The 70,004-nt window shown below is 32.1% G+C and overlaps 6 protein-coding genes across 8 annotated transcripts; 1 reads left to right on the top strand and 5 right to left on the bottom strand.

The window, feature by feature from the left end:
* Positions 1–6,757: 6,757 nt before the first annotated feature.
* Positions 6,758–14,281, bottom strand: LOC123902381 (serine/threonine-protein kinase tricornered-like). 2 transcript variants are annotated; one of them, XM_045952088.1, is made up of 14 exons: positions 13,933–14,281; positions 12,712–13,096; positions 12,238–12,412; positions 11,845–11,928; positions 11,507–11,748; positions 11,157–11,376; positions 10,793–10,872; positions 10,588–10,672; positions 9,943–10,074; positions 9,741–9,854; positions 9,597–9,644; positions 8,474–8,558; positions 7,553–7,609; positions 6,758–7,176 (listed from the first exon to the last, which is right to left on the bottom strand). In XM_045952088.1, the coding sequence occupies exons 2-14, from the start codon at positions 12,924–12,926 to the stop codon at positions 7,103–7,105; spliced, it is 1,611 nt and encodes a 536-aa protein (XP_045808044.1). In that variant the 5' UTR covers positions 12,927–13,096; positions 13,933–14,281; the 3' UTR covers positions 6,758–7,102. The 2 variants fall into 2 exon arrangements, with proteins under 2 accessions (XP_045808044.1, XP_045808043.1); XM_045952087.1 differs by having other exon boundaries at positions 12,712–13,099; positions 13,933–14,208.
* A 3,361-nt stretch (positions 14,282–17,642) lies between these two features.
* On the bottom strand, positions 17,643–23,481 carry LOC123902376 (probable methyltransferase PMT3). The gene is made up of 8 exons (XM_045952080.1): positions 23,072–23,481; positions 21,933–22,395; positions 21,326–21,490; positions 20,765–20,947; positions 19,357–19,951; positions 19,008–19,120; positions 18,653–18,873; positions 17,643–18,337 (listed from the first exon to the last, which is right to left on the bottom strand). Exons 2-8 carry the CDS (start codon positions 22,206–22,208, stop codon positions 18,016–18,018), a joined length of 1,875 nt encoding a protein of 624 aa, XP_045808036.1. The 5' UTR covers positions 22,209–22,395; positions 23,072–23,481; the 3' UTR covers positions 17,643–18,015.
* A 10,003-nt stretch (positions 23,482–33,484) lies between these two features.
* Positions 33,485–38,180, top strand: LOC123902377 (exonuclease 1). The gene is made up of 12 exons (XM_045952082.1): positions 33,485–33,590; positions 33,706–33,742; positions 33,849–34,023; positions 34,109–34,187; positions 34,669–34,713; positions 34,809–34,958; positions 35,083–35,197; positions 35,353–35,453; positions 35,750–35,847; positions 35,944–36,036; positions 36,571–36,788; positions 37,422–38,180. Exons 1-12 carry the CDS (start codon positions 33,513–33,515, stop codon positions 37,988–37,990), a joined length of 1,758 nt encoding a protein of 585 aa, XP_045808038.1. The 5' UTR covers positions 33,485–33,512; the 3' UTR covers positions 37,991–38,180.
* A 236-nt stretch (positions 38,181–38,416) lies between these two features.
* LOC123902378 (beta-glucosidase 44-like) lies at positions 38,417–44,880 on the bottom strand. Its single transcript, XM_045952083.1, has 11 exons — positions 44,484–44,880; positions 42,814–42,872; positions 41,604–41,679; positions 41,448–41,519; positions 41,117–41,204; positions 40,726–40,978; positions 40,386–40,501; positions 39,809–40,026; positions 39,319–39,350; positions 39,124–39,226; positions 38,417–38,979 (listed from the first exon to the last, which is right to left on the bottom strand). Exons 1-11 carry the CDS (start codon positions 44,737–44,739, stop codon positions 38,705–38,707), a joined length of 1,548 nt encoding a protein of 515 aa, XP_045808039.1. The 5' UTR covers positions 44,740–44,880; the 3' UTR covers positions 38,417–38,704.
* A 7,894-nt stretch (positions 44,881–52,774) lies between these two features.
* On the bottom strand, positions 52,775–54,217 carry LOC123902380 (protein LIGHT-DEPENDENT SHORT HYPOCOTYLS 4-like). Of its 2 annotated transcripts, none has more exons than XM_045952086.1 (2): positions 53,381–54,217; positions 52,775–53,030 (listed from the first exon to the last, which is right to left on the bottom strand). In XM_045952086.1, exon 1 carries the CDS (start codon positions 53,972–53,974, stop codon positions 53,384–53,386), a length of 591 nt encoding a protein of 196 aa, XP_045808042.1. In that variant the 5' UTR covers positions 53,975–54,217; the 3' UTR covers positions 52,775–53,030; positions 53,381–53,383. The 2 variants fall into 2 exon arrangements, with proteins under 2 accessions (XP_045808042.1, XP_045808041.1); XM_045952085.1 differs by having other exon boundaries at positions 52,775–53,033; positions 53,385–54,216.
* Positions 54,218–62,431: 8,214 nt separating this feature from the next.
* LOC123902379 (putative E3 ubiquitin-protein ligase XBAT35) lies at positions 62,432–68,096 on the bottom strand. Its single transcript, XM_045952084.1, has 9 exons — positions 67,710–68,096; positions 67,451–67,565; positions 66,657–66,737; positions 66,453–66,541; positions 66,241–66,332; positions 65,989–66,070; positions 65,602–65,704; positions 64,559–64,644; positions 62,432–63,443 (listed from the first exon to the last, which is right to left on the bottom strand). The coding sequence occupies exons 1-9, from the start codon at positions 67,809–67,811 to the stop codon at positions 62,823–62,825; spliced, it is 1,371 nt and encodes a 456-aa protein (XP_045808040.1). The 5' UTR covers positions 67,812–68,096; the 3' UTR covers positions 62,432–62,822.
* Positions 68,097–70,004: the final 1,908 nt, after the last annotated feature.

The following is a 70,004-nucleotide window of genomic DNA, read 5'->3' as shown; positions in this document are numbered from 1 at the left end:
GAATCCCCTAAGGATCAATCATAAGAATTTAGTTACACATAGTAATAAAAGACATTACAATCAAAGAAATGAAAGAAAGCATGATTACAAGATGATCTTGATGTGTTTCCACCTTCAAATCCTTGTCTCCAAGCTCCTTGATCTTCAAAAGTTCTCAAAATTGATGTTTCCAATGCTATTTTTCGATCCCTCATCTCAGATCTGCCTTTTCCTTTTATAACCGGAGTCAATAAATGAGAATTTCGCCTCAGGCACGAGCATTTTCGCCCCAGGCACAGAATTTTCGCCTGAGGCGCCAACATTTTCGCCCCAGGCGAACAGGCAAACAGAGAGGTACTTTTTCTGGTGAAATTGTCGCCTGAGGCACAGGATTTTTCGCCTCAGGCACAAAATTGCCGCCTGAGGCACCAACATTTTCGCTCGGGGCGAAAAAAGCAGAATATTAGCTATTTTCTTCATTCTTCAGCTACTTTCATCCTTTGCAAATATCTTCAAACTAGTACATTATTCTTCAATGAAATGAGTTACAATTCTTCTAAAAAGACTTGAAATTGGTCTTATTTTCATGTAATGACGCATGTCATCACAACCCCAAACTTATTTCATTCCTTGTCCTCGAGGAATATCTCAATCTCTAAGAAAACAAAACACTACCTCAATCCATTTGGCTACACAAACTCAAACCCAATCAAGTTAGACGCAATTTGCATAATATTTCAACGATCAATTTCGTCATGATTCAAATACACACAGTTTCAAATTTAGGCAAAACAAAGAGCATCAAACAAAGATTGACCATACTTAATCTCTTCACACCCTCACCGACTCTCCTGTTTGAGGGTAATATTCACTCAATCAACACATCATAACTAGATTACTATAAATTTGCAAACATTCTCAAAAATCAATCACCATGTCATGAGCACACACATTAGAGGACTTTTATCGGTTGTAACGTGGCCTGGATAAAGGGTGGATGGTGGCATTTTGGTAAGTGAGTAGAAAAACTTGAAGTTAGATACCACTAGATTGAATAAACGTATAACACCCCACCGTATTTTTCAAGAATTGATTCTAGAGAAAAAAAATTCACATTTTCTTTTGGATTTGACTATCCAATTTCAAACACAATTTCTTTTTGTTTTCAAGAAGATCACCATGATTTTTGTATATATATTTTTTTTTACTTCTTTTCTCGGTGAACTTTTGAATTTTTTTCTTTCAATTTTTTTATTATTATTATTCTCTAGTATACCCACCCCAAACTTTATTTGTTGCTAATTGCAAAAGCAACCCTAAACTTAGTGACGTGCATTGTGCAACAATCACTGAAAAGGTATCTAATTCTTCAAGAAAATCATCCTTTTTTTTTTTATATATATTGTGATATTCAAAACTTGGGTAAGAACACAAAACACAATATTTTTCTTTAAGCTCAAAGGGGTTAAGCAAAGGATAAACAATGATAAGGGTGGCTAGAACAGGCTCAAGGTCTTTTTCAAAAAAAAGAACAGGCTCAAGGTATCAAACAATTTGACTCGTGTGTGCATCACAACAATAAATCAATTAAAGAGAACATGCGCAAATTCTAGAGACATAGCTAAGTGTGGAATTCTCATAATCAACAAAAGATCAGTGTATGGCTCAAGAACTCACGGTTAGGCCAGATTCAAAATGTGGTCACTATTTGTAAGAGTCCCTAAGCTTTGCCTAAGTAATCAACAATGATGCATAAGAATCAATTAAAAACATCACGCATTCATATCATGCAAATGGTCAACAAATTTGAATCTAAGGTGGTAGCCAAACAAATTGCAAATAGTGTCAGGTTTTCAAAAATACTAAAGCATTCAATTCGGACAAAACAACAAAACAAGCATGGTAACATAAGACTTATTTCAGACCAATCGATTATTCCAACAAGAAAGTAAAAATGAGAGAGAAGAAAGAACCGTAAATCTCATGGGTTGCCTCCCATGAAGCGCTTTTTTAACGTCCCGAGCTCGACGCCTCAACCACTGTTAGGGTGGCCTAAATGATAGCAATAACACATCATCTTTCTTCTTCCTCTTGTTTGTTAAGAATTCCATGAACTTAGCATAGAGAAACAAATATTCCCATCTTCCAATAACTAAGCTTTTGGAATGGACACTCTCCCACCTTTGAGAAGATTGATGCTTCTTTGACAATTGATTTATCTCTTTAAACTCCATTAGTTGAAACTCAAATGTCACATAGAGATCACCATGGTTCACTCTTCTCATGTCATTCTTCTTGGTTTTCAATTTTTCTTCTTCTCCAATAGCATGATGTTTCATCTCCATCTCAATCAACTTCTCACACTCATTTGCCTTTTCAACAAGATTACGACAATCAACTTCAAATCCATCAAATGAACCTTGATTTAACCTAAAAAATTCATCCAATATCTTTTCGAGTTGAGAGGTGAAATCAATCTTAATCCCTTGATGTTCTTCGTCCTTTAAACAAGACTCCTCATAATTGTCATTGTGATGATGCGACCCGCAAGAATCACTTCTCACCTTCAATATTCTTGAAATCTTTGCATCCAACCTCTCTTGTTCATAAGATAGTAAACATAGTTGATAATAAATGATATTTATTTCTTTGTTATCAACCAATCTGTTATCAATCCATTTCATTGCTACAAAACTAAGAGAAAATTTTCAGTAGTAAAGAAAATTAAAGAAGACATGAAGAGAAAATCTTAAATATACAAGAATAACATGAAAATGATAAAAAGAAACAAAAATTAAAACAGTAAAAATTACTAAGTATGGTTCAATTGCCTTGTTGAATCAATCAACAATCCCCGGCAACGGCGCCAAAAACTTGATGAATATTTTGCAAGTGTACAAATAGCCGTCAAGTAGTATAAAAATCGTTCTTTCCACAGGGATTGTTGTAATTCAAAAACTAATTGAATTCATATTTAAACATATAAATTTCAATGTAAAAATGGGGGGGGGGGGGGGGGGGGGGGGGGGGGGGGGGGGGGGGGGGGGGGGGGGGGGGGGGGGGGGGGGGGGGAATTTGTTGATTCAAATTTCGATCACAAGAATTGGAAATAACTTAAGATTAAAATCAATAGGAGAAAAGCGATTGATCCTTTTGGTTCATCTAATTACTACTTCTCTTGGTAATTTCATGTATAATAACGAATTTACTCAATTTAGTTTCACGATTAGATTAAATCAAAAATAATTATGCCCAATGTCTTGGTAACATAATCCTCTCCCTTGATCATCGATCCCTAATGTCCCCCCCCCCCCCCCCCCAAAAAAAAAAAAAATTCTGCACAAAATCAGCTTTCGAGTCTCAACTTCAAAACTTCTCACATAACTCAATTTTGATCATTAATTCACGAAACGGATACCTAAATGACCGTAATCGAGTTAGTTTTCCACAGAATCAAACCATACTAAATTCGGAGTTAGAGAGAGAAATAAATTACCGTTGTAATGAAGGTATGTCCAATTACTAATTCTGCAGAAATTTACTTCTAACCTTCAATTTCAACATCGTCTATCGAACACATCGTAACTTCAAATTCGATTAAATTGAAATTCCAACAAGGTTAATTTCTCTATCTTTCCAGACATGTAAATACTATTCAAAAATGAGCTACAGGGTGAGAGACATGACGAAAATACATGTAGTAGTTTCATACAATAATTGATTTGGACAGACCTTCACTAAAATGGTAATTAATCTCTCTCTATAACTCCAAATTTAGTGGAGTTTGATTCTGTGGAAAATTAACTCGATTGCGATCATTTAGGTACCAGTTTGGTGAATTATTGATACAAATTGAGTTCTGTGCGAAGCTTTGAACTTGAGGCTCAGAAACAGATTTTGTGCAAAATTTTGGTGTGTGTGTGTGTGTGGGGGGGGGGGGGGGGGGGGGGGGGGGGGGGCAAAATCCAAAAAATGATAAAATGGGGGGTATAACAGGCTATTCTAAATGAAAACGTTTTCTGAAATCCTGTTATCTGTGATCAGAACTGCAAATTTGCTATTCTAACCTGATTTTTCATTAATCTCAAACATCTTTTAGCAAATCAAACGCACTCAATAATAATAAAAAAATTAAAAAGGTTTAAATACATAAAAGGTAGCATACAATAAAAGGTGTATAACAGGCTTGTTGCAAAACATCATGCTTGTCAACAATTGTACATAACCAATAACTCACATCCATCAACACGATTATATTTTGGATTATGTTTGAAGATTGATTAATGTTAAAAACATGATAAAAAAATGATTAAGTGATGAAAAATCATGTTATGACCAGTAAATTTGTCATTCTGATAAACAGGTAACAGTATTTCGAAAAACGTTTTCCAAAATCACTTTGGAAAACATTTTCCATAGCAATTTCGAATTCTGCGTTCCGAAATATTTGAATTTTCGAAAAACGTTTTCCAAAATAGTTAAACTTTTTGGAAAATAGAATCCAAAACACTGAAATGTGAATGAAAAAAGATAGATATGAAAACTACATTTTGGTCTATTTTAAAAAATAGATTTCAATAAAATATAAATTTTGGAAAACGTTTTTCAAAAACTATTTATGAAGGCAAAATTGGAATTTTAGGGGGCTGGAAGAAACATGGGTGTACAAAGAGAAAAATTCTATATATAGTTCCAAAAAACCTAATTATTAATCGGGCCTTAAGCCCTCTTTGTAATAAATATAAAAAAAACCTAATTAATGTCCAAAACATGTAACGGCTATTTTATCTTTCTTTCTTATTACCAGATCCAGATTTGTTTTTTTTTTCCAAATCATAATATCCAAATAATTTATTCAAAATTTCATATATTTAACACTATTTTTCTCATATGTTTCTTTCTTAATTTAATTACTAATATCAAATAAAATTATACTTTAATTCGATTTTATGATTTTCTATTTACTCAACTAAATCTTTTGCACCTTACTAAAAAAACTAAATCTTCCGCAATTCATATCCCTATATTTACTTACATAATTTTTTAAACCAACCCCCCAACTAAATCCTCCGGACCTCCACCTTGATCATGTTAGCCAAAGCTAGTAACTATACTCAAGAGTCAAGATATGTCACCATGAAAGCCTTTTGTACAACTGATACTCAACATTTGTTTGGTTACGCGCATGTTTACCACCGCCACATGTTTGAAAATTTCTCATCCCACCTACCCACTTTCTCACCACACCCCTGGAAATTCGATTTTTGCCCTTGGCCAAAAAATTCGGAACGCGTTTTCTGAATTTTTTTTGCCTTCAAAAACAACTTCGGAATGTGTTTTCTGAATTTTTTCCAAATTTGAACTAAAAAAATTCGGAAAACGCGTTCCGAATTTTTTGACCAAGGGCAAAAATGGAATTTCCAGGGGTGTGGTGAGAAAGTGGGTAGTGGGATGAGAAATTTTCCACATGTTTAGAGGCTTTTTTTTTTTATGAAATTGTGAATTCTTGCCGTGACTTTGACCAAGCATGAAAATTCCATTGTGTAACAAAAGAGAGGCTCATTAGTTTTCCCTTTTCACTTACCTCCGGCCCAATATATAAAATCTTTTTAGAAAATTTTGTTGTCCCATTTTATAAGACATTTTCAAAGTTCAAGGTACATTAATTAATTTTTCACAAAACTACCCCTAATTAAATGAAGAAAAAGTAAAAAATCATTATTTTTATCTCTTAACAATTGAAGGGTAATTTTGGAAAGAGAAAGTATATTATTGACAAATTTTTTAATACAAAAACTACTTTTCTTAATTCTTGTGCATATTGGACACTTTTCTTCAAATTGGATCCATAGTTACAAAATCATACTACTTTCGGCATGACCGGTCAAATACTAAATGAGGTCTAAAATAAATTTTAAAGTAAAGCTAAAAATAATTGTTTGAATTTTTGAAGAATTGTGAAGTTATTGTCTCATTTTTATGATTTGTTTTCTCAGATGCCTTTATATTTTTCTCCGAGACCTTTTCTTATCAGAAACCAATGAATTCATAAGGGGCTTTTTTTCTTAGTAATTTGTTCCCCACTTTTTCGGGGGCCTAAAAGCCCTTGCTTGGTTGCCTTACCCTTGAGCCGGAACCTGCCTTCCGCGAGAAGCTTCTTGACCAACTTCATTGCAAAAGTTCCAAGCTTCAAAGTCTACTCTTAGATTATTACTTTGCATTCCTGGGTCTCCTATAGCTGAGACATTGCTTGTAGAGACAGGAGATGCATTGAAAGAAGTACATTTGTTAAGACAAACAACTCCTGCAACTTTTTTTCCATTGCCTCTTTCTTTTTTTTTGAAAACTTGGTATTCGGCCTTAGGACCGACTAATCCAAGAGGACCAATCCCACCGCCCACTTGCGGGGGCCCCATTTAAAGCCAGAGTTTTTTTTGCTCTGTATGGACTTGACCTACCGAAATTGGCACCAATGGGAATCGAACCTGAGACCTTGAGAGGAGCACACTCCAAGGGCCCAAGCCAACACCACTCGACCAACCCCAAGTGGGTTCCCATTGCCTCTTTCTTGTTAGAGGCAAAGGAGCATAGTAGATGGAGGGTATAAGATTAGGAGTACCTTCCACACTAAGCATATTATTATTCAATTATTTTCTAATTTCATACTTTAAGCAATACGTATATTAAAGAAAGAGTGAGAATAAAGATTAGATTTGTAGAAAATGGAGTTCTTTGAGTAGGGTAAGAAATAAAAAGCTATCTACCAAATTAAAATCTGTAAAAGAAAGTGATGGATAGCACATTCTTGTCAGCACTCAAGCAGTGACTTAATTAGTACAAGATAATATAAGTTGGACACTTGTCAGATTGCAGCTTAAAAAAATGAACAAAAGAATACACCACCCACCAAAAATTTACAGAAACTTATACCTATAATTTTTTTCTGCACAGACAAATACCCAACTCAACCCAAAACCACAAAGTTTCAGAGGTTCCCTCTGCCATAAACAAACAAAAGAATGTATGGAAAAGTAAAACAATCAGTATTCAACTTCGCATTTACTCGCCCATCTATAAAACCTGTAAAGTAATATCGGTTTCTACTTTCTATTGCTGTGATTATTCACTCTTGTCGGGAACTTCCTGTTGAGTAGCTCCCTTGGCCAGGTTGATTGGCAGTTGTATCCGAATCATCATCTGTAGCAAGTAAATAGCACAATTTATTAAACAAATACCAGAAGACAACAGTGTTCAATCATTTTTTCATCAGTGTTAAGAAATTGTTGTCTCTACAATACAAGTAGCAGTAAGATCAAGAATATGGATCCTGCAGCCTCTCCAAGAAAATTTTAGTCATTGGATTAATTTTTTTTTACACCAGTCACTGGATTAATTAAACCGCTGAGAGATCAACACTCTCAACTGTTAGCTTAATCCAATGGTTGAGATTTGGCTGGAGGGGACGGAGGCAAATAATCATAAACTGTTAGATTAATCCAAAACATTAACCTTTTACAGTATGAAGAAAAAACACTCAAAAGGACAATAAAGACAATGGGCATATTCTTCTTACCAAATAGGGTCTTAATAGATGGTCGTTTAGGTTTTGTGCTCTTCTTCTTCAATTCAGCTGATAAGACAACATGCTCAAATTATTTACAGAGATGAGGTTGCAATGATTAATCAACTAGGAAACCAATATAAAATTTGGGGGGATCCATGGGGAACGTGCATACATTACAGTAATTATCGAAGTTCCACAAAATCACAGTTTACTGAAGTGAATTGATGCATCAACATCAAAATTTAGTTACAAATATGAGTGTCCAAATATAATAATGAATGCTTCATATGCGGCGTGCAAATGGGTTAAAATAGAAACTATCAATGGGTAGGAATAACAAACATACTTCTATTTCTAGTAAGCAGCCGCACTTTTTTTCAAAGACATGTTGCATTAGAGAGATCAATAAAATTTTCTTTTAAAAAATGAGACATGAATAAAATGAGCTCAAATAAGCTGACAAGTGCTTATAAACTTAAAATAATGGAAACCACCAGCTGATTAAGTATGAAAAAGTCAAAGATACTACGACCAAACTATGTAAGGTATGTGCACAATCTGGACCGTTCAAAATAAGTTACAGTCAGACCAAGGTATTATCCAATGGCACACATGGGAGTGTAGGGAGTTTGCAAGTTTATGCAAGTATTGTTACTCAATAAATTTTCCACCTGTAGCAATAAACACCTCATGTTCTGCTACACAATATAAAGTTTACTCAAACACAAGATGGAAATGAAATAAAATCGATATAAGCTATTAGATTCATAAATGTCACCAATGCAAAAGAAATAAAGAATCATGTAGTATTAGAAACAATATATTGAAGATGAACTTTTTTATATTGTGGGAAAAAATTATGGAAGTGAGATGAATAGGTTCGGCAAAACAATTGCAAAAATATATACATAAAGTTGAAGATGTACAAACCAATTCCAGGTAGATGATCATCATTCACGATTTCATAGTTCTTATATGTATAGCCAACAAAGTTAACATCCTTGGATGACAGCATCTGCAGGAAATAACAAGTCCAAGTTACAAACCCAAAGTTGCTAAAGAGTATGTTCCTCATCAACAATACGATACATGAATTTCATCGAGGAGGCATTTCTATTCCGAGTTACCTTACCAAGAGTTGTGTAAAATTCTAGTGCCTTCTAAAGTTAAAAAAAAAATCTTGAAAAGAATTTATAAAAAATGGACACCCTTCACCTTATAAGTCAGTTTTGTAGGAATGAATTAGAGCCAAAATTTAATAGTAGCATCAGAGTCTATTTTAGATCTGTTAATGGGCTGGGATACCATCATATTATCCACACATCAAGCCTAATAGAGCAATGCATAGGGGGTATATTGGAAAAAACTCAATTCCCACACTCATTAGATATAAGGTTTGAAAATAGTTCGTAAAGAAGGGACACCTCACCTCACACCCCTCACCTTGCAAGCTAGTTTTGTTGGTTGAGTTTGATTTTGTAAATAATAGTTTCAGAAAACATTCTGTTTCTAGTTTCTGTTTTCAGTTTTAGCTACTAACAAAAAATGAAATCCAAACAGGACCTTAATTAACTTATTGAAAGTTACTCAAACTTTCTTAAAGAACCTAACTTTCTTAAAAACAGAAACCAATGCAGATAGGCAGCAAACAAATTACTACATAGATAGACATAAAATTGGATTAAAAAGAAAAGGGGAAATGGTAATGAGTGCCCCCGGGGTACTCTTCAAGTTTAAGGATCTTAAGTAAGTTTTTATGAAAATGTGTGGAGTCAACACATTGGAAATTAAAATGTTTAACTTTTTGAATAAATAATTTCTTTAAATGGATTCATTAAAGAGTCCCCCGGAGACACTCGTTAGCAAAACCCAAAGAAAAGAAACATGTAGGAGCATATGATAGAAACTAGCACAGAAACATATCAGTTAAGCTTCAAAGGAGAATAAATGAGCCGCAGAAAGAGCCTCTAGTAGAAATCGTGTCTAATAAGCTAACAAACAATGCCACAAATACAATTACAGAAACTAGCACACCAATTATACAGGAACGAACCTTTCTCCATGGGCCTGACTTTGAGGAAGGTTGAGATTGGTTGTCCACCTACACATAAAGAAATCATGAGCGAGTGAGTGATACTGGATTACATGCACACATAAAAAACTTTTATATCCTTGAAAATAAACATCTATAGCATACCTCATCAAATTTCTCAAAATTTTGAGTATCTAATTCATCATTGACCTCAGGTATAAAAGCAGCTTTCATTTCGTACAATTTATCCCATTCAACACCTTTGAACCACGGGTGAGCCTTGAAAAAAAAAGACAAGCCAATTATTTTGTTAATGAACTGTACCCCAAAATAAATTATAGAATTTAGAAAAGAAACACCAAAACACCTTTATTTCATCAGCTCCTTTGGTTCCAATCCTCTGTTCCACATTACACAGGAGTCTACTAATAAGATCCTTTGCCTCTACAGATAGTTTAGCTTCTTCTGGGAATTTTAAATAATTTCTCCAATTCACTATCTGCAAATTTGAAGGTAGGGGATACATTATGATGATAAAGATTAAAAAAGTCATATGCAGTAATAAAGGAAGAAGATAGAAACAATATAAACTTTTAATAATTAATATGTGTCATCTAACTATAAATTATAAAATATCAATACTGGCCAGTAGGTCCAAATATATTTTGTTAACTACATAGTACATACTTGATGCTACTATAAGAGGGGAATTATGGTATATCAAAGGAATAGAAATATACAATCCTCCATATTGGGAAAAAATCTTCATTTTTTCAAACAAAGCCGATAATTTAATTTTAAGCTTTACAGAACTATCTGGAGGCAAATATGAACAAATAAGGTCTTAAAGAATATTGGAAGTCCTATTTAGCATGGATCTAACAAAACAATGTAGGCTTTCTTTAACACAGAAGCCTACCAAAACTCCATGAACACAGTTACGCAAAGTCCTAATATGTGCTAAACCTCAACCCACACATCGTAATTCATCAACAGTTGATCCGGGCATTACCTTTCTACAAGTCAACATTGGTTCATCTGAATAAAAGGGTGGATATCCCACTAGCATTTCATACATTATAGCTCCCAAAGACCACCTGGAAGCATTAGAATAATTTCATCAGAATATATGGAAAGATATCAAGTTTATAAGAGACCAAGAAAACTTGAAAAGTAATTTTGAAAAGGAAAACTAGAAAACGCATTATATAATATACCAATCACATTCCAGGCCATATCCTTTTTTCAGTAGAACTTCAGGGGCAATATAGTCAGGTGTTCCTACTGTAGAATAGGCCTGCAGTGTTGCAGAGAAAGAAAAGTTTCAAATGTAAGTCTTGAGTCACAGTTGGATCATGGGAATTTTATTTTTTGGGGAAAAAACTTCCCAACAGAAGTTAGAACAAAAAGTCACCAGATTTATATACACAATGAAGAATAACTATTAAAATAGAACAATATAGAATAAGTATAGTTTTTTGGTTAATAGAGGAAGGAATAACAAAAACAGTTGGCCTGAAAATTCATAAGGAAGAAAGTAGTCATGCCTACTTATGCTTATGCATATTTGATGTGACTTACAAGCATTCGCCTATTTTTCTGCCAATGCTGCAGTTGCTCCTGCTGAGTCCTTTTAGGAGCCACAGGTTGTCCGTTGCTCTGAAGGACTCCGCTTCTGCTGATTCCAGTAGAGAAGTCCTTTTCCTGAAGATTACTGCAGTCTAATGGTTTACATAATCCAAAGTCTGATAATTTCATGTGACCATTTCTATCTAGCAGCAGGTTATCAGGCTTGATATCTCTGCAAAGCATATCAGATCAGAATTTATTTCTTTTTTAATGCAAAAGAAAATAAGACAACTGTAACTTCTGTAAGATTAGTATAATAAAATTTCCACAATGTAATATTGCTATTTACAGACTGAGCTTACCTGTGAACATAATTATGTTTATGAATCGACTCTATAGCTAGGACAGTCTCCCCAACGTAGAACTTGGCCTCATATTCTGACAGTATATCCTTCCGCATGAGCAATGTCATCATATCGCCACCAGGAAGATACTCCATTATAAGATATAAATAATCCTGGTCTTGAAAGGAACAGTAAAGCTTTACAATGTAATTGCTGTCAACTTCTGCAAGTAAGTTCCTCTCAGCTTTTACATGTTCAACCTAAACAAGGATGTAAAAGTAACTGATAAGTGATAAGTGTAGCAAGACACAAACAATTCATATCAACATCTTAGGAAGCCGTGATAATTTCAGTACCTGGCCTCGGCGAACCATCTCTGATTTCTTAAGCTTCTTCATTGCATAAACATGACCAGTTGTCTTCTCTCGGCAGATCCTGACCTATACTCCAAAAAAATTACAGAAGTGATATTAAAAAATAATAAATTTATATTGGTATTATTGATTGATGTTACATAGATAAACCATTAATCCATATTTATTTACACTAAATAAGAAAAAGTAGAGATAAAAATAAAAGAAAAAAGAGATAACCTAAGACACTAACATGTTTTATGCTAGAATAATGATGTGACAAGAATGGGATGTTTTTCAGATATTCTAACAAGGTCAACATATCAAGGTCAACATATCATATAGAAAAGATCATAAACACGGTTATACTTCAATGAAAATAAAGGTAGACTATACCTCTCCAAATGCACCCTTCCCTATCATAGTCAGGGGCTCAAAATCATCAGCCCCCATCTTATGCCTCTGAAGTCGCATGTATTCCCTCTCCTTTTTCTCAAAATACTGAAGCAAGTTGTTCTGCTCTTCCTCGGAGACTTCAGAATCAGCCAACTTTTTTTCTAGCATATTACGCCTGCAAGAATAATGTGTCCGGCATTACTAAGAGCTTACAACAATTTCCATTTGTAGGTGTTATTTGCACTTACTCTATAACAGCACATCAAACCAAAGAAATTACATGACAATATGTCAAGAACTTCGTTCAAAAATTATATTTCAATGTCAAAGAATACTAGTTAGTTACTATCTCATTGGTCTGTGGCAACAATGACCAAGGACATTAAAGAAAACTCTCCTTTATATTTCCTTAGAGAAGACTACAAGTTGTTTTACCGTCATAATGATCAAAAACTCAAGTTGAAGTGAACATACCGTTCTTTTCTCTCCTGCAGGTCCTTCATCTGCTTCTTGTAATGGTTTTCTATGTACTGCTTTGCAGCTTCAACCTTCTGTTTGGTGACATTTGAAGGAGCTTCTTCAGTTGTTGGGGGTTTTGACCTTTCTTTTGCAATGCCCATAGTTTCCTTGTGTTTTGAAGAATGCATTTTGTCCTTTGACTTGAACTTATTAAACCAGCAACTATCCATTTTATAGAGATCTTAATCCCGCTGTGTTATATACTATTTCACCAACTACTTAATGTTAGAAGTTTTGTAAACCAAGAATCTCATTTCACCAGCAGAGCTATTTTGTTTTTGGAGACACCCGGCAGAGCTATTTTTCACCACAAGAATTGACGGCACGTTTACTCTTATTACTTCTGTCCACACAGAAAATCAAATGGTAACGAATCAATAAACTTAAGCATCAACAAGATCAATTAGCTGATCAGAAGCAAAACTTCAACAAACAATATTAAGAGACTGAGTCGTTAAATTGGAAGTAAAATGTGGATACTAACAAATGAAAATAAACAAAAAAATATATTTAAAAAAAAATCATAAATAACCCAATTACAACAAGAAAAATTGTCTCACCAAGTAAGCAAATTCAGCAGCAAGAATGTAATCAAACCTAAACATTAGATGATGCTAAGAAAAAGTGAAACAATCTGCAAATAAAGTTCAGAAATGCAAACCATTCACTACGATCCACATTATACAGCAAATTAATCAATTTCCGTTCAGTTCAAAATCAAAACAATCAAATAACACAATTAAGCCTAAAATAAACTTCCAGATTTCCCAAAATCCTCAAACAACACAAAAAGCATAGAATTTTAAGCTTGATCAATCAATAAATCAGCACATATCTTCAGTCGAAACAGCGATCGATCCCCAACATACTCATCAAGCAACTCAATTTCACACAGCAGAGTTCAAATCCATCAAATGGGTAAACAAAAACAAAATCAAATCACAACCTTGAACAATCACAGTGATCCCATAACCATCAAACCAAAATCAACTTTCATTTCACCTATCACATATTCTAATCAAATCAAACACTAACAGATACCCCAAAAAAAATAAAAAAAATAAAAACACAAACTTTAAATGAAAAATCAAAATCAAAATCCAATTCCGATTAAACAAAACAGTTGCAGAAGCAAATAAAGTTGAAAATTGGATTGAAAGAGCAAAAGGGACTTACAGAATCAAATCAAAATCTGAAATTGAGAGGAATCAGAAGGTTGTTGTATGGAAGTGAAATGAGTGAGTAAGAGAGAGAGAGTGTGATTTTAGAGAGAGAAAGTAAAGGGTCCGGAATTATCGGTGAGAAGAAAGGAGGAAGAAGAGAGAGTAGGTCCCATTGATTCCCTCGTTTACTCTTCTTTTTTTTTTTCTTTTCTTTTTTTGTTTTTTCTTTTTTAGAGTTGGATAATTTATTTAATATCTTTGAAAAATTATTTTCTATTTTTAACGACAAAAGTTGGAAATTACTTCATGTTCTTTCCTTTATAAAGCTTTCCTAATAAAAGTTTCCTAATAAAACCTCTTCTACTTTCTTTGTTTTTTGAGTGTTGCCATTTCTTTCTTTCTTTTTTATTATTACCTTTAAAGGAAAACTTGATTCTTTTAAGTTTATTAAATAATTAATGTATATAGTCTATATTATTATAAACTAAGAGTGTGTTTGGTAAGTCCAATAAGCTAGCTTATAGCTTATTGAACTAGCTTATAAGCTTGTTTGAAAAAAAATAAAAGTGTTTGGTAAAAAGCTTTTCTCACGAGCTTATAGCTTTTTTTGAGATGCTATTTCAAGTAGCGTTTGAGTTTATAGCTTATAGCTTTTTACAGTTTTTTCCATTTTTAACCTTTAATTTAATTTTATTATTTTTTATAAAATAAAAAACTACCCACTAAAACAAAAACTACCCACTACATATAAATATCCTTTTATGTCTTTTTATATTTATCAATCATTTAAAAAGCTAATTTTACCAAACACTTTAATTTCAATCAGCTAGTTTTTCAGCTATCAGCTATAAGCTAGCTTTTCAGCTATCAGCTAGCTTGTCAGTTATAAGCTAGCTTATAGCTTAATTTTACCAAACAGAGCCTAAGAGCATTTTCAATGGTGATACCACTTTAGGTATCATATATTACTAACAAGTGGTCCATATAATGTCGTGCTCTAATGGTGATACTACTTTTTGAGTATCATACATTAATGACAAACGATAATATTTTGACATATATGGAAGGTATTAAATTGGATTTATATACCAAAAATAAAAATAATAATAACATTAAATTGATGATACAGTACCTTATTTAAGGTACCCGTAACATCAATTTTGATACCCTCTGTGTCACATCATGGAACTCCAATGATAAAAAAGTTAAGGTACCATATCATTAGTCTATGAAACTCTCTTAAATACTCCCTCCGTCCCAAAAAGAATGACCCAGTTGACCGAAACACGCATGCCAATGCATAACTTTGGCGACTAATATCTTTAATTGTATAATAGTAAAAATTATAAAAAATTGATATTTTGAAAATACTCATCGAGACGAATCTAACAACATCTTATATGTTAATATTTATTTTTATTTATTAGTAGAAAAATATGGTCAAAACAATATATATGAATAGTGCATATATTCAAAATGGGTCATTCTTTTTGGGACGGATGGAGTACCCTTATTGAAGATGCTCTAAATACATCAAATATTCAATGTATTTGGTCTCATCAAATGTAAATTTTTAGATTAGATTTGAATAAAAGTTTGTGTACTACCTCGTGTCACTAATTAGATTATTTCATTGAATATGAGTGGGTTAAAACTCAATAGGATAAGATAAAAAAAAATATTAATATTATAAAGTATAATTTTTAAAACATTGAAATTTAATAAAAAATAATTAAAAAGAAATTTTATATTAAATTAAAAATAATAATTAATTTATTAAAATTAGAATATTTAAAATATATATATTGACTATATATTTAAAATATATATGATATAAATTAATATTAATTCAATTTTTAAAATAAACAATTAATTAAAATATATAGGAAATTAAATTTAAAATTTTATAATTAATTAAGAATATTTTTATTAAAATATTCAAAAACTTGAATATTAATTCAAACATTTTTAGTAAAAAGAAAAGACATATCTTCTTTAAACTCTATTTTTACATCCAAGATAACGAATTATCCTGGATAGACTATAGACATGATAACGGTTATTCTCACTCTGAAATGCATGCTAGTTTATTTCTTATCGTAAAAAGGGAATTTTTAATGTGTTTCCCAATTTTAGATCTAACCAAAAAGATCTTGATCACCCAATGATTTTGTCTTTTGATCTCTGTAAATGTTTCCCAAAATCCTAACCTTCAAAGCTCAATTTTGTGACACTCCCCAAACAAGCTCTGAAACATTCACAAATTCGCTAAGCTAATTCAGCAGCCATCCAAACCAAAATTCTGACTTTCAAACAAAGAGATTTTAAGTTACACACAACATTGATGTTATAATGATCCCAAACATTCATATGCATTCCGCTAACAATTTGATTCCAAACTTCTGGCTATTCAGTACTTGAGCACAAAATTTAAGCGAGTCAAATAAAGTGATTGAACTCAAATGATTAACGAGTCTCACTTAAAGACAAACATATTGTTCGGAAGAACTTGAATTTGACTTATGAGTGGAATAACTTTTTGTCACTTTCCAGGATGGTTAAAAAAAAAACTCGAGCAGTCCCCGTGAACTTAGCTGAGTTAGTAGGGACGTCGCATTTTATATGCAGGGGACAGGGTTCGAACCCCGGACACCCCACTTATCCACTAGGCTATCTTTTTTTTTTTTGGTTACATCCACTAGGCTATCTATCTGACCCAAAAACAAAAAACTTGAGCAAGCCATACTGGAAAAAATAATGATGGTTTCTCTCCCGACCCCCCTCATTTCTTTTCTACCCCCTGAATTTCCGTTTTTGCCCTTGGGGGTACTTCGGTTTATACGAACCGAATTTTTTTGTCATGCTAAAAAAATTCGGTTTATATAAACCGAAATATTGTGTTCTAAATTTTTTTTCAGCTTTCCTGCATAAATTCTGCATGAGACCCTCAACTTTCACAATTTATTTGAAATACTAAACGATGTCCGATTTGAGTAAACGACCACTCGTTGGAAAGCTTAGGGTGTCAATAATACAAATATAATTTTTGTTTTGAGGGTTAACCATCCAATTGGTTCAGTTTTACCAAATAATGAGTACTGGTACAGAAACAGAACATAAACTTTTCTCAAACTTGTAGGTAGATTTTCTCATACTATACTTAATGAAATTTAACAATTCCGGTGTCAATCTTATAGTAAATTTTGTCTTCTTTACACTGGATCAAAAATCATTAGCATACAACTTATATTCAGAGAGCTATGATAAATTTACCACAGGTATCTCTACAACATTTTATAGAAACTTTTCCAAAACTTGTAGGTAGATTTTCTCATACTATACTTAATGAAATTTAATAATTCCGGTGTCAATCTTGTAGTAAATTTTGTCTTCTTTACACTGGATTAAAAATCATTAGCATACGACCTATATTCAGAGAGATATGCTAAATTTACCACAGGTAGCTCTACACAAATTTTCACATAAATTTTCCTTCTTTTTGGAGGTATATGTTATTTCGGTTTATATAAACCGAATTTTTTTTCCATGTTTAAAAACTTCGGTTTATATAAACCGAAGTTTGTTGGTAAAAAAAATTCATACCGCAAGGGGCAAAATGAGATTTTTTGGGGTAGAAAAGAAATGACGGGGGTCGGGAGAGAAAACTTCAAAAATAATAGCACAAAAATACTATTTAGTACAGACTAAATTCTGAACAGAAAATGCACAAATATGTAACTATTACATTACATAAATATTAATCATTACATAAATTATAAGTCCTTTGTCTATACTTTAATCATTTAGTCAACTACTATGCCTTGATTATTGAACCAGCTTACATAATACCCAAATGCAGGCAACAAAATTTTGAATAGCCTATAAAAGCTTGATGCCTTTTGTCTTAATAATAAGTTGAATCATTACCCCAAAAATGAAAATCAAAAGGAAATAGAATGAAACTATGAAAGTAAAACATTATGTAAAGTTGCTTACAGCTTCACCACTTGGGAAGTGCTTTGATTCCCTTGCAGCAGAAGATAATATATTAAACAAAATGAAAATGCAAATTATGCAATGGTTGTTTGTTCTATATTCATTCAGTATCCCTGAAGCTTTCAGTAGTTAGCCACAATTTCTTTTGGATGATAAAAACAATTTCATCACCATCCTGAACAGAGTCAGAACTTGAATCCGCAGTTGCAACTGCTTCCCAATGCAAAGCAGTTAGGTACTTCTTCACAAAATCAATCATTGGCTGTTTATCACGGAAGATTATAAAACCGGTTGGCCTGACTATGCGGTCCATCTCAATTAATAGATCCTCCGGACTGCAATCTTTCTTTGCAACGTCAGACAAGATGGTCCATGCATGGAGTAAATCGTAAGTCCGAGGGTATGTTGAAAATGCTTCACACCTGCTCGAGATGCATTACATTGTTAAGACTCGAACTAAAAAATAATTGACAAAGAAAAAAAATGCATGGAACAATGCTGTTAAATAGCGGCTATAGTAGCGCTATGACACTATAGCAAAGTGGAATTTAAACAAACCGCTTTTGTTCCATGATACGCTATTTGATACAAAATGTTGTCAAATAGTGGGTCTAGCGGTGCTATAGCACTGTTGTGTAGTGAAATTTGAAGAAACCACTATTTTCCATTCAATCGACAGCACTGGAACAGAAAGATATCAAAGAGGCAATAAATTTGAAGTAAACTCGCTTCAATACCAGTCATGAGTGGCGCCTATGAGGCCTCTGTCATATATAATTTTTAGTGTGTTTGGTCCATCCTGAGCTACAACATTCATCGCCCAAACATCTTTATCTTTAAGAGCAGCTCCAAATGAACCCATGTTTGCTTTCATATCCATAATATTCCTCAACGTGTTTGATTTGATTTTTTTACTCATGAGACTCCAGTATTTATCAACTCTCTCTCGCCATAGTTCCTGAACCACATGACAAAATGTAATCGTTTATCTAAATGTATATTGTTATTACACAAAAATTTCTACGCGTGAAAGAAAAAAAGAAATTTACTTAAAATCATTAACAAAGAGGATCGATTATAATTTTCAATTACCGTATCCTTTTCAAACATTTCATTTGAATAGCCGAAGTCAGCTAATCTAGGAGGAGGACTAGTCAATCTTGCAGGCCATGGAGCTAAGCCACTACCTTTAGCTTTGTTGACATCTGATAAAATCAACAGAAATTTCAATAGGTAAGTTTCATACTCGTGGATTTAGTTATTTATAGCATAAAAGCTAAAGGAATATAACTATATAAGTCATTTGCAAAAATGGGCCATAGAAATCATGGAATAAACCAATTGATGTCCTATGAATTAATATTATAAAGAAATCCCTATGCCCTATATGAGCAATAGAAATCAAAAGCCAACAAATAACAATGAGAAGAAAAGTACTCACGGTCACTGTAAGGTGTTATGCAAGCTTCCATATTTACTCCCCAAACTGCATCGGGATCTGCATCAGACTGGCAAAGAGGAGGGCGAGTACCGGGTTCTCTTTCTTTATAGCAGTCATTTGTCAAAGGTTTTTGCCAGATGACAGTTTGGTTCCTTTTTGAAGCTATTGTCCAACACATACGCCCCACAAGATCACTCATTTCTTTCCATATCCTTAGATTCTCTTCATCCTGAGCATAAGCTTCTGGAGATGAGTATGCGAAATAACCTCCCGGCCTGAGCAACCGGTCTAGTTCAAGAAGTAGTATTCCATCCCTCTGAAGCCAATCAATTCGACAACGAGAACAATGAGCAAGTTCAAAAGATCTGCTTGGGTAAGGGAGTCTCTTAGTTCCCAAGATACCAAGATATGCAGGAATTCCTCTTTCTAGGGCAAATTGGATTTGATTTTGATGCACGTCATTTGGTGCCAAGGACATTGTAATGATATCAGAAGAAAGAAGGTATCCTCCAAAACTTGCAACACCACAGCCAACATCAAGAACTGTCCGCAATCTTCCTTCGTTGTTTAGATTATTGTTCGAAAAGTTAAGCATCTGGCAATGCAAAGTTGAAACTGGATTGTTAAGAAAATGATTGATCCATGAAATGCAAGCAAATCCAGATAAACAGAATATAGCAAACCACCAACACAGTCAAATATGGTATTATTGATATCTAATCTTCATACACCAACATTTCGAAAAGCTTGAGGTATTGAATGGAGACATATAATCCTTCATACAAGCAAGCATATTGCAGAGGTTCACTTTTATGAAGTGATAAATTTTCATTTCAAATAATAAATAATCAAGTAGCTATCGAACTCCTGGTAACTTGATATAATATAATAAAATAACAATTTTTCTAGAACCTTAAGCTACTATGGTGGCGGCATATAAACGACTTATAACGTATACATATGTATATAGAAGTGTAAGTGTATTACTATGACAGAACTAGATAGGAAGGACGCACTACAAATATATATACGTTATCTAATAAAATAAACCCAAAAAATGAAATAGTGCTAAAATGAAAGAAGGAATAGGAGAGAAATAAATAAAGTGGAGATAAAACATAAGGCATAGTTATCTAAAATAAATTATGTATATCATTTTTTTTTTTTTGACAAATTATGTATATCATTTTAAATTAACCAAATACACTTCAAACCTCACATGTTCCGTTAGTTTACTAAAAACTTGAACAATAGAATATGGATTATTTTGGAACTTCTCGGCCATTAAATGAAGATGGAAAACTGTGATAGCATTCTCGTTTTTAGTAGTAGGAAAGGAATATGTATGAACAAATTCTGATTTAAGCTTTCTCATAGGCAAAACCAGTAAAGCCAGATGCAGACTTACATTTGCCATTGATGCAATGTACTTATCAGCTCCATAGTGAAAATGAGTCCCGCCTCCAGGAAACACTATTTTTTCACCTTTTTCAACCATCCAGTTCTGGTCAGATTTCTCATGTGCAAGGTGAGTATGCGGGATATTTGCTCTCCACACCTCATCTCTGCTTTTTGGCCACTTAACAGGGACCTGCAATATTAGAGACATGTATAAGAGGATACATTGATCATCACATCTGTTCAAGTTATTGGATTTAAATGAAAGGAGTAGAGAAATAATAAGAACTTTGAATATGATTATCAATAACTTGATTCTAACATTTTACAAAAGACTAAGCACTAACCCTATTTATAGGGATGCAAGACTCCTAAACTTGAATAAATACAAAAATCAGGAAACAAATCATGATAATAATTAAGAAATACATAAACTAATCCTAGGAGATAAACTGAGATTGAAAAACTGATCCTAGTGAAAAGCTTAGATATTTTGACATAATATAAGTTTTTTTTTTTTTTGAGATATTATTTTATATTCGAACAACATCAACTCTTAGTAAAGCTTCACCTTGTATCCTGATGGAGGTGGAATCAAGCAATTGTAGCGCCTTTCTGCAGGAGGACAATGTCTCTCATAGTGTTCCATCACAGACAAGTCCAATTTCATCCGCAGTTGATAGATAAGGTGTCTATCTAAGCAGGGAATCAACTCTGAATGACGATCATCACAAACCTTCAAAAGCAGAAACACTGTAAGTAAGAAACAATTAAGTTTATTTTCGTTATGCAAACATGACTCTTGATGATTGATTTGGATACTGAATGTGGACATGAAGTCAGTTTTCTCAAACTTGTAATTTTCTATTTACATTTCATTTTAAACATCTTATGTAACTTGCATCTATTATTTATTTATTGATTTATCAGAAATTACTAAACTCTCATACACATGAGCTTGGCAACTTGAACTTGAACAAAACACTATACAAGAGACTTTTTGTTTTTATTATGGAATTAAACGGTATGCACTGTCAGTGTAAAACAGTTATATCAATGGAAAGACCAATTAAACCAAATATCAAAAGTGAAAATTGAAATACTAGAGCAATGATAAGGATGTTATATGAACAGATAGAATGAATGTCCCTTGTGTCTAAGCATACAAAGCAACTTACAGGGAAACTCTTTGGAACAATATTGTCCTCAACATCTCCCTGCCCGAAACTTGATGAAGAGTCATCTTGCTTGCCATCATTGTCATCATCCGCACCCAAATATGACGAGCCAAGTCTCTTCAACGATTTTCCATACTCTAGTGCAGATGAACCACTGTTTTGAGAACCAAAGATGGATCCACCATACACATACAGAAAACCAATAACTATTGCCACGACAAAGATGGAAGCAAATATGCGCTTCTTTTGTGATCCATCAGATCTTCCCCTCGACATTAGTTGAAACTTGAAAACAATACAGATCCAAGTTCCAACTTTCAGTGTTCAGTTATGAACTAAAAGGATCTTGCTTCGCCAGACATTCAAAGTCAAATCCACAATCCAAAACCCAACTTATCGTCCAACACCAATAATTCAAATCAGAATTATGTTTCAAAGAAGGATTAATCACTTAATGATTAATCTGCAAAGAAGGAAGGAAACAACAGTCAGCAAATATGGTACTCGACTTTACATCACGAGAACATTTAAACTAAGATAAGGAAAACAGTCCAAACACATAGATCAATTCAAACTTCTTTATCCAATGCAGATTGGTGATCTAGCATATACAATTTGCAATATAGTCAAACAGCAAGTTAAAATTCAATCCACAAGATTCCTTATTGATTTCGAGTTTTCAACCACCAGACATCACATAGGAGGGAAAATAATACAAAAGTATAACAGTAATGATGACAATTACGATAGTCATCAAGTAAAGTGAAGTAAAAAACAAAGTCAAAATGATGGATCCAATTCAAATTATCCCAAAAAAAGAAACATGATTTAGAATGACAAGTGAAATCAAACAACATGAATCATGTTAAGTTGTTAACAATAAATATACAATTAAACAAAATTCCCAGATCTGGTATAATGGAAAACAACACTAGCATTGAAAAGGGTAACTAACTCTCATTAATAACAACTAATTATAGAGTTTGAGCTCTGAGTAGGTGCTGAGCTTTCAATTCAATACATTAGTTGCAACAAAAACTATCACAACAAGGACCAACCACTAAAAAAAACATGTAGTAAAATGTTCCAGATCCATCACAATCCCCATAAAAAGAAGTAGAATTAGAGAAAAAGCTTACTGGGTTAAGATGAGAATCCAATTGGGTATAAGAAAAGGAAAAGCTTTAACTAAAAGAAGAAGTGGGTGATGAGATCTTTGGATATAGTTATGTGTGTAAGACAGACAGTGGAACCGACGGTGTGAATTTTAAGGTGGTGTGTTTTCCAACTTAAAAGTGTGTAACAACAGTTGCAAAGTGTCGACAAAGAGCAAATTGACCTGTGATTAAGGTAGCAACTTTTATAGTGAAATATTATAGTAATACTAATATAGATTGATTAATTAATTAATTAATGTGAGTGTGATGAGTGTCAGTGTTGTTGGAAGTTAAGTTACCACCGCGATTCCAATTGGAGAAAGTGCTTTTACACTTAACACACTTACAGACAGTTGAAATGGGAATTGAATGGAATATCACCGCGTTTTCCAGCTCTTCTTTCAGTCGGTGCTTTATTTTATGCCACAAAAAATGAATATTAAGTCACATCGTTCAACGAAGATTTCTTTTATTATTATTTTATTTATTTATTTATTTTTTTGAAAACAAGATTTCTTTTATTATTTTAAAAGAATTAAAATGATGTTCTCGTTTAAGGAGCATGCTTGTGTGGACTTGATTGGAGTTTTCTCACTTGTAGGATCGAGAACAAGGGATTTTATTGTGGGTCAAGCGGTCGTCAAAGCTGCTTCAAGCAAAATGTCAAAACATGAAAAAATGTGTTCTGACAATCAACATGCTTTTATATCTTTCGCATTTGACATTTTTGGCTTCTTAGCACCAGATGTTGTTGATCTTTTGAAAATAGTTCAAAGGGTCATGCATAACAATGTTGTTCTCCTAAAAACAATGTTGTTCTCCTTGGTCTATGGATGTGTTTTCAAAGGGATTGAGTTTGCCATTCAGAAAGGACTAGCGGCGCAGCTTGATGTTGTTTGTTTACCTTTCATTAATGTGTAATTTTTTTGGATATATAAGAGGAAATTGAATTGAAAAATTGGAAGTTCTTATTTTTTTTTATTTTAAGGAAAAAATAAAATGAGAATCTTACTTACGTGTATGAAGGGTAGGGGATAGGTTAGTATAGCTGGGTATGCGGGCTAGCCCGCCCCGTTTAACCCGCCCCGTTTAACCCGCCCCGCATAAACCCGCATATTAAGCGGGGCGAATAAGCCCGTCGACAAATATAAACGAGTTATAATATTAAGCTCGAGTTCGGTTCGCATAAGACCGCGGGTTAAACGGTTAACCCGCGGTCTATTACCAAAAAAAATAAAAAATCATTTTTTTCAAAAAATAAACTAAATTAGTAAAATGTTGATATAATGAAAGCTTAAAAAAAATATTATTAATAATTTTATGTTATAACATATAAATTGTAACTAACAAATAAAAATAAATAAAGTTTGTGATATCATTGAGTTTATCTATCTTCTCTTTGTAAGTAATGCAACTAAAATCAAATTCAACTGATTCTTATCGTCATTTTATTACCGTCCATTTTAGTGAGAAAAACTTTCTACATGTACCCAAAAAATCATAAAAAGATTAACAGATTAAACTTAACTAAATCAAATCAAGGTAACCAAATTATTCAAAATATAATAGCGGAAAATACCCCCAAGAAAAATAACTATCCATTTGGACATGTATCTTTTAAATACCAGCAAATATATATACAGCTAAGACAAAGTAAAAGATAGTGAAACCTGATGTTTTGTGTTGTTGTCTACTTGATTAAAATTGGAGTGTGTTGTTGCTTTTTATAATTAGGGTTTAGACTAAATCTTTTTTTTTTTTTTGCTGTTAAAAAAGTTGAATTTGGACATGGACCAAATTATTTATATCTGATAAATTTTGTAATTAATTATATAAAAAAAAGCAGGCAGGCCACGGGCTAACCCGCGAACCCGCGTATTTAACCCGCATAACCCGCGGTTTTAACGGTCCAACCCACACGGGCAAAAATGTAAACGGGCCAAAAAAATTTGGTCTTAAGTCCGTGCGGGCTGCGGGTTAAACGGGTCGGCCCGCGGACCTTGGTCCGTATACCCAGCTCTATAGGTTAGGGCGAACGACTTTGTCAAGTCTGAATCTGGTCTGTCAAAATTTTGAAGATATGAGTTTGTGGCCTGTCAGTGTCATATGCTTATTTTTTAAGCCCGAGTCTTACTTTTTGAATGTGTGACAAACATAGTCTATTATAGTCTATTAGTTTGTTTGAAAGTCTATTTCACATTAACATATTTAAATAAATAATTATATTTTATTTTTAGACTTAATTAGTAAAATGGTCCCTTAAAGATATTTTTGGTTTCAGATTGGTCCCTTAAAGAAAAAAGGTCCAAATAGGTCCCTTAAAGAAAAAAAAGTCCGAATAGGTCCCTTAAAGACATCTCCGTTAATCAGTTTGGTCCTATTCCAAACTGATTAACGGAAATGTCTTTAAGGGACCTATTCAGACTTTTTTTTCTTTAAGGGACCTATTTGGACCTTTTTTTCTTTAAGGGACCAATCTGAAACCAAAAATATCTTTAAGGGACCATTTTACTAATTAAGCCTTATTTTTAAATATACTAATGAACTAATAAACCAATGATATTAAACTTCCTTTAGATATTTAACATATTTTTTTAGAGAATTTGAATATATATATATATATATATATGGGGTTTTCTAACTTAGACCCTAGTTAGGTCTAAGTTAGCAAGGTGCACCTTTTGAGTTGGACAAAAATACCCATTTTTTTTTTTTGAAACAATAGAGCAACTGGGGCATGTATGTAATTTGCATCATAAAATAGCGCGCCCCCCATGCAACAACAACAACTATTACATTTTTTAAATTTCTTCCAAATTTTGACCTCATTTTACGTGCGAATCGAACGCCGATTTCAAAAACTAATACCGGAAACCTTTGTAAAATTGAAAAACGATCAAAATCCATATAAGGAACGTCGAGTTTCGTTGAGTATTGAGGGAGATCGAACCGGGTCAAAAAACGGGTCGCGTGACCCGTTTCTGCATAAAACGGGTGGGGGGGACGATGAACAGTGCGCGTCGCCCACGCCCACTCTCACCGAAGGCGCGTGGGAGCGCGTGCGGCCTCAGGGAGGCTCTATTTTTTTTATTTTTTCATAATAAAATAGTAGATAATATTCTGGAAATTTTGGTATATTGTATGAAATTTTTGGAGAGCTGAAACTATTTTTAGTTAATTAAATGATTAAAAAGGTAATTAAAAATATTATAATTCCATAAAAAATTTCCAAAATTTTATGTAAAGTACTATGAATTATTTAGAACCCTCTTGTGTACCTCACTCTCCCTAGTTCAAGTCATGAAATTATTTTCACAAATTCCGCTGATTATTTAAAACCATTTAACAAATAATAATAATAATTTCATAGATTTGTACTCTGAAACCAATTGTTTTTTTATTTGTTTCTAATAAAATATTAGATAATATTCTGGAACTTTTGGTATATTTTATGAAATTTTTGGAGACCTGAAACTATTTTTCGTTAATTAAATGAGATAAAACGGTAATTAAAAACTATTGTTTGCTTCTGAAACCATTTAGCTGGTACTATGGTTTCAGAGAGTTGTACTTTGAAACCATTTTACTGGTAGAATGGTTTCATTGAGTTGATTCTTAGTTATTTGCTTATGAAACCATTTAGCCGGTAGAATGGTTTCAGAGAGTTATATTCTGAAACCATTTTGCTGGTATAATGGTTTCAGTGAGTTGATTGAGTGGTGCGTGTTAAATTACAACACACAAGTAACGTACTTAGTACGATACACATAATTTAAAATGCAATAGAACATATAAATAACGAGATTAAGGAAGTGAAAAATTATGTTTATATATTACTATGAAACCATTTAGCTGGAAGAATGGTTTCAGAGAGTTATAGTGTGAAACCATTCTAGCAGTAAAATGGTTTCAGAAGCAAACAATTAAGAATCAACTCCCCTGAAACCATTCTATCAGTGAAATGGTTTCAAAGTACAACGCTCTGAAACCATTGTACCAGCTAAATGGTTTCAGAATGGTTTCAGAAGCAAACAATTAAGAAATTACTCACTGAAACCATTCTACCAGTAAAATGGTTTCAGAGAGTTATACTGTGAAACCATTCTACCAGCTAAATGGTTTCACAGTATTATATAAAGATAATTAAAGGTAGTGAAAAATTGAGTTTTTTTTTTGTGTACAAATCAAACGAACCAAGTCTCTATTTGTAGACAAAAAAAAATTATGAATTTTGGTATAAAAATAAAAAAATAAAAAATTAATTTACAACGAAATAATTGAGTTTAAAGTATTAAATGAAAAAAAAACACGCCAACCACCCAGCAGTTGACACGTGTCCTGTTTTTTTTAAAATAAAATTTTCTCTCTCCAGGCGCAGATCTAGTGTGGTGCACGCGCTGGCTTATCATGGAGCTGGATGATCTAGACTGTCTGATTGATCCGACAGCCATGATGAGATCATCTCTTGGCCGTTTGATGGAAATCAACGGTCTGTAACGGTGGTCCTGCGGTAGGCGCGCGACACTGGATCAGCGCCAATATGTTTTTTTTTTTTTATAAAAAGAAAGGGTATTTTTGTCCAACTCAAAAGGTGCACCTTGCTAATTTAGACCCAACTGGGTCTAAATTAGCAGCCCCCTATATATATATATATATATATATATATATATATATAGAGAGAGAGAGAGAGAGAGAGAGAGAGAGAGGGGGAGAGAGAGAGAGGAGGGTTATATTGACTCCAAAAGTAAGTTATAAAAGCTACTCCAAATCATGGTCTTTGATTTTAATTTCAATTAATGGCTAAGATTGATTGATCATAAAGCACAAAGTGAGACTTATTTTTTTATTGTATTGGAAAATTATCAAAACATACCTTAAATAGAAGAGAATGAATCAATTATAATAATCAATTGAGACTTATTTTTTTATCACATGGGAAAACAAGGATTCCACACACTCTGAAATGGTGTAACACTAATCGTTTGACAATCCTGCTTCTTTTCATACAATGTTTTACGGTATACTTCTTTTCTTTTCAATTTTACAAGTGTACCATTTTTTTTTGTGGTGTATGCTTTTTTTGTTACAATATTCTCTTTGCTCGTACTTTTCTTTTCTTGTTATTAGTTCAATATTTTTTGTTTTCTTTTTTTATAAATTTGAACAATAGGTTAATTTAATAATTTGATTTGTAATGATTTTGTTGAAGAAACAAACAGGTTTTTAGTAATGGATGTCAATGTTTTTGAAGAGATTCTATGTTAGAAGTGGAAAAAAAAAGCAAGGGAGGATATTGTTTTGACAATTAATGATTATAATTAATTCATTCTCTTCAATTTGAAGAATGTTTTGATAATGTTCATTTTTCAGTGTGATAAAAATATAAGTCTCACCCAATTAATTATTATAAATCAATCTTAGCCATTAATTGAAATTAAAAACAAAGGTCATGATTTAGAGTAGCTTTTATAACTTACTCTTGGAGTCAATATAACCCTCCTTATATATATATATATATATATATATATATATATATATAGGGGTTTTCTAACTTAGACCCTAGTTAGGTCTAAGTTAGCAAGGTGCACCTTTTGAGCTGGACAAAAATACCCATTTTTTTTTTTTTGAAACAATAGAGCAACTGGGGCATGTATGTAATTTGCATCATAAAAATACCCTTTTTTTTTTTTGAAACAATAGAACAACTATTACATTTTTTAAATTTCTTCCAAATTTCGACCTCATTTTACGTGCGAATCGAACGCCGATTTCAAAAACTAATACCGGAAACCTTTGTAAAATTGAAAAACGATCAAAATCCATATAAGGAACGTCGAGTTTCGTTGAGTATTGAGGGAGATCGAACCGGGTCAAAAACCGGGTCGCACGACCCGTTTCTGCATAAAACGGGTGGGAGGGACGATGAACAGTGCGCGTCGCCCACGCCCACTCTCACCGGCGGCGCGTGGGGGCGCGTGCGGCACCAGGGAGGCTCTATTTTTTTTTTTATTTTTTCATAATAAAATAGTAGATAATATTCTGGAAATTTTGGTATATTGTATGAAATTTTTGGAGACCCGAAACTATTTTTAGTTAATTAAATGAGTAAAAAGGTAATTAAAAATATTATAATTCCATAAAAAATTTCCAAAATTTTATGTAAAGTACTATGAATTATTTAGAACCCTCTTGTGTACCTCACTCTCCCTAGTTCAAGTCATGAAATTATTTTCACAAATTCCGCTGATTATTTAAAACCATTTAACAAATAATAATAATAATTTCATAGATTTGTACTCTGAAACCAATTGTTTTTTTATTTGTTTCTAATAAAATATTAGATAATATTCTGGAACTTTTGGTATATTTTATGAAATTTTTTGAGACCTGAAACTATTTTTCGTTAATTAAATGAGATAAAACGGTAATTAAAAACTATTGTTTGCTTCTGAAACCATTTAGCTGGAAGAATGGTTTCAGAGAGTTATACTGTGAAACCATTCTAGCAGTAAAATGGTTTCAGAAGCAAACAATTAAAAATCAACTCCCCTGAAACCATTCTATCAGTGAAATAGTTTCAATTTCAAAGTACAACGCTCTGAAACCATTGTACCAGCTAAATGGTTTCAGAATGGTTTCAGAAGCAAACAATTAAGAAATTACTCACTGAAACCATTCTACCAGTAAAATGGTTTCAGAGAGTTATACTGTGAAACCATTCTACCAGCTAAATGGTTTCACAGTATTATATAAAGATAATTAAAGGTAGTGAAAAATTGAGTTTTTTTTTTGTGTCCAAATCAAACGAACCAAGTCTCTATTTGTAGACAAAAAAAAATTATGAATTTTGGTATAAAAATAAAAAAATAAAAAATTAATTTACAACGAAATAATTGAGTTTAAAGTATTAAATGAAAAAAAAAACACGCCAACCACCCAGCAGTTGACACGTGTCCTGCTTTTTTAAAATGAAATTTTCTCTCTCCAGGCGCAGATCTAGTGTGGTGCACGCGCTGGCTTATCATGGAGATGGATGATCTGGACTGTATGATTGATCCGACAGCCATGATGAGATCATATCTTGGCCGTCTGATGGAAATCAACGGTCTGTAACGGTGGTCCTGCGGTAGGCGCGCGACACTGGATCAGCGCCAATATGTTTTTTTTTTTTTAAAAAAAAAAGAAAGGGTATTTTTGTCCAACTCAAAAGGTGCACCTTGCTAATTTAGACCCAACTGGGTCTAAATTAGCAGCCCCCATATATATATATATATATATATATATATATATATATATATATATATATATGAGGAGGGTTATATTGACTCCAAGAGTAACTCTTTTGAGTTACTCCACATCCTAACCATTTATTTTGTTTTAATCTAATGGACCAATATTAATCATCATTACTAATCATGTGACCTCATGTTTCTTAACTATTCTCACAATATTTATGGATTCCTTTAATTACTCTATATTTACATTTCCTTTTATTCTATCAAAAGTATTATTTATTTAATTTTTAAAGTCACTAGGTTTGGTCTATTGATGATGTATTTGGGTAGTACGTTATAGGTCCTGGGTTCGATCCACGGTCATCATAAACCAAAAAAAAAGTCTTTTTTTTTTCGAAAAAAATAAATCATTATTTTCTTTTCCATTGATTATCATAAAATCATTCACCATTTCTTCTTATTTATCAACCAAAAAAACCAAAAGAAATTCATGATTGCCATACGTCCTGGTGTAAGATCAAAGTAATTTTTTTTTTTATGCAAGAGATCAAGATCAAAGTAAATTGGAAGAGGAAAATATCCGATTTATAAAAAAAAAATAAGAAGAAAAAAATGTGGGAAAAAACAACACCATTTCTTTCTATTTTTGTTTTTACCAATAATTAATTTTGGATTCTTGCATTAATATTTTAGGAAAAAATGAATATACATAAAGTAATAAATGGAAACCATAAATTGAAATAAATAAAATGGAATCCATAAATATTGTGAGAATAGTTAAGAAACATGAGGTCACATAATTATTAATGATGATTAATATTGGTCCATTAGATTAAAACAAAATAAAGGGTTAGGATGTGGAGTAACTCTTTTAAGTTACTCTTGGAGTCAATATAACTCTCCTCTATATATATATATATATATATATAGGGAGGGATCAAATTACACCGGTGTAACATTTGAGTAATGTTACACCGCTCAACAACGCTTTAACAAATACAAATTTTACAATATATATATATATATATATATATATATATATATATATATATATATATATATATATATATATATATATATATATATGGGGAGGGATCAAATTACACCGGTGTAACATTTGAGTAATGTTACACCGCTCAACAACGCTTTAACAAATACAAATTTTACAAAATTCACCGTTGGATTCAAAGTTTATATCGTATAGATCATTTATGTTAAGTTTTATAAAAATCTAAAATCGTTTGATATGCTATTGTGATGAATCAAGATTAACGGTATTCAATAAAAACGCATAAACCATTAATCTTGATCGGTGTCAATAACATATCAAACGATTTTAGAATTTTGTAAAATTTAACATGGATGATCTATACGATATAAACTTTCAATCCAACGGTGGATTTTATAAAATTTGTATTCGTTAAAGCGTTATTGAGAAGTGTAACATTACTCAAATGTTACACCGGTGTAATTTGATCCCTCCCCTATATATATATATATATATATATGACAAGAAGAATATATATGATATCATATTTCAATTTTAGTTTATAATAATACATTTATATATGTGAAAAATTAATGTAGATTAATAAACTTAAACAATTGAAAAAGTTAATAGATTTATAATTTAATCATATTACAAATTTTAATATATGATAATAGTAGGTGTAAAAATATTATTCACATTTACTTAATTAAGTAGATCTAAAAGATTTTTTTAATGGCTTGAAGCTTGACATTTTTAGTTAAATAGACTTATAAAAAAGTTTTGGCCTACTCTTTTTAAAGAAATAGGCTGGCCTTGACCAGATTTTGAAAGCAAAACCCTAGATTGGCGAGAAACAACGCTAAGAAAGGAAGTCTCTATTGGACGATGGAAAGCCAACAATAGATATGCAGGATGACGAGGAAAAAACAACTTTACAGGTTTCATGTTTTGCTTAAACGTAAAAAGATCCTAAGAAAGTATGAGAAAAAGATCTCAAGGTGAAAGGAATCAATACTTAAGATTGCCAAAGAGCTCGAACAAACTCTTCCTCATCAGAATTTTCAACAACGAGGGACTTGTTCTTAGACGAAGAAGAATGAAGGGAAGCCATTTGTTTGAACCAAAGGAAAAAAAACAATGGAGTTTTTATTGAAGAAAGCTAAAAAAGTTAGTCGACTGATACAGAATCAAACAATTTGGAACTTTTAAAAGAATAAAACTGTCAAAATGAAGTTCGAAGATGACGAGGACAAACGCGCCAAAAAGAAGTGTTCCGGCAAGATTCAAAATTCAAACAGCAAAGACAAGAACGAACAGTTTTCATCAATTATCGAAGAGTAGTTACCACTACACGTAGCACACGTGCATGGATCCACTACCACCTAAAAATAGAAAAATATTTGCACGCTAACACATAAAACGCGCAATGATACACTTCTTAACACATGCTGTATTAACTCAATTTATCATTTCAACAATTTATCGTTTTTGTTATTTAATTTAAAGTTCATACGCGCCTAGATTATAATTACTCAAACACGCGATTAACCTTCAATTCGAAACAATCACAAACCTGTTAACTGAGACCCCACAAAAGATCTAATCAAAGTTAAGATTGTCCGTCAGATTTATTCCGTTGTAGTGCAAAAATGCAAAAATACTATTTCTTAGTGTTAATAAACATTGTCAACAATAACATAAAATATTTAGAGACCGAAACTTGTTGAAATTTTTTATATTAACTAAAAACGAAATTTAGAATATTTATAATATCAAAAACTTATTTTTTTTTTGCTTTCGCTACCAGTTTAATTTGGTTTGGGAGACACTTCTGGGCCTTCTGGCATCAAATGGTTCCAGCCCCCTTCTGATCGTAGTTGCGGAGATCGAACCGTGGTCCTCCCTACCAAGTTCAGTGTCGATCATCACTAAACCAACTAACGTTTGCTATATCAAAAACTTATTTAACCATTATAATTATCTCTTCCAAACATACTACAGTATTAAAATTTCAAATTAACTCACTGACATTTTTAATGAAATACCCAAAATCTCGAAACAGTTTCCTCATTACCTCGTTTTATTTCGCCATTACCGCTTTTCCCGCCATTTTCTGTCTCTATAATAATATAAAAAAAAAAATCGAATAAAAGTTAAAAATTAAAAACCCAGAAACAAAAACCTACGAACATTGCAAATGGGTATCAAAGATCTTCTCAGATTCATGAAACCTTATGTTGAACCCATTCACATCAAGAACTACGCTGGCAAACGGGTAAGAATCAACTAAATTCATTCAAAGTTTTCATTTTTACTTCCAAATTTTATCTGGGTTGTGTTCCATTTTTCATTTTCATAGCTCATTCTCATTCATTTCGCAAAATATGCAGGTGGGTATTGATGCATATTCATGGCTTCATAAAGGGGGTGAGTAAAAATTTGATTTTGTACAAGTTTTGAAATCCACTAATTATGTTGTTATTTCAATTTCAAGAGTTATTTTATTTTATTTGACATTTTATTTATTTTTTAGCTTATTCATGTAGTATGGAGCTTTGTCTTGATTCTGATAGTGAAAGGAAATTGCGGTATATTGAATACTTTATGCATAGAGTGAATTTGCTTCGGTACTATAAAGTGACACCTGTTGTTGTTTTTGATGGTGGCAATGTTCCTTGCAAAGCAGCAACTGAGAAAGAGAGGAACAAGTATGTTTTTATTTTTCTTTTCAAGATTTTTGGCTTTGAATCAAAATTTTCAATTTATGATGTTTGTTTGATTTGGTTGTTTTAGAAAAAGATATACTTATCGTGAGTTGGCGATGAATAAGCTCAAAGAAGGGAATGTTAATGCTGCTTCTGAGCTCTTTCAGGTTAGAAGTATTTTTTCAGTTTTTGCTTATGCTGATTAATGCTCCAAGAATGTTATTGCATTGCATGCCATCCAAATTAGATGAATCTTAGGCTTTATTAGAATAGTTATGACTAGTCAATAGAAAGAAATGTATAATGATGCCAATTTCTATAATTTCTTTGGCCATGTTTGGATAAACAGTTTAATTAAACACTTATAACATAAGCGCTTATTATACAAGTGCTTCTGTATAAGTTATTCCTATAACAAAAGATAAAACAAAGTCCAATTGTTTTCATATAAGCTGTCTTAATGAGCTATCTTGAAGAGCTTATGAAAATAAGTTGAAAATGGTTTCCATAAGCTCTCCTAAACAGTCTTACAAGTGTTTATCCAGGAGGTAAGATGACAAAAGTTTATTGTACTTTTTATCTTATATGATGGTGCTTATGCCTATGAAGCAAAGTATATTGAAGCATTTTCCATACTTTTGTGTGCAGAGAGCAGTGAATATTACTCCTGTTATGGCACATAAACTAATTCAGGTATGCTATGCTGTAAACATATAATTTTGAGAAATACTAACAATCTTTAAGTAATATATACTCTAGAATAAATTGTACATGCTGTTGTGTTGCAGACTTTGAAATCCGAGAACATTGAGTTTGTTGTAGCTCCATATGAAGCAGATGCTCAGCTAGCATACTTGTCCAACCTTGAAACTGAAAAGGGCGGCATTGCAGCAGTGATCACAGAAGATAGTGATCTGATAGCGTATGGTTGTCCAGCTGTAAGAACTTCTCTGAAACTATGATCTTGTGCGTTGAGGTTTACTGTTTTCATTGTTCTATTTTACCTTTCAATTACATAGAAGTCCCGTGTTTTGGATTGTAATCCGCCATTGTTTAGAACAGGTTATCTTTAAGATGGATCGTGAGGGAAATGGCGAAAGAATAGAGTTAGAGAAAGTTTTTTCTGCTGTATCTTGTAAACCTTCATTTCGGAATTTCGATATGAAACTTTTCACAGGTAATTTTCTTGTTGTTTGTTGAATGCAACAATTTGTGCTTAAAAATATGCATGTTTGTCTTTTGAAAGTATGAAAAATTAGAATGCTGCAAAAATTTTCTGCACAAAATTCATTTGCAATGTACAGTTGAAAAAACGTTTTTTCCTCATTTTAGGTATGTGTGTTTTAGCTGGCTGTGATTTTCTTTCATCTGTTCCTGGCATTGGTGTTGCTCGAGCTCATGCCCTTGTTTCGAAGTATCAGAATATCGATCGTGTAAGTATCTTCTTCTCTGCTAATAACCACTATCGTTGATTACTTGTGAAAATGAATTCACTTAGAATACAAGATTAATCAATGATTCTAAAATTATAGAAGGTCTTTCCTATCCACACACATGCACACATGGTACAAACATTACATGATTGCCGTTTCATAGGTGACATTCATTATTGATGTATACTAGAAAGTAGTAAATGCTTATTATCACATAGAATCTTAAAGTTCAAACTGATACAAGTTGTAGCTAATGTTGTGTCAAAGTCATTCTGACTAATATCAGTTCTTTACAGATCTTATCTGTTCTTAAGTTTGAGAAAGGCGATCAAATGCCAGAAGATTACGCCAAATCCTTCAATGATGCACTTGCGGTCTTTCAGCATGCTCGAATGTACTAATATGCTAAAACTATTTCTGGTTTTTATATTGAGTATTTATTATTCTTTTCAATGATTATGTTTCCTATTCTTCTGAAATTTTTGTGTAGATATGATATCAATACCAAAGAACTCAAGCACATGAAGCCTCTTCCGGAAAATTTTCTGGAGTCACTTAACGAAAACCTTGATTTTTTGGGACCGTATCCTTGATTTATTGAATTTGTCACCATTTTTAGGCTAATAACTTTTCTTAAATTTTCCATCTTTGTCACTCTTCTAAACCTGCATTTGTTACATCTATTAAACACTATTTGTGATCATGTTTATCTAGAGTTCTGCATATTTAACATGATTTGGCACTTGCACTTAGATTATGATCCTGTTTTTATTATTATAAACAACTTAACTAAGCGCTTATAGTGCTTATCATATAAGTGTTTAAACATGAGCTGTTTCTACAACAAAAGATAAAATAAAGTCAAATTATTTTCTTATAGGCTATAAGCTGTTTTCATAAGCTATGTCAAAGAGCTTATGAAATATGCTGAAACCAGCTTATGGACACAGTCATAAGCTATTTCCATAAGCTTCCCTAAATAGTCTCACAAGTGTTTATTTCAGTAGATAAGCTCAAATAGTCAACCCAAATGGGCTTACATGTTATCAATTTTAATCTGCATGATTGTTGAACATGTGATTACTTTTTTTCCTTAACCAAATTCAAATGTAACTAGAGAAATTCCCTCAACTATAGTCAAATCAATAGCTGAAGGAAACTTGAATCCATCAACTAAGGAAGCCTTTGACGAGTCTGAGTGTTCTAGACTTCCTTTACTCCCTATTGATCCTAAATCCATTGGTCAACTCAGGAAAAGTGAAGTTCCAGGACCATTTAAACAGGAAAATTGTTTTTCAGTCTTTGGCTCTCAGAACTTCAATGAAAATTGTACAGGCAAGTCATATAAATTGGAGATGCATTGCGTTAGTACTTATAATTTTGCTTAATAATTTGATAAATAGTTTTACATAGATGTTCAATCATTTTTTACACTGAGGTCATGTCAGAACATTCTTTTCTAAAGTATTTCTACAAATATTTACATGGTGAGATATGATTGAATGTCTACTTAATTTTTTCCATCTTGTCGTTGCATAAAAGTTAAATTCTTTGTGAAGTACATTATCGACTTTATGCATACTTTTCTAGAGTAAATGCGAAATTGGTCCTTGAAATTGTAGGACTGTATTAATCTAGTCCCTCAGTATCGATACTCCAAAATGATCCTTAAAACTGCAATAATTTAGTCAAATCATCCCTCTGTAGGATTCACAAGGACTAGAACAACATTAAGTTGGTAATATTGGGGATGAATTTGAAACTAAGTGACTAGTGTTAGCGATGCTTTTGACAACAGATCCATAAAGTTGATTAATCTTTTGCAATTTCAGAGATCATTTTGGAATATTGATATATGGCGGACTAGGTTGTTACAACCCTGCAATTTCAAAGATTAATTTGGATATTTACACTATTTTTCTAACATTGTATATTTACACTGTCATATACATTTTTCTTTATCTGCAGTTACAACGCTTTCAGATAAAGATAAGTATTCAAATGAAGCATCGGCACTTCAGAAACTAATCATGCCATTGAAAACAAACGAAACAATAAAAAAGACCATTACATGTGATAAAACTCCTTTGAAGGTTCCTGACAACAACCCTTTTAGGATAAGAAAACATGTTGAGGAGGAGGAGGAGGAGAAATTAAATTTCTTTCAGAAAGATGAAACAGTTGAAGAAATTTCTAATGTAAGCAGTGTTGAAGAAATTTCTATTGATCTTGATGATTACATGTCACCAAATAACATCCAAGAAAAAGGGTCTAACAATTTGTCAAGGAAAAGGAAATTTGAGAATGTTTGCTTGGATAAAGTAGAAGCTAGTGATGAACAAGTTTCAGGAGTGACTGAAGTGGAAAATTGTGATGCTTTATGCTTGAATATGGAGTCACAAGAAAGTGTAAAGTCTAAGATTAGGAATAATGATTTGAAAGGAAGTGGTGGAAGTGAAAAGAAATCCAAGATAAGTAACTCCAAGAAAAAAGGGAGTAATATTAGAACTATTTTGAATTTCTTTTCAAGAGTGTAATCATTCAATATGCTCATGAATTTTGTTGTATCCTATTTAGAATTTAATGTATTTTTCTCAAGTCATTCATAATCTGCGAAAATGAGCTAACTGGTCACGTGTGTAGCACTAAATATATAACACCGACACTTCAGATTGAAAGTGTGTCAAACACTGACATGAAACCAATACATGTGACTATATTTAATAACTTTCATTTTTGTGAATTATTATTGATATTTGTGTTAGTATATCAATGTCGTGTCTGATGTCTATGTTACTTCACAAGCCATTGGAAGATATAACTTTTTTCTCCACTTTCTCCAAAATCTTTTAAACAGATGTACACAGGGTTAACAGTAGCAGCTAAACAATGTTGAAAGAGGATGTTTGTTTCATTTATTTGAGAATCTTTTCTGAAAAGGTTTTGAATCTAAACTCATGATGTTTTATTTAAAAGATCATTTTATTCCAAGACTCGTACTATTCAAGTAACATGATTATTACAATTGCAAGACCAAAGAGAGGCCTTTTTATTTATCCAAAACCACAAACATTATTCACTACTACAATTAGAAACTTACTGAATGTTTGGTATCACTTTGTTGAAATCACCATAATCAACTGTGGTTTTACAAAAGTTACAATTATGTAATTTTTATAAAATTACAGTGTCTTACTGTAATTTCGCCAAATCCACCGTGATACTAAACATAAGCTTTTCAACTCAACTATTTACTTCTTTTTAGTGAGTAGCTGCTTGAACCAATATGCTGACATCTTAGGGGTTCTCTTGAGAGTCTTGAAGTCAACATAGACAATACCAAACCTTGATGTGTACCCTAATCTCCATTCAAAGTTATCAAGCAAAGACCATGCATGGTATCCAATCACATTTGCTCCATCATCAATAGATTTCTTTAGTTGAGTTAAATAGCCTTTGTAATAGTTTATTCTTGTGGTGTCATGCAATCCCTTGGCAAATGTTACATTACCCGGATCATCCATGCCTACAAATCATTAAATATATAATGTTACATGATACCAAAGCCAAATTTCATACTTCTTTTCAAGTTAAAGAAAGAAGAAGAAATATTCATGTCATAGAGTAGAAATCATTCAAACCAAGCTTAAAAACTAGCCTCAAGTGTTACCATTTTCAGATAAGATCACAGGTGGATTTCCATAATGCTCCTTGATGTAGATTATTGCTTTGTACAAACCCCATGGTACATTGTAAAGCCAATAAGAATATGCCTGCAAAGTATCACTTATAAATAAGTAATTGCATGATTTTTGCACTAATATTATCATCATGATTAATTAACTTTCACTATTTTCAAAATTACCCTTGGTCCAATAGGTACTCCATTCTTAGCATCTTCAATGTTCAACAAGAAAATCAATGTCAGTGATGAAATTAACAAGAAAAGTACTTCTAAAATAAACCATTAATTATTCTCCAAAGTATCACCTTTTCTCCAATTTAATTCTTAAAATATATAAATATAATAAGTAGTCCCTAAAATATACAAAATTCATTAATTTAATCCTGCAATTAAGATGTTAGGGACTAACATGACATATTTTAAAGACTAAATCGGAGAATGAGCGTTACATTAGAGACTGTACTAATCGTTTATTTAATATTTTTAAATATGCTACATTAGAAAGCATTCATGATATTCCCGTGAGCTTAGCTCAGGTGGCAGGACATTGCATTATATATGCAGGGGGCCGGGTTTGAACCCCGATCATCCCACTTATCCACTTTAAGAGTGGAATTTCTAGCCAATAGGCCATTTAAAAAAAAAAACAGAAAAGCATTCATTATCTTACAAGCAAACCCTGCATTCCAATCTGTCTGATAGCCAGGGACTTTTGGTTTTGATTGATGAGGATCATACATGTAGTATGTAGTATATTGATTGATACCAACAAAATCAATGGATCCCTTCACAATTTTCACTTCTTCCTTAGTGAACTTTGGGAGTCTATTCCCAACAATATTTTGCAAAGTTTTTGGATACTCACCATAAACAATGGGATGAATGAACCTGTGAAATTAAACACCTTAAATACACACTCTGAAATAAACGGCCGGCCCGGATTGCATGCAGTCAAAACTGCATGCAGTCATACACTCAGGAAGGATTTGGCCGTTCGATTAAGATCGAACTGTTGAGATATAAAGAACTAAAAGAAGATTTAATCAAATTGTATAACTACTTTAATCAGACGACCAGATCTTCCCTAACTGCATGACTGCATGCAATCCAAATCCGAAATAAACAAGATAAAACTTAGTTACAATTCTTATGGCATTGTTTGTGATGTTTAGTTGGCAAACATCACAAACATTTCATATGGAAATGCATTGGATGAGTTTCAATTAGCATAAACTAAAGATATTTACCATCCAATATGAAAGTCTCTAGCTCTTTGAGCAGCATAGTTATCAGCCTTTGATCTTGTAAGAGGCTCGTACCAAACAAAATCTAACAAAATTCCAATCCTACCCTTTTGCTTTTCCTAAAGAAAACCACAACCACAACCATCACCACAGCATAATAACATCAAAGAGAATCAACCACTGACACATGTTCGGATTCACAATGAGTCTGACAAAATCACAGTTGAACAGCGTGATCTGCGTAACTTTGCCAAATTTATGACAACACGTGGTGATTCTGACAAACTCACTGGAAATTCAAACATATAATTAATCTTAAAAGACTCAAAATAGTAAATATTACTTGGTACTTCTCTCTGTATCTTTGAACAGCAGAGGCATGTGACAAAATCAAATTGTGAGCTACAATGTAAGGCTCTGTTCCTGAATTTCCAGCTGTACAATTTCCATATTCTTTTGAACATCTTCCAGGGGCAAAAAAGCCATTATCATAACCAAGAGCAGCAACAACTCTTGGTTCATTGAAGGTCATCCAGTTCTTAACTCTGTCTCCAAATGTCTTGAAACAGAAATCTGCATAATCCGCAAAGTCTTTCCTGTGTAATTTTAAAACTTTCATCATTCATCAAATCCTTGTTGATCATAATTAGAGTGTTAACATATTAGGAACATATAACCGTTATATTATTGAAAATATTTTTGACATAAGTTATTAAGGGTATTTTAGTACTTACACAACATTTCGGCTCAATAATCCGTTGTACTTCAACTCAAGAGCTAAAGGAAGGTCATAATGATAGAGATTTGCATAAGGAGTAATGCCTGCAACATAAAACAAAACATTAAGCAATTAACATTTCTAACACTATGTCAATATAGGAGTCATGTTTCTTTTTTTTTCCTTCAGCGTCAATCACCACTGAACCAACTAATGATCGATGATATAACAGTTTTCAAGTAACGAGTGTTTTTGTTCTTTGAGAATGAGTTTATTATTCTACTATATATGCTGTTTCAAAACAATAAAACTATTATTTATAGACTATGTTACATAAAAGATATTACCCTTTTCTAGCATGTAATCAATCAATCTGTTGTAGTATGCTACACCTTTCCAATTTACTTTGCCAGTTCCATCTGCATCAACAGTTTAATCGATTATAAATTGAGTTATAAATTTTCTTCATCTTGTTTTGATCAAATATGTAATGTTTGAATTACTTGGAAATATTCTGGACCATGAGATTGAGAACCGGTAAGCATCAAAATTTAGGTTTGCCATGAGATCTATATCTTCCTGTCAAATGAAACACACTTGATCTCTTAATTATGAAGGTTCATCAACAACTATAGATGTAATCTTAACAAAATAAGTTCAGTAAAAGACAGTCCATAATTCAATTGGTAAAACTACATACAAAGTTTCTTTTTCTTCTTTACAAATAGCCTTAGTAGAAAATTGTGAACCAACCAATGCATAATAAATGGGTTTTACCTCTAGCAACACAAACTCAATATTTCTTCTTCTATCTCATCTTTTTTGTTCATCATCATTACACATTTACACTATCATATTTTTTTCTCTTATCTCAATTTATTTTCTTTGTGTTTTTGTTGTTTTGCTGTTTAAGTTTTATTTTGTATCATTGGTAGATATCTCGACTCTTGATGATAAAAATTTAAACATGTTTTTCTTCGGTTTATGTAAACAAAATTAGTTTGGTTCAAAACCGAATTAACCGACCGGTCAAACCACCAATCCAAACCCATAAAAATCGAACCTTGAAAAAGGACTGGGCTTCATTATTGCAACCATGGATTACTCTGGTGAAAACCTGCCCTACTCAACCCGTTGTCCACCTTGTATAGGGTGCGTTTTAGTTGTTTTTTTTGTCAAAAAAAAAAAAAACAAAAGAATTTTTTTAATAAAAGTTTCATATGAAAAATTGATTTAAATAGCTTCTCTTAAGATGTAAACTGATCCCCGAACTAAATTAGGCGGTCTACTGTACTGGATAGTGAATACAGGTGGTGAAAATAAAAAAATGTAGTTTTAAGTATTTCATTTAGTCAAAAAGTATTTCATTATTTTGGTACAATTTTTTTTTAATCATAAAATTTCAAAACAAAATTCTAAAAAAAAGCTATTTTAAATAACTTTTCATAAAAATCATTTTTTCTTAAACTCAGTATCCAGTTCGAATACTAACTAATCCAATGAGACCAATCATACCACACACTTACGAGGACTCCATTTAATGTCAGAATTTTTTTGCACGGACTCACCACCAAAATTGACACTAAAGATGAATTTAAAGCTAAAACAAACGCAGCCATAATACTTTAAGGAAAACTTTATGTTTCCAGCCACAAATTGTAAGATTCATACTCCAGGATTTTTAAGTAACTTAAATAAATTTCAGGCACTCACTTTGTAGCGATGATATTGATCAACAGAAACATCTCCTGTGCCATTATTTGCGACAATCCCTGTTATGAATAGAAACAATAAACTATTAAATACAGTATTTCACAATTTTTTTTTTAAAAAAGCTATACCAATTTAATCTCAACTTTAATCTATGGGATTATATAATGTAGAACTAAAAAGAAAAGATGCAGTTCCATAAATCCTAACTCAACTAGTAAAAAATGTCAAAATTATTAGGTCGGATGTCGTGGCTCGGGTTCGAACTCGGAATCTCACAATTATGTGAGTTTAATTTCAGTGAATTACTACTTCGTTTAAGACCAAAAAAAAGAAGCAAAAATGCTTAAATAAATTAATGCACTTTAAAATTTGAAAAGAATCTATAATAAAATGTTTCAAATGGGTTTTTTTGTTTATTTTTAAGAATGGAGGTAATATTGTGTCGAAAAAAAAACAGAATGGAGGTAATATTAAAAAAAAAAAAGTATCTCAATCATCTATCATTGTTTTCGCAAGAAAAGAAAAAGGAGATTCCTACTTTATAAAGATGTGCACTTTCCATCTTAATAATTTAATAGTTTCTCTTTTTCCGACAAAAAGTGGTTAATATATATTTTTTATATTAACCCTTAATTTTTTAAGGAAGTAGTCGGTTAATCGAGAGTTCGACTACAAATTAAGTAAGATTGATAGATTTTATTTAAAACTATTATATGATTATTATTTTTTAACAACAAAAAATTATGCTTTTTATTAATTTCACCAAGAAAAAAAGTGAATAAATATTAAATTATTAGTTCGTTTAAATACCTTTAAATTGTACTCTCTCCACCCTTATTAAAGTCAATTTTTCAGATTAATTGAATAACTAGGGTAATGTTATGGTGGACCACCTTCACAAGTGGTCCATCGTGGACAAATGATTTACTGAATATGAATTTTACGAAATTCACTGTTGGATTGAAAGTTTATATCGTATAGATCATCCATAAATTTTTTAAAATTTTTTGAAAATCATTTGATATGTTATTGAGACCCATCAAGATTTACGTTATTTAATAAACCGTTAATCTTGATGTGTTTCAATAACATATCAAATGATTTTCAATTTTTCTAAATTTTTTTATGGATGATCTATATGATATAAACTTTCAATCCAACGATGGATTTTGTAAAATTCGTATTTGTTATAATGTTATTCATGACTGGTCCACCATGATCCATATTAGAATTTACCTGAATAACTAATGTATTTGTTCTATATTATAAACTAGATACATTAATTTTGAATGAATTTGAAAAGTTCATTTTTGTTTATAATTAAGAATAGAGAGAGTAATTTATTTAATTTTTACTAAAAATTATAAATTGAGATTCTTGAGATGGATATTTGCACTTTATGTTAGAGAATTTATTTTTGGGTGGAAATGTTGCAAAATCTAGCTAGTCTCTCACTTTCAGTGGAGTCATCTTCTTACCACTTTTTCTCATTTACAAAAAAACTCCAATTGAAAAAGCGTTACAAACATGTTTTTCTTACTTACAAGTTAGTACAATATAATAAAAACATTTGTCTAAAACAAGAAAACTGAAAGTGAACTAAAAAAAATAAAAAATAATGGTATAATTTTTGAATGAATTAAGAGTAAGATTGGGTAAGAAACACAAACCAGGTTTTTTGATGAAAACATCCCAAATACTAGGACCCCGACCCTCTTTATGGGCCATACCCTCAACTTGATAAGCAGAAGTTGCAACACCAAACACAAACCCTTTGGGAAACACTTCTCTACTCAACCCTCCAGTATCCAAATGCACCGTTTCAGCCACTTCAACTCCATTAACTGACCCAACAACAACAACTAAGAAGAACAACAAAAACATGAAATAGGAACATTCATGATGTTGTGAATCCAACATCACCATTTTCAAACAACAACACTATAGTCAAGTGAAACACTGACACTATTTTTGTGTGTGTCTGTAAATTGTGGAGATAATGTTAGGACATGAGTGATGTTGGTTTTATAGGCCAACATGTTTGTGTAAAATTTCAATTTTGCCCCATCAAAAGACTATAATTAGAATTAGAAATAAATTTTAAATGTCCCTTTGGCAGCATGTCATAAATCAAAGGGACCGCTATGTGAACATACGTGTACTTCAATTCCATGAGTTTTTTTTTTTTTTTTTTGATAAGCTCGATATCGACCGAGTGGTTTAAAAAGTGTAAAAATTTATATGTTATATCGCGCATTCATGCATGTAGTTATAAAATTCGATCCCGAGCGTGTAAATGTTATATCGCGCATTCATGTAGTAAGGAAATTCGATATCTCAAACAAGATTTTCATCCACCTATTCCGATTATTGATGCATGGCAGCATCGATTTGCTAATTATATCAAATAGAGGCTGGTGTAAATGTGTTCAACTATTTGTAAACCATTCAAATATGTCTCATTATTTTTTATTTTATTTTACGAAGTCTCATCAAATACAGTATCTTTTATATTATAAGCTTGTATACACAAGCAAACTCTAAACCCTAATTTGTTTCTTTATTTTCCCTCCATTTTATCTTGCAATTTTTATAAAAAAATAATATAATTTTGTCTTGACTAGGATTCGAACCCACAACCCTTCAGTGCAAGACAATATTTCCAACCACTATACCAAATATACCAATTGTGATTAAAATTATGTGCAATAATTGATAAGCACCATCAATTTTAAAAGTATATCATATCAAAATTATTGTTGACTATATTATTCATCACGAAATATTTTTATGTCTTTCCTGATCAATGATTTTTTTTCTACCGGATCATAAATTTAGAGAATAATTATCATGTGAGATTTGGAAAGTTATTATCACGTGTAATTTGAAAAGTTATTATCAAACTCAATCCTGCTAAATTAATTTTTTTTTTGCAATATAACCAAACACAACCATAGTTATGTCACTAATCACATTCATTATTTTGATTTTAACATTGCAGATTTAATATTAACCGATGATCAATTGATACAATATGCACTAGCTAGCAGACCAATTGTGATTTAAATTATGTCCACAAAGTGTTAAGCTCCATCAACTTTCATAGGAAAAATTTCATACGACAATTAAGCACCATCAATTTTCATTGCACAATTTAAACAATTAAAAACCGATAATCTCTTATATTATAAGCTTGCTAACATAAGCTAATCCTAAACCAAATTTTTCCCCCTCTTATTTTCTCTTTCTTTTTATTGAAGCTTTATATTAAAAAAATGCAGATTTGTCATCGAACCTGCATCTCTTACTTACAATAAAACCTTTCAACCGCTAAAACATGTGCTTCAATTATGAAAGAATTTAGAAATTCTAATATGTTAACCCTGTTTTCAATAAATTTAAACGGCGGAATTAATCACAATTTTTATTTATTTATGGATGTCTACTTAAGTTTATGTTTTTGATTATGTCTTTAATTTTTTTTTAACCTTTAATTATCATCAATTTTTTAACCTTTAGTTATCAACAATTTTTTTTAACAAGTAAACAAAACGATGGGATTCCAAAATTATTTAAAAAATATAAAATAAGCACATAAACAAATATAGAATAATTAGTCCATGAAATTCCCTATACTACTCTTAGAATTTTTGTATTTTATTTTTTATTGTTACATATTACATCTAATTAGACCCATGCACCGCATGGGTCATAGTTCTAGTTTGGTTAAACTCTTATAATAAGGAGCGAGAGGTTTATTTTAGAGGATGTGTAGGGTGGGGGAGGGGGGGCGTAAAAAAATATAACACTTACAAGAAAGTTTCAAAAGCCCAAATGAAAGTTTTGGTTCAAATGAAAACAAGCGGACTCTCAAAAAAGTAATTTTCAAATACAAAGTCAAGATTTCTTTTTTATATAAAAGATCACTTTAAATTTAAATCATCGTATGCATATTTCGATAGCTTTCTCTTTCCACCTTTCACGTTTCTTTTTTCCTTCTTGGATTTTCTTTTTTGCCCTTTAAAATGTGTTTTTCAAATTTTTCTTAAATTTGAACTAGAAAAACTTTAAAAACGCGTTTCAATTTTTTTTTCAAGGCCAAAATTGAATTTTCGAAAGGAAAAGAGAGTTGGGTTGGGCGGGAAGAGAAGCTATGAATTCTAGTCATCAATAGTGGGTGTGCATATATCATGACTAATCCATTCTCCCTCTAAATTAGAGGAGTTTTGGTCCAAACTCACTTTTCCCAGTTAAATTGAGATTCATCTAACATGAATTAGGCAAAGAAGTAAGTTTGTCCCTATGCAAATATGATTTGCCACACAAACCCACACTATATATAGACAACCAATAATATATAATTCTGTCACACACACACCCTTTAAATTTTATTATAATTGAAGAGGGAAACATGTCACCACACGTAGGGCATCTGTATGAATCATCTAGTTAAATTAATTAGTTTTTGATTAATTTTTTGTCTTCTATGTTATTTACAATTTAAATACAATAGATAATTTTTTTAAAAGAATTTGTCGTGTTTTCATGCGGGTCATTTTTAATATTGGAAGAAAGTCCAAAAATATACTATAATATACGGTTGGGTCTTTACTATTTTTAGTAAAAATATAAATTTAAATGATAAAAATAAAAATCAGTTGTAATATTTCACTAAACTTACCAAATAAAGTAAGATTTTGTTTTTGAACCATATTCATATATCCCTCTTTCTTTCTTTTTTAACGGAAAAATATGATATATATATATATATATACACACACACCGGCGTAATATTTGAGTAATGTTACACCGTCCAATAACGCTTTAACGAATACAAATTTTACAAAATTCACCGTTGGATTGAAAGCTTATATTGTATAGATCATCTATGTTGAATTGTATAAAAATCTAAAATCGTTCGATATGTTTTTGAGATAGATCAAGATTAACGATATTCAATAAAAATGCATAAACCATTAATCTTCACCGATCTCAATAACATATCGAACGATTTTAGATTTTTATACAATTCAACATAGATGATCTATACAATATAAGCTTTCAATCCAACGGTGGATTTTGTAAAATTTGTATTTGTTAAAGCGTTATTGGACGGTGTAACATTACTCAAATGTTACGCCGGTGTGTGTGTATATATATATATGTTGGGAAAACAGATATATAGAGAAAATAAAAGAACACATTAAATTTCAAAACTGGAGAAAAAAACACGGTCGTTGTCTAAACCGACAACCAGATAATAATCACTATGCGAAAATTGTTACAACACATAGACTTCATTGTCAACCACCCCATAACCCTAGTAGACTCACACTCTTCAAAGCAAATATTTGAACTACATCGCAATACTCTAAAACAAAGGCAGAAGATAAAAACAGGCACACATATATATAAACTTAAAGTGTTTACAGATACTACTACTTGGTGTGTTGAAACAAGGAACTCGAAGTCTCTATATATAGCATTGAACAATGGGAGACTTCTCCAATATAATTTCTTTGACATTTTTTCCTTCATTAGCAATGTGAAACTTACATTGCAATCAACTCCAACAATAATAAGGAAAAGTACAAGAGGTATCTATCCACTAACATAGGAGAAATACAGGTAATATTCTACCCAAGACAAAATAAGAACACAAATTTTATCTTTTTTTTTTTTTTGAACAGCACAAATTTTATCCTATTAAAAGCGCTATACCAAAACCCAAAATTAAAATTAATGGAGTATATATACAATCCACAAGGTTGACACACCATTTATAAAGTAAACATGGCGTAATCAACTTCTTCGCCAACAACCATTTCCACGAGACATATGTTATATCCTGTAAAAAATGTCGTCCACTGCTAGAGATTTTGCATTGAAAATTCTATCAATACGCGTCCGCTATATAGGACCCAAACAACCGCATGTCAAACCAATAAAATTCCTTTACATCTTTGTTTTCCATTCCTAAAGGATCAAAGGTAACCAATTACCGGCGATACCGTACTGCATATACAATTATCATCATGTGGATTTTAGAGTATTTTTTAAAATGTTTTCTCTCTCAACCCCCCTCAATTCTTTTCTACCCCCTGAATTTCCGTTTTTGCCCCTGGGGTACTGCGGTTTATACGAACCGAAATAAGCTGACATGCTGATAAATTTCGGTAACCACTTACCGAAATCTGGGACATTTCGGTTCGCAGGTACCGAAACAATTATTTCGGTAAACTTCTACCGAAAATGACCTAATTCCAGCGACCAACGTACCGAAATCTAGGACATTTCGGTTCGCAGATACCGAACAAGCTGACGTTCGTTTTTGTGTACCGAAAACGCTAATGTTCGGTTTGCAGTTACCGAAATGGTCTAATATTTGGCTTCGGTGAATACGAACCGAAGTTTTTTGGCAAAAATGTTTCAAACCGCAAGGGGCAAATTTGGATTTTTGGGGGGTAGAAAAGAATTGAGGGGGGTTGGGAGAGAAACCATCATTTTTTAAAGAAAACTTAGAACTAGTGTCTTTCGAATATTATTTAAGATGGACAGTGTTTTTAAAGAAAACTTAGAACTAGTGTTTTTAAAATGGACCCAAGACTTGTTTGGATAAAGATAAACAGTTTATTTGTTGTATAAATTATTTTTATAGTAAAAAATATTATAAAGATAAATTATTTTTATATATGTTATAAACTGTTTTGATATGCTTATGAATTATTTTTATATATGTTATAAGCTTTGTAGGTACACAGGGGTTGGCTTCTTTCCGTTCGGCGTTAGAACGTCTTGTCGATTGGTCTCGCTCGTGTGAAGGGACTGTGTGTTTTAATGTTGATGGAAGCCTCTTAGAAGCACCACAAACAACAGATTTTGGTGGACTTATTAGTGATACTGCGGGAACTTTTATCAAAGGCTTTTATGGTGGTGCAGCACAAGTAAGTGTGTGATTTGCAGAGATAATAGTTGTGCTTCGGGGCTGCAATTATGTTGGGAGAATGGCTTCAAACATATAGTTTGCTTTTTTGATTTCTTGCAAGTTGTTATGTTGATTAAAGATGGTGTGTCCCCATATCATAGATTCACGGATGAGATTCAGAGTATTCAACTTTTGTTAAAGATCGGAATGTGGTGATTAACCATACCCTTCGAGAGGGGAACACTTGTGCGGATTGTTTGGCCAAGATGGGAGTTAACTCAGACTCACTTCTTGTCCTTGTGATCTTAGGTACACCTCTGACGGACTTGTATTTGCCCCTCCTCATTGATACTTAAGGAATAGTTTTTGTTAGGGAGTAATCTCTTGTAACAAAAAAAAAACTTATTTTCATAAAATTTCATAAATAGTATCACAAATCTTATGATTCAAAGAAACCCCTATTTAAATTTGTCTTTTAGCTTAAATAGAAGTTACTTTTCCCTAAACAGTTTGTGTGTGGTGTATTGGCAGCACCCAGTTTGAGGCATAATTTGACCAAAAGAAAACAAATAGCACCACCAACCAACAACTACAGCTCAAACTTCAAGGCATTAGTACTTTGCTGCCTTTTGATTCTTCACGTTTTGAAGCATCATATCATATCAACTCATCACACACAGTCTATATATATATCTAATCTAACTATAGCTTATACTAGTAATTAACTAAAGTAAACTACACGAAATCACTGAAACTAACAGAACATAAAGGACACAAAGGCCTAGCAGCTACCATAATGGCAATGCTAGACACATTCACAATGGAAATCAGTGATTTGGTTTTCCAAAACATACTTACCCATCTTCACAATGGAAATAAGTGAGAGTTTGATATGGATTTTGTCATAATCCTAAACTACCTTAATTTTTACAAAAACTTCTAAAGTAATTATAATAGAATTTTTATTTTTTAGATTCATTGAGAAACGATTATATTTGGACTATATTATAGTTTGGAGAATGTTAACATATGTCTTTAAGACACATATTAAAGAATCAAAAATAGAAATTATTAAATGTTAATTTGTACATTTTAACTTTTGAAGCATTTAATTTCTTGTATCATTAAATGTTGAGTTTCTATATTGGGATATCTTAATATGTGTCCTTAAGGACTAGAATACATTAGCATTCTAATGAATCTAAAAAGTAAAAGTTCTCTTATGATTAGGACTAGAGGGAGTATGTGTTTGGATGAAGTTTAAAAAAATAAAATTGCATTGAAAACCTACGTTTATGCAAAAGTTACAGATGCTTCTAATTTTTACAGTAGAAAGGCTCTCAACATGTGAGTTTGCACGAGAAAACGCCAATCAAAACTAACGCAAAAGTATGTTGTATTTGTAGTGGAATACTGTCTCATCGTAAATTTGATCGAAACTATTCTTTTAAAGACGAAATATATATTAATAACTGTCAAATAACCGATTATCCCAAAACCTTAAGGTGTTAGGATAGAGCCATATCAATGGTTTTATATTATTTCTAACACGCCCCCTCACGCAAGAGCCCACTTGGGCTTGAAGTGTGGATAATGCATAGGCCCACCTACCATATGCTTAAATTTCACTTTTTAATTAGAAAGTGAGGGGAGCGGGGATCGAACTCTAGACCACTTAGTCATAGAGGCTCTGATACCATCTTAGAAATGGGTATTGGGCCTAACTCATCCTTACAAAACCGGCTTGTAAGGTGAGGATTGCCTCTAGTATATAAACACTTAGTCAGGCCATCTCGCAACCGATGTGGGACTTCTTAACAAATATAAAGCGAAAAACCAAATAAAAACAACAAGCAAAAGAAAATAGAAAAAAACAACTATAAGAAAACCACCGACAAACCAAAACTCCTCTCCTACCAAACAAAGTGGGAGAAAATAAGAAGAAAACACCACATTGCAAAGCAACAAGGAAAGGTCAACCAACAAACTAAACTAAGACTGGTCAACTCTGGTCAACGTAAAAAATCTATTATACTAGCTTAAAGTCTTACTTAAAAATCATTTTTACGAAGAAAACTTTATCCTATTCACCAATTGTTTAACGATCACAGTCTCTTTTAAGAGAAAATATATAATCATTAATTGTAAGACTTCTAAACGAACCACCCAACATAACATTAGACCATAGCTAAACATAGTTTAAACCTAGACCTACCCCGAAAGAGCCAAAAGCTACTATTCGGAGCTTTATTAAAATCACAACAAATGGTAATCGGGACATGAGATTCCTTGCCCCCCGCTAAACCAAACATCTTCAAAGTATAACTTTTGCAAAATCATGATAATTCAGAATGACTCTGACAAACTTGATCACCATATTGAATATTCACCAAGATCGATGTATCATTTTTTTTTTGAATGGCAAAATAATAATTTATTAATAAATACGAAAATAGTACTTATACCAAAACAAAACGAAAATAGTACAATAAAAAACAGAAAAAAGAGGTATCAGGAGTACATTCCACATACGATTATCTAGAAAAAACACATGCAAACCCAAAGACACACAAAAAAAAAAAAAACTAAATACCTCTAACCTCTAGATACAAGATCTGAAAACTCTCAGAAAAGGAGACAATGATCAACCACGAAGAAGGACAAACACAAGAGACCCCGACCAACCAGATCTCAAGAAACCCAACTCCACACCCCACCATACTCTATCGGTTCCACCAAAGATGTAACAATGATTTTAATAGTATACTATCACACGTTCTTTTCTTTCCTTTTTTTTATAAATGGAACCATGACACATTCTTTCATACAAAAGGTCTAGACATAAGTATAAACTCAATTTTTACTAGCCAAAAAAATAGTCAAAAACAATAAAGATGAAATTCTAGGTCACACATGGTTCTAATTAATTAAAGAGTGAAATATTTTATCTTATCATGAAACAACAAGCTCATACGTTTAAGCCATATATTAAGACATAAAATTAAAACATGCATATATTATTTGTAGCAATGAGCATCAAAGAGGAAACTGCACCTTACTTTACCTACCTCATCCAAGGAAACACATGAAAACATGACATTCAAATCCATATATTATTTTTGTCATGCAACATCTTAATCCAATTCCAAAGATAGCTAGGTACATTTTATTACAAGTTTGGCATTGTTCACAAAGCCATTTCATTCTACCAAGAGTGTCTTCTTTTTAGATTAATCCAATTCCAAAGAGTATCCTTCCCAACAGTCACTCAATCTCAAACCACATTCCACAACTTCTGCATAAATATATAGAAAAATTAAAATTAAAATTAAAATATTAATAACCTATTTGGAATGATAGTTAATTTTGAAGAAAGTTGTTCCATGTAGTTTCAAAAAAAATCATCGTGTTAGCGAGTTTGACAAAATTACTGTATATCTGTATTAATTGAACCTACAAAATTTTACCGAAACTACAAAGTGTAATTATAACTTTGGTCAGATTGATTCTGACAAACTCACCGTTAATCTAAATATACACGGGTACTACTATAGTTTGCATATTAATTAAGATCAATGATTAAAACAACTATAAATCATGCTAAATATGAGAGCATAATAATAATAATATATGATTGCTTACTAACTAAGTAGCATTTGATGGTGGTGGTGGCTGCTGCTGTGGAGGACGTTTACGCTTCTTTTTCTCATAACTAATCCCTCTAGCTTTAGACTGAGAATCCCTAACTTCACGAAGAAAAAGTCGAACAGCACGAGCGCCAAAAGGGTTATCTTCAGGTTTCCCACCATTTTCTTCAAAAGCAGCTCTCAATCTCCCAATCAATGCATCAAGACTTCCCCAAGCTTGTCTTAAAGGACAAGGACAAGGTGCAGGTGGATTTGGATGACCAAAAAATGGACAAATCTGTGAATGAACCTTAGTTTTTCCAAACTGATCTAAATACCTTAAAAATTCAAGAACATGTGCTCCACTACAACGCGAAAGCGATAATGGAGGTCGATGGTTTCGGAGATATTGTCCGAAAGTGTTCCAGTCGCGTCTTTTTTGATTCTCATAACGGCTCAAAGTACTTGATGCCGGTGGTGCTGATGAAGAAGATGAAGTTAACGACGTGAAATTTGTTAGGTTTTTTTCTTCTGGGTTTGTGTTGGTGAAGTTGATGATGTTTTTTTCTCTATTATTTGATGATGAGTTGAATTCTTCAAGTGAATTCATGACTAAACTAGATTGGATCTTGATTGAACTCACTCAAAGACTTTTTATTGAAGAAGACTATGTTTAGAGAGAGAGAGAGAGAGAGAGAGAGAGAAAGGGTAAAAGAACAGTTAAGAGAGAGTGAAGACTATTTTCCTACAAGGCTATATAGCTACACCTTTGAATTCTTTTGGTTTTTTGATAACTCCTAGAATACTTGAAAACATAATAGTAATAGTAAGTAGTGATGTTAGGTACTTTTTTGCAAAAATCCATTTTTGGTAATTGGCAGTGTTTTCTTTTTATATGGAAAATTTGTGTTGCTTTAATTTGACCCTATCAAATTGAGAAAGGAGCAGTGGTTTAGACTTTAGGGTTTTTTGTGGAAATGGAAATAGGTTGAATATTTGAAAATGAGTACTGTGTGAGAGATGATTGATGCAGACATATAAAGTTAATGGGGTGGGGGTAAAATAAAATATTTATAATTTTTTTTGCAGGTTCTCTCTGTTTGGTTGATTGACAACTCCTTTTAGGAAATGACTTATTTGCCCTTTCTTGTCTGACAGGAATATAATGGGATCATCAACTATATATATAGTTGCATATGAGTAGACAGTAGGGCTTGTAAACTTACCATCATTAGATTGTTACTTTTAAAAGAAGTGTTAATCCCTAGATATGATTTGTTATTTCAGATTATCATGATTTCAAATTTCAATTATCAAAATCACTTTTTATTATTGGCAGATTGTTAATTTATTAGGAGAGATGGATCATGGATTTATTGTAGTTGAATACACTGAACTATGAATAATACTATTAAGTACTAGGAATAGTATGTCTTAGTTGGAGTTTTTATAGCTTGATGGAAACAATGACTAAATTTGTACTAGTATTAGAGAGTTGGTATCTCTTTAGATGTTTTTGGCTTTTGCTACCAACTCAAGAATTAAGGGTGTGTTTAATTTGAAGGAAAGAAAGAAGGAAAAAAGAAAAATACGAAAATTTCATATGGAAATCAAATCAATTCAATGAGATTTTCGTATTCTTCTTTCCCTAAAACTAAACACACCATTAAATTCTGAGGATATTTTGGGACGCAAGAGATAAGCAAAAAAAAAGTCCAACTGAATAGTTTAATAGAGAATTAACTGGTTCAATGATAGATTTGAAAGTTAAATGGGTTGAAGTAATTGACCTATGTCACAAAAGTTTCATCAGTTCATTTCAATACAATTTTTTAAAATATTAATCTTAATTTTTAGCATTGAACTATTTATTCAACACAATTATGAAATTTAATTTAATTTATTCATCTTGTAATGTAGTTTTCTTTATTTGTAAGAAGTCGAAGTTGGCTTGATGGTTGACATGTGATGGAGTTAAAGACCGGTAAGAGGGATTAATATTAAGAAGTTGAAAATTTTATTTCACTATCCTCGTCATAACACTAATATTAATATTGTTCTAGACTCGGCCTAGATGAAATGTATATTGACGAAATAACATTTCCCTTTTAGAGAGGAAAAATCAAGTTTTAAGACGTCAAAAATTACCATTTTAAGAGGAAAAATATGATCCGAGACTAAAATTGTAACAAATATAAAAATAGAGGGACCAAAAAGTTCAATTTTAAAATAGGGAGATTATTTTTGTGAGTTTGATAAAATAAAAGGATTAAAAGTGCAATTAAATCTATTTATTAATACAATACACTTTTTGATGTTTTTATTTTATAATTAAATACTGAATTATAAGGAGTACCCCTTACAATTCTTGAATCACACTTTAGAAGCTATTAAAACAAGCTAAATGATTATTACACCAATAAAAAATCAATAAAAAGAATTGATCTCTATACGACCTATGAACAAAAATTAAGAAATAGAGATAATGTGAACCAAAACCAATAAACTTTTTGCTGTTAAAAAAAATCCCTTTCAAAAACATATTAATTTCATTCCTAACAAAATGGCTGTACAATGTGGACATTGATAAAATAAAAATAGATATTTGGAAATGAATATTGTTCCCTTGCCGAAATTGTAAGCTAATTACTTGTTTTATGACAATATATTTACACAAAAAGTTTGAAAAAAGAATTAATCTTTTGGTGTAAAAAAGAAAAGAAAAATTATGTTATATAAAATGAACGTAACAGCCTTTAAAAGAGAGAAGTTGCTTCTCCTTTTATAGTTGCGAGAGACAATGGTTAATAATGTAAGTACTAGCCATAAAGAAAGTACCAATCTTCTTCTATGCTCTTTGGAGAAACTTGCATTTAAAAATAATTACAAGATCGTACTATATCCAAAAAAAACAAAGCATAAAGTAAAATTTTATGTGACCCACATAGATTTTTTTTAGCAACACAAAGATTGCACTATTTTAAAATTAAAATCCAATAATTCATATGAGAGTGTATTCGAAAGGTAGGGAAAATTGGAACACCCACGAATCAAAAAAAGAATAAAAAAAAATTTGTGGCCACGTTAAAATATGTTATCAACTCAAGAGTCGTTTTCAAAATATTTTCTTCAAATTAAATATACACTATTGATTTTGTCCAAGTGGGAGGATGTTAAAATATTTTCTAATATTTTGTGGGCTGCAACCAATTGTGGGTTTTAGTTTTAATAAAAATGGGTTAATGTTGTTGCGATCCATTTGATGATGCTTAGACCCGATGATTGTGATAAAAAATAATGAGCTTTGGACACTAATTCTGATTTGTGTAGAAATAAAGTGCAGGTCCAACCTCTAGTGTATGATGGGCAGTATGACTAAGGTTGTTATTTTATAAATAGATCGATAGGCTAAGTCCCCTTTGTCGTCACGTGAATAATAAGTCTTCATTCTGGCTATACGCTCGTGCTCGTTTGTTGTTTGCCCCATTGAGAACCTCAAATCCCGGAGCATGTGATTAGGCGGAGAAAGACATTGTCTAATACATCGATGTTTTCGATATATTGACGCTTCTGGTATGTGGTAACGATGATAAAGTTGTCAAGTAAGTGTGTTCTAATTCATATAATATATAGCGGAGGAAGACCTTGTCTAATACATCGATGTTTTCGATATTAACGCTTCTGGTAAGTGGTAATGATGATAAAGTTGTCAAGTAAGTGTGTTTTAATTCATATAATATATCGATCTCTAATTTTAATTTTTACACTTATAACCAACCGTCGTTGCTATTTCAATTTCAGTGTGTTTTGGGGGTTTGAGCCCAACCATTTGTTTGTCATCCCTTTCACTACAATGTTGAAGATTCCTATCTAGAACATTATTAATTAATGGTGGTTCTGGAGTTCAGAGGAACCATGCCTATCTTTTATATTATAAGCTTGTATACACAAGCAAACTCTAAACCCTAATTTGTTTTCTCTGTTTTCCCTCCATTTTATCTTGCAATTTTTATTAAAAAATAATACAATTTTGTCTTGACTAGGATTCGAACCCACAACCCTTCAATGCAAGACAATATTTCCAACAATTATGACAAGTATACCAATTGTGATTAAAATTATGTGTAATAATTGATAAGCACCATCAATTTTAAAAATATATCATATCAAAATTATTGTTGACTATATTATTCATCACGAAATATTTTTATGTCTTTCCTGATCAATGATTTTTTTCTACCGGATCATAAATTTAGAGAATAATTATCATGTGAGATTTGGAAAGTTATTATCACGTGTAATTTGGAAAGTTATTATCAAACTCAATTCTACTAAATCAATTTTTTTGCAATACAACCAAACACAACCATAGTCATGTCACTAATCACATTCATTATTTTGTTTTTAATATTGCAGATTTAATATTAACCGATGATCAATTGATATAATATGCACTAGCAGACCAATTGTGATTTAAATTATGTCCACAAAGTGCATCAACTTTCATAGGAAAGATTTCATACGACAATTAAGCACCATCAATTTTTATTGCACAATTTAAACAATTAAAAACCGATAATCTCTTATATTATAAGCTTGCTAACATAAGCTAACCCTAAACCAAATTTTTTTCCCCTCATTTTCTCTTTCTTTTTATTGCAGCTTTATATTAAAAATATACAGATTTGTCATCGAACCTGCATCTCTTACTTACAATAAAACCTTTCAACCGCTAAAACATGTACTTCAATTATGAAAGAATTTAGGAATCCTAATATGTTAACCCTGTTTTCAATAAATTTGAACGGCGGAATTAATCACAATTTTTATTTATTTATGGATGTCTACTTAAGTTTATGTTCTTGATTACGTCTTTAATTTTTTTTTTTAACCTTTAATTATCATCAATTTTTTAACCTTTAGTTATCAACAATTTTTTTTAATAAGTAAACAAAACGATGAGGTTCAAAAATTATTTAAAAAATATATAAAATATAAAATAAGCACATAAACAAATATAGAATAATTAGTCAATGAAATTCCCTATACCACTCTTATTGAAAATGCTCTTAAAATTTTTGTATTTTATTTTTTATTGTTACATATTACACCTAATTAGACCCATGTACCGGCATGGGTAAAAGTTCTAGTTGAATCAAATATTGATATTTGAAAGACATGAAAATGTGACCTCGAACGCCACTCAAGAAAGGAATGAAGGAAAAGAGTTTTATGAATTAGCAAAAGAGGGGAAATAACATTTGTAAGAAGAGTGTACAAAATATTCAATGTTGACTTTTTTGGTGAAGTTGTATCATATCAAATGCTTGTGTGGAATGAGTAACAAAGGCCACGACAATGATTTTATAACTCTTGCAAGATGCATTCGGATATGTAAAGATTCCAAGTTCATTTTATGAATAGCGAAGAAAACGATTACGAAACTTGGTTTGAATTATGAAAAGATACCTGTTTGTCTGAATGGTTGTATGTTTTACTGGGTAATATATGGAAGATAAAGAGAAGGAAGCTTGCAACACTTCCAAATAGAAATCAAGGACAAAATCTAAGGAGCATGAGGTAGGTGGCGATGACGAGAAGTATTGTGGCTGATTAGACATGCGTTGAACTTTTGCAATGTATTTTGGCATGGACCAGGATTCAGTGCAGTCAAAATATCCATGCATTCATGCAGTCATGTTTTGCACACCTTTAGATTAAGTTTTGATGGGTTCAGATTTAAAGATGGATGGCTGAGATTCACCTGCAGTCAAATAGTAACTGCAGGGAATCCATTTCCATTTTGGCATGCATGCCGACGCTAGGATTTATGACATTTGTGAAACCACCATTAGTTGGTGCTGCTACCATTCGAAAATCACCGCAACCCTCTGAAGTCCTTGCAATGTTCTTAAAACTCAAGTCGCAAACAAAACCTTAATCACTCTACCGAAATTTATAAAAAGGCAAATATAACCGTTTATAACAACAAAATCAATCTCTTTTTATATCATCGGATTCATGAAAAAATTAATCATTCTAAAATTATTTAATATATTATTGAGACACATTAAAATTAAAGTTACATATATTTTTATTAAATACCGTTACTTTTGATGAAGATGATAACATGTTAAATAAATTTAGATCATGTAAAATTTACGTGAATAAAATATACAATATAATATAAGTTTTCAATCTTAGTGTGAATTTTGTAAGGAGAATATTAACCAGTGTGATATATATAATTAAAGTCTAACTAGGCTAATTAAAAAAAAAAAACAGCCCTCCATAATCACAACCTGCAGGCTCGCTACATACTTGATAAGAGATTGTGATTGGTGTTGTTCTATCCTTGTTGCATCACAATCGCCATCTCAAGTGCAAATGTGGGAACTGTTGGATATTTTCATATATAATTTATTTTAAAGTTAATTATTATATTATTAATTTATCATTGAATTAGTCATCAAATATTGTTGGTCCATTCCTATTTAAAAGGGTGGGTTTTCGGTTAATGACTTTTAACTTTGTAACGTTTTATGTTTATTACAATTACAATCCTAATAACTAGGATTTAATGGTTGCAACCTTAATGTTTTTGAGAGTATCCAATGCCTTGTGTATATATAAGAAAGATACCAAGAAGAAGGAGGAACACAAGTGGATATATAGAGAAAATAAACCATGTGTGTAAATATTAAAATAAGTTTCCTTGAGCATCTAAAAGTAGTTCTACGAGACATTGCTAAGACATGCGGTGCTAGCAAGATGTGACTGTTGTATCATGGAGGGTATTAATTATGAGACCAACTGCATCGGGTAATTTACCTGTGATGGCGAAATAATTTCTCTTATTTTTCTATGTCATATTTTTCTAACAGGAACATCCGGAAGAAAATTGGCTCAAATGCAATGTAAAAGGTGCTCTTTTCACTAGTGAAGGTAAATTTGGTATTGATATCTGCTTCCGTGACAATCATGGTTCTCTTGTTCAAGCTCACACCATGGTTTTCCCTTTTGAAGTATCACCAACTGAATGTGAAGCCTCTGCTTTGAAACATGTCTTGTTAATTGCTATGACAAATGGTTTTGAGAGGGTCATCTTTGAAAGTGATTGTCAAACGGTAGTTAATGCAATTACTAATGATTATAAATATGAGAATATGATTCTATGAACTAGGTACTCTTTTGTCAACTTGTAAGTCTATTCTCTCCGCTAATGCTAATTACAACATAGCATTTATCCGGCAACAAGCTAATAGAATCGCTCACAATCTAACCATAGCGTCTGTATTTCAGTCTAGCCCCACTACTTTTTATCATCCTCCTAGTTGTATTTCCTCTGTTATCATTGATGAAATGAAATAAGTTTAGCTTGCTTAAAAAAAAAAATCCCCGTATAAAATGTGTTATTTATTTCCATCTTATTTCTTTGGTAGTTTATTTTCACCTTTATTATTTTGGTATTATTAAGTAATTAATATATGGGTAAATTCTAATATGGATCACTTCATTAAGTGGTTCATGGTGGACCAGTCATGAATAACATTATAACGAATACGAATTTTACAAAATCCATCGTTGGATTGAAAGTTTATATTCATATAGATCATCCATAGAAAAATTTAGAAAAATTGAAATTCATTTGATATGTTATTGAAACACATCAAGATTAACGGTTTATTAAATAACGTAAATCTTGATGGGTCTCAATAACATATCAAATGATTTTAAAAAAAAAAATTAAAAAATTTATGGATGATCTATACGATATAAACTTTCAATCCAGTGAATTTCGTAAAATTCATATTCGGTAGATCACTTGTCTACGGTGGACCACTTGCAAGCATTAGTCTTAATATATGTGATTTCTAGACAAAAATTAATTTAAAGTTCAAGCGGAGAATAAATTCTAATTGAAGTCTATTATTTGCAAGAATATATCAATTATAGGTTATTGTCAAACAGCTGGAGATGTCACTTCCAATTATAGCATGCAAAATTTGTCAACACAACAGACAAACTTAAATCAGCATAACAATTGATTTTCTTAACAGTTAATAACATCTTCAATTTAAATGTCTTGCTCAATATTTATGACCAACCTAATCCTTTAAATTATCTACTTTTGTGAAGTTTTACTTGGAATATGTTTTAGCATTGTTTTTTTTTTAGCATTGTTAATTTAGTCTCAAAAAAGTTGATATATGTTAAGAATCAAAGAGAGAAAACTTTGAGAAATTTTGTTTTGAAATTAATATAATTGATACAAATAAAAGTGTTAAAATACAAATGAGTGCAATTTCTATCTAATAACAACTAGTTAACAGGCCTATACTAACTAACTAACGAGGTGAAATCCTAATAGGCTAAGGTCTAAGCACACTAATAGGCTACTAATAAATAGGTGAAATCCTATGAATGCTTAAGCACGACATAACATAAAAACACACATGAAATGAGTAGTAGCAAATATTGACAACAATAGACATACTCCAAATACATCACGTTTTCAATGTACTAAATTAATCAAATTTGCTTATAATAGTGACCGGAGAAAATATATGTTGTACAATGTGTTGTTTATTGTGGTCATTACTATCATCATCCACCAACGAAGAATTAATTTTTTGACGAGCAAACTTGAAGGACCATGAAAAAGTGTGTTAAGGAATCAAAGGGGTCGGTCACATGCAAAATACCCTAACGTAGAAGGGAGATTGTGAGCAACACGAGGGAGGGGGGATTAGCCGCGCGACAGAAACTTGAATCTTGGTGGAATAGCCAAAATAGAAAGATGGTTACATTACAGAAGTAAAGAGAGGAGGAATGATCTTGATCAATGCATTGAGGAAGAAGAATAATTTTGAATAGAGATACCCTCCTTAAAACAGATATGTTTGCAGGGAAAATAGAGACATGAAGAGAGAAAGAATTATTTTGATTTTAAAAATAAAAATACAGATGTTCCAATTTAATAGGTGAACAGGACCAACAACATATTTAGAACTGTATCTAAGTTTTCTACTTTAAATAAATAGACTTTATAAAAGAACACAATGCAAATCTAAATAGTGCACATAAATTTCATGTGTTGTAATACAGATCCCAGGTCTCCCGGGAACACCTTTTTCACTTAGTCTATTCGACATTAAACCAAAATTGGTCAAAAACCTTGGTGTATTCGATGTCCCAGACCTATTATTTACACCAGTTTCACAATTCACTTCCAGAAGTAATAATTTTAAACCCACGAGCACATAGAATAAAGCATATGAAATAAATATATTCACAACAAACCCTGTCGGATGCGGATACTTCTAGTATAGACATTTTTCTGTTTGTCTTTTCTTGCCATAAACCGATTCTTAACTGAATATGCATTTTCATCTTTTCATGTACTGCTACTCATATAACAGGCAAGAGCATGTAAGCTTCTTGCACTATTTCAACCCTCAAACGTGATATAGCTTTATGATCTGGTCTATCTTAGCTCGACAAACAGGGCAACCCCATTTCTTTGTTTTAACCTCGTTCAAGCAAGACATGCATCCAGCAACATGGCCACAGGGTATGCATGCCCCTTCTGCTGGAGCATCTAAACATATCACACACGTTGAGCCACTTCCATCAGCAGGTTTTCCATCAGCAGTTTTTCCAGCTTCGTTAGATAGCTTCTCAACTACTTGAGATGATACATCAACAGGGCTCAAATCAATTGAAGGATAATGAATCGGGCCATCTGATGGAACATCATCAGCAAATGGAGGAGCTGATGGATTGAAATTCAGATCACTGGCAGTATGGCCAGCAGAGACATTGCCAGCTGGAACAGCTTCATGTACAGACTCATTAGCATTTGTATTTGGTGTACCAAGAAAACCTTGCACTTCATTCACTCCACTGATAGAAGAGCTTGCTTGAGAGTTTGGTTGGGCATCAGGAAAGCTTGGCCTCTCCTGAATGGCATGCTGAAGAGAAGCATGGATAGCCATAGCCAATTCTGGGTCTTCAGCAGCAGGGGGCGCTGTTGGTGGAACTGTAGGCACATTATTTTGCAAAAATGCTGGATTTACCTAGAAATATTCAAAGTTTTAGCAACCATTATGCAGTGAGCAAGCAGGTTATGCATCAAATGATTATGAAAGAAAAATATCATTACTTTTTTTTATTAATCGTTTTTGAAAATAAGCAATTAGGGGTTGGATACCAGAAAAATGTAATTCGAGAAGACAAAGGAAATAAAGAAAATGGAAAGGCTGTATAATGCGTGCTTTGAAGATTTGTATAGGTACTGAAATCAAGGTAAAATGCCAGAGGAAATAATAATTAAACTAACATTCTGATGGGAAGGGTATTGGAATGTTTGCACCATTTATTGGTTTTCTGGAAGAAAAAAAAATGAGATAAAGAAACCTTCCATTATTAGTAAAATTAAAACTGTACTGATTCGGTAGATGTCATGTAGCAAATCAAATACTGATTTTTTATGGAAGAAAAGATCCCTCCATTTAGCTAGTCAAGCATTTTACAAGATAAAGAGAAAATAATTCCTGACGGAGAAATTATCCACGAGATAATTTTTTTGGAGAGAAAACGCAAATTATTCTCCCTCTTTCATAACACAACCACAGTAAGAATCCAAGTTCTTAATTGTTTGGCCTATGGTTTTTCTTAGATCCCTATACCAAATTTTAATGATTAGTTTGAAATGTTTTGGTGGAATAAATACTAAGTAGTGCAAGTTTTTGTGGCAATGTGCAATCCATGCACCATATTGCTGCATATGGGCTGAGTGTAACTCAAACATTTAACAAGGTTTCTTTGGAACAATAGCTGATATGGGATAAGATCAGATGCTTGGTTTCTATTTGGTCCGAAGAACTTGGACATTCTAAGGGCATTTCCCTAACTGATATGTTGAGGTATTTGGCAAGCTTTGAACCATTGATGTTTTGGTTTTTGCTCTATAGTGAAGAGGATTTTTATACTAAATTTTTTTCCCCTCGCATCTTCTCTTCGTCTTAATCATTTTTTTCTTTAAAAGAAAGGTACTCCATACAGATCAACCTATTAGTTGCTTATACAGTTAATAATCACAATATTCCAATCCAAATGCAAAGTCTCAAACAAAACACAGAAGAGAAATGTAAAAACAGAATAACAACAGTATATATCACATGGAACAAACCTGTGGAATTCCTTTGCAAGCATTAGAAAACCATGTAAGTTGTTGCCTGTCATTCTCACTTGCGGGCCCAAATTTAAGGCGTGTTTCTGGAAAGGGGACACGATTCAACAGAATTAAAGTCAGTCAAAAAGGAAGGATCAAAATTCAAAACAGACTTATTGCATATAAACTCACTTTTCTGTTGAACAGTCAAACTTGCACTACTTTAAGTAAACTAACAACTACCAGTGAACTCTAGATTATACCAGCGAGTTTTAAAGTTTGGACTCACACATGGTTAAGGCCTCAAAACACATAGCTTATTTGCTGTGTACTTTGGTTGAATTGCCTTCATTCTGCTATATGTATTCTGGTTTTTTTTTTCTTTCATCCTTTGTTTTTGTTCAGTTTTGTTAAACTATGAAATACTATTAGGTGACGGGCTGGTATGATTTGACGGTTCGGTGTGACATCAGTTTTGTTCCTTTGTTGTTTGTTCAGTTTTATTATGTTGAGTATTGGTTATGGATATGCAATTAAATTATGTTTGGGGTACTGTGATATATTTTCTAAATGAATTTTCGAGGTATTGCAAGAGTTTATGCCCAAGTTTACAAAGTCCAACAGTTTCCTGAAACTTTGGAGTTTGGCAACCTTGAGTAAAACAAAGGTTGGGGAATGGTCTGAGTGGAGTGTAATATTCCACGTTACATATTGCAGGCACAAGTGAGGCAGTTATTGATCTCCACATATTGTCACAAAGTTTTTACAAATATGATTGTGCACTTCGAACTTTGCTAAAGGCAAATTTAAAAGATATGGTATTGCTTGTAAATTTGAAAGAAAATAAAAATATAAATTGAGGTTTCTAAATACCCACACCCCAGTAATTCATCTCAATTTCCGTTATCTCCACTAAGATACGGTTATACTACAAAATCTAAATAAGAAAGATATAAATCGAGGAAACATAAATACCAAAAACTAATTGTGACAAGGCATGGATGACCAAAACAGAAAAATGATGAGACAGAAAAGAAAAAGAACTAAGTGTAGGAGATTACTCGTAGTCTTATCACTAATTGCCACTGAGGGTTCAGATTGGCGAAGCTTTGGTTCTTCTAAATTGGCCTTCCACAGAGCAACAAGTGTACGTGGTCGTGCATCCTGTTCATTTAATTATATGCTTTGAGAGGACATATAAATAGATATTATGATAGGGGAATAATATCTAGACAAATGAAAAGAACCAACTCAATTCTTACATGTTAGTTTTAAGTGTAAACAAAAAACTAACTACAATCATTTCAATGTCCCTGTAATAGTTTAACATTTTTCCACATTGTAAAAAATTAAAATATAGTAGTTAAAACTTCTTCCTCTCAATGGAACATAGACTTATTACTTTGTGTGTGTATATGTGAAAGGATAATTAACTAATTATGTAGTACCTGCAAAGTATAATATACGGCAAGCTCCAACTTGTAAGGCCTGGTGAGAACACGGGAGCCTACTGGTAAAACTACCGCCCAACTGTAAAAAAGATTAACCAATGAATATAATAACATATTTTTACTATAAGAACCTCTCTAAAACAATTGCTAGTGGTCTGGATGCAAGGCCAAAACTAGAATGATTAGCCATAAAATGAAAAATGCAGAAGTAAACTGAGATGCTTCAACAACATGTCACACGATACGCACACTTTTCTGGATACCAAATTAGGAGCAACTACTTCTAGAAACCCAGGTCCATGAAACTCCCGTAACCAACCAGAGAACAAGCATATATGACTCTGCAAAAAAGTACTCATCATTTGAAGAACTTATGTACTTAGGTATCAAGATAAAGAGAAGGAGAGTCAGCCATTTCAACTTCATACACCAACACTATGATATAACACTAAAGAAGTTACCTCAATTGCACGAACAACATTGGCGTTTCCTTTAGCCCTGGCAACCTCAAGAGCAGTTTGACAATCATCATTCAAGATCAAAGGATTGGCTGCAAAGTTAAACTGTCAATCCCATATACAAATAACATTTATTGGACACTATTGTAAAACTCAAACAAATGGAAATAGTCACATCACTGCTTATATAAAGACACTCGACCATACCTCCATGCAAAAGAAGTAACTTAACAATACTTTCAAGGCCCCTTTTAGCCGCATGATGCAACGGAGTCCCAGCATGACGACCTAAACAGTAGTTAAAAGTTTGCATTTTCAGTTTCCACTACAATACGTCCAGAAAAATTAAGAATAACAGCAAAAACAATAAATCATATAAACTGAGGAATGTACTAGCTCATGCTCATATGTATATATACACACACACAGGAATGAAAGACAACAAGCTGTGCCGCTAACCCTTTTTGGATGGCAAAATCAATCCGCTTAAAAACTACATTTGTACCCTTTGAACTCTTTTCATAAGATCCACAACCTTTAGTGCTAAGAAGCCAAAAATATGTCAAAGGCAAATGGTACAAAAACATTTTTGCCTTTGAGAGTTTTCTCATGTTTTGCCACCATGCTTGAAGTTGCTTTGAGGGCTGTCTGTCCCACAATTAAAGCCTCAGTCCTCAATCCTACAAGTGGGAAAAATCCAATCAAGTCCACACATGCATGTTTCCCTCCTACTCCTTCCCACCCGTACACCAGGACATCTGCTGGCCTAAGGCAACGAGTTTTGTCCATCGGAATTGCTATCTTACTTCAATATAAGAAAACTGGTAGGGTAACTTTGAGTACCAATTATCAAGTTTTGCCCAATGGCAATTTACCGCAACATTCATGTTTCTTAGAAGTAACCATCATTTACTTGCAATCATAGCAGTCAACATCATTTCATAATAAAGCTAATTATTACTTGAATAAAAAACCATAACAAACCAAAAAGAGATCAATACCGGGACGATAAGCATTAACATTTGCTCCGAGTTCAATCAAAGTTTTAGCAACATTGTAAAGCTCAGGATTCATACAAGCAACAATCAGGGGTGTTTTTCCTTCTTTATCCATATACTGCATCAAATATCAACAAAATCATCATAAATTGATAATCAAATCAACAATAAAATCCAATTGATCCAAACCCTTATCATCATCATCATCATTATCATAACGAAATTAACATAATTGGTGGAAATTTCAACAGAATTGGTTTACCTCAAGACCTGCACCTTCTCTGTGAAGGGTTTTGATTCCATCGGAATTCCCATAACTAACTTGCTGGTAGAGCAATTCGCTTTTCGATTGCCCTTGTCCCATCAGAAAAATGACGAATTCAAAAGCAAAATCAGATTTTATTTTTTTTTAGGGTTTTATTATTTGTAGGTTTTTTTAAGAAAAAGAATGTTTGTTTTTTTTTGGTATAAATAGGTAGAGAAATATAATAAGTGGGTTTGAGTTGAATGAGAAAATAATTTTCCAGGAAATTATGAAAGTTTCCTGGAAAAGTAGTTAGTATAATAAAGGACAGTGAGAGAATGTGGTAATGGAAGAAGAAGAGAAAATAATTGAGGAAAATGTTGGGGCTAAAAGTGTAAATATGCAGATGTGACATGGCGTTAGTTAACGCGATTTCTTAGGAAAGAAGGAAATGGACGCTTTCGGTGAAACAGTAAGGTAGTAACACGGAATAATACAACGAAAACTACCATTTTGGAATCCAGAACTGTATTTAGATTTTACATTAGATTCAATGTTTTTATTTTGGGTCATAAAATTCTAAATGTTTTTAAGAGAATCTTTTATTGTGATACTATTTTGACTTTTATACTCTCTTCATGTTATATATTATTATGAAAATTTAGTTTTTAGATTCATTAAAAATCTAATGTATTTCGATGAATCTAAAAAATGATCAGAGAGAGTATTTTATCAACAAGATTAACGATATTCAATAAAAATATATAAATCGTTAATCTTGACGAATCTCAACAACTTATCAAACAATTTTAGATTGTTTGTAACATTTAATATGAATGATCTATGTGTGATATAAATTTACAATCGAACGATGAATTTTGTAAAATTTGTATTCATTAAAGCGTTATTGAGTGGTGTAACATTACTCAAATATTACACCGGTGTAATTTAATATGATCTATTAAATAAGTGAATATTAAATTGGTGATATTTGAATATTTTTTAGATATTCACTAAAAAATGGATTTGTTTTGTTTTTGTTTGTGATGGTGTTAGTTACTCAGACATTTTCATTTCTCTATAAATAGGAGAAACTTAGTTGTTTTAGGGAGTTCATTTTTGAAAGAATAATACACTGCCTAAAACAGAAACACATTCGCACGTTAACACACAAAAAAAAATAGTATAAGGATACACTTCTTAACGTAGGCTGTAAACTCTCGATTGATGTATGAACTCAATTTACATTTCAGCAATTTATAGTTTTTTCCAATTTATCTTCATGTTCAAGTTTATATGTGCGTAGATTATTACTCAAACACGCCGAATCATATACACAATTTGAAACAATCGTAAACATGTTAACTGAGAACCCACAAAAGATTTAATTCAAGTCCTAGATTGTCCGTTATTCTGCTGGAATGTAAAAATACCACTTCCTAGTATTAATAAATCACCGTCAACATATTCTAATATAAAAATCTCAATAAAATATTTTCTAACATCTAACATTGAGGTGGCAAAGTGTACCGTGCTAAATTGTTAATACATTCTTTTCTTCTTTTTTTACCATGATATTAGTACGAAGTTTCCACCGTTATTAACGATGACTAATCTCCATCGGGGAATCTGTGGGGCATACAAGGTGAGTTCTTCCCTCTCAATCGAATTTTCTCCATACACACGAGCCAGAAATTAAAGTCCTGATCACATGTCTAAGGCGACCAAAACTCTTAGCACTTGAAACAATTCATTGTTGGTTATTTTCTTCTTATTATATTTATACGTACTAATGACTATATTATGACCAAGGATCGAATGAATGAAGGCTTTAGCTAACATGAACAAGTGCATCATGTCTTTCATGATGCACAAGTTTACAATATCGTTATAACGAATACGAATTTTATAAAATCTACCGTTGGATTGAAAGTTTGTATCAAATAGATCATCTATTTCAAATTTTAAAGAAATTGAAAATCATATGATATGTCATTGACATCTATCAAAATTAACGGTATTTAATAAAAACTCATAAACCGTTAATCTTGATGGGTCTCAATTACATATAATATGATTTTAAATTTCTTTAAAATTTGACATGAATGATCTATATGATATAAACTATCAATCCAACGGTGGATTTGTAAAATTCATATTCGTTATATTGATATCATTAACTTGTGCACCATGAAAGACATGATGCACTTGTTCATGTTAGAATTGGTCTTTTTCTATTAAAAATATAGTTTAATTGGTGTGTTCTGTCAGTGTGGGACATATATTTATACTCATATATTAATATAGAAACTT

The sequence above is a fragment of the Trifolium pratense genome, linkage group LG1, assembly GCF_020283565.1.
Source record: "Trifolium pratense cultivar HEN17-A07 linkage group LG1, ARS_RC_1.1, whole genome shotgun sequence".
Lineage (NCBI taxonomy): Eukaryota > Viridiplantae > Streptophyta > Magnoliopsida > Fabales > Fabaceae > Trifolium > Trifolium pratense.
Note: the sequence above shows the minus strand (reverse complement) of the source record. Positions and strands in the feature narration are given on the sequence as shown.

Bases quoted from the DNA above. Each gene is read 5' to 3' on its own strand.
- LOC123902376 (XM_045952080.1), bottom strand. From the start codon at position 22,208: ATGTCGAGGGGAAGATCTGATGGATCACAAAAGAAGCGCATATTTGCT. The intron at 21,491-21,932 runs GTAAGTTGCTTT...CTGCTTTTGAAG, and splicing joins TTGTTCCAAAGAGTTTCCCT to GTTTGTGATGATCGTCATTC. The intron at 19,121-19,356 runs GTGAGTACTTTT...TGATTTTATCAG, and splicing joins CATAACACCTTACAGTGACC to ATGTCAACAAAGCTAAAGGT.
- LOC123902377 (XM_045952082.1), top strand. From the start codon at position 33,513: ATGGGTATCAAAGATCTTCTCAGATTCATGAAACCTTATGTTGAACCC. The intron at 35,198-35,352 runs GTAATTTTCTTG...TCCTCATTTTAG, and splicing joins CGATATGAAACTTTTCACAG to GTATGTGTGTTTTAGCTGGC. The intron at 36,037-36,570 runs GTATCCTTGATT...AAATGTAACTAG, and splicing joins AACCTTGATTTTTTGGGACC to AGAAATTCCCTCAACTATAG.
- LOC123902381 (XM_045952088.1), bottom strand. From the start codon at position 12,926: ATGGATAGTTGCTGGTTTAATAAGTTCAAGTCAAAGGACAAAATGCAT. The intron at 12,413-12,711 runs GTATGTTCACTT...TTATTCTTGCAG, and splicing joins CTGCAGGAGAGAAAAGAACG to GCGTAATATGCTAGAAAAAA. The intron at 9,855-9,942 runs GTGTTTTGGTGT...TTTTTTTTCAAG, and splicing joins AAGGAGCTGATGAAATAAAG to GCTCACCCGTGGTTCAAAGG.
- LOC123902378 (XM_045952083.1), bottom strand. From the start codon at position 44,739: ATGGTGATGTTGGATTCACAACATCATGAATGTTCCTATTTCATGTTT. The intron at 41,680-42,813 runs GTGAGTGCCTGA...TTCATTTGACAG, and splicing joins ATCAATATCATCGCTACAAA to GAAGATATAGATCTCATGGC. The intron at 40,027-40,385 runs GTAAATATCTTT...TTAATTTCACAG, and splicing joins AGAGACTTTCATATTGGATG to GTTCATTCATCCCATTGTTT.
- LOC123902379 (XM_045952084.1), bottom strand. From the start codon at position 67,811: ATGGGACAAGGGCAATCGAAAAGCGAATTGCTCTACCAGCAAGTTAGT. The intron at 66,738-67,450 runs GTATTGATCTCT...ACTACTGTTTAG, and splicing joins TGTTAATGCTTATCGTCCCG to GTCGTCATGCTGGGACTCCG. The intron at 64,645-65,601 runs GTAATCTCCTAC...TCCCCTTTCCAG, and splicing joins AATTAGTGATAAGACTACGA to AAACACGCCTTAAATTTGGG.
- LOC123902380 (XM_045952086.1), bottom strand. From the start codon at position 53,974: ATGAATTCACTTGAAGAATTCAACTCATCATCAAATAATAGAGAAAAA.